General features: G+C 44.1%; 1 protein-coding gene across 3 annotated transcripts; it reads right to left on the bottom strand.

Moving 5' to 3' along the window:
• Positions 1-12,691: 12,691 nt before the first annotated feature.
• ZDHHC1 (zinc finger DHHC-type containing 1) lies at positions 12,692-69,718 on the bottom strand. 3 transcript variants are annotated; one of them, XM_069740538.1, is made up of 12 exons: positions 69,590-69,718; positions 64,740-65,082; positions 63,871-64,089; positions 58,627-58,802; positions 50,874-50,975; positions 50,088-50,212; positions 47,986-48,144; positions 44,699-44,814; positions 43,384-43,466; positions 29,913-30,003; positions 17,882-17,993; positions 12,692-13,266 (listed from the first exon to the last, which is right to left on the bottom strand). In XM_069740538.1, the coding sequence occupies exons 3-12, from the start codon at positions 64,087-64,089 to the stop codon at positions 12,761-12,763; spliced, it is 1,689 nt and encodes a 562-aa protein (XP_069596639.1). In that variant the 5' UTR covers positions 64,740-65,082; positions 69,590-69,718; the 3' UTR covers positions 12,692-12,760. The 3 variants fall into 3 exon arrangements, with proteins under 3 accessions (XP_069596639.1, XP_069596641.1, XP_069596640.1); XM_069740540.1 differs by having other exon boundaries at positions 17,882-17,990; XM_069740539.1 differs by lacking the exon at positions 69,590-69,718 and adding an exon at positions 66,378-66,475.
• Positions 69,719-72,089: the final 2,371 nt, after the last annotated feature.

The raw sequence follows: 72,089 nt of genomic DNA, 5'->3' as shown, positions 1-72,089 counted from the left end.
ATTTTATTCTGCAGATAATCTGATCAACATAGCACTTGCATTAATGATGGGTAAACCTAAAGTCTAATGGAGAAGCGACCAGACTGTGTAGAAATGACCATCAGGCTATATCTGGTACATCTCAGTGTCCTTCAGCCAACAGTTGGTCCTCATCAGTGCTAGATGGCACATATGTGGGGACAAAGTGCTTGCCACTCCCCTTGTTAAATTCCCTTTGAAGGGTGTAGTTCATAAATAGGGACTCGGCTTGTTCTTCTCTTATTTTATCCCAGCCAATACTATGTCATTCTGGGACTCATTTGAGATGGACGAAGATGAACTGGAAGTTGTAAAGGACTTCAACCTACTCAGATCGATGATCCCTCAAGATTCATCGATGATGCCAGAAGTAAATAGGAGCATAGCTATGGGCAAATCATCAATGAAGTAACTGGACAAGGTCTTCAAGTTGAGGAAAAATTCACTGGTGACAAAGATATGGTGTACATAGTCCAGTCTTTTTTATAGTTATAGCTAGTTTAATCTGGACGATAAAGAAATAAGACAAATGAAGAATCAATTCCACCTCACTTTAGAAATTGAAATCAATGAACAGATTGGTTAGATGTGTTGGGCAGCTATGTGTCTTTTTCCTGATGCTCCCATAGGTGCCAGGATCATATTGATGACTTACCCAGAGTTTAGTGCTTAGCTAGCATGATGGCCCAGTGGTTAGCATCGCTGCTGTCCAATACTGGTGCCCTGACTGAGGACAATAAGATTCCTCCACTCAGGTGTATTTTAGAAATTATAATCAGTGACTGCAAATGGGACCTGCTCTAGTTGTTCCTGACCTTCCCAGAATTGCTGCGAGTCATAAAGATGACATACCCAAAGGTTAGCACTCGGGCAGCATCATGGCACAGTTGTTAGCACTGTTGCTGTCTAATGCTGGTGTCCTGAGTTCAACTCTGATTGAGGACAATAAGATTCCTTCTCTCAGGTGTATTTTAGCAATTGTAGTCAGTGATTGTAATAGTACCTGCTCTAGTTTTTTCATACCTTCCCATAAATGCTGAGAGTCCTATTGATGATCTGGCCAGAAATAAACCCTCAGGCAGCACAGAAGGTCAGTGGCCCAGTGGTTACCTCCATTGCTATCCTACACTTGGGCACGTAGTTCAACTCTGACTGAGGTCAATGAGATTTCTCTTCTCAGACACATCTTAGAAAATGAAATCAGAGACCTCAAATGACACCTGATCTTCCTTTTCATGACCGGTTGGTGGGTACTGATAGGCATCATATTGATGACCTAGCCATCAGGTAACGCTATGGTGGCTCAGTGGTTAGCTTACCCTTACCTTTGAATGCTTGGGTCCTTAGTTCTACTCTGATTGAGGTTGAAGTAATTCCTCCTCACAGGTCTAGATTGGAAATGGACCTGCTCTAGTTTTTCCTGATCTTCCCATAGGTGCTGGAAGTAATATCAATGACTTTGCCAAAGGTTATCTTCTGAACAGTACGGTGGCTCAGTTAAAAGCACTGGTGCTTTGCAGCATGGGAGTCCAGGGTTCAAATCCCATCATGGATGACATCTGCAAGGAGTTTGTATGTTCTAACTGTGCTCATGTGGGCTGCCACCCATGCTCCAAAGCCATACAGGTAGGGGCCAGTTATGGAAGTGCTGTTCTAAATGATGGTGTTACCTGTATCAAGGAGGTAAACAGCTGCTATCCTTGTGTTTCTGAGGGTTGAAGGAATATTTGGATTTATGGAAATTTAGAACAGCACTTCCATTACTGGCCCCTACCTGTATGTCTTTGGTGCATGGGTGGCAGCCCACATGAGCACAGACCAACTCCTTGCAGATGTCATCCATGGTGGGATTTGAACCCTGGACTCCTATGCTGCAATGCACCAGTGCTTTCCACTGAGCCACCGTGCTTCTCAGAAGATAACCTTTGGCAAAATCATGGATATGACTCGCAGCACCAATGAGAAGATCAGGAAAAAGTAGAGCAGGTCCATTTGTAATTTTTAAAGTACAACTGAGATGTAGAATAACTCAGACCTCAGTCAGGATTGAACTAAGGACCCAAGCCTTGAAAGGTAATTGAGCTAACCACTGAGCCACCATAGAATTACCTGATGGCTAGGTCATCAATATGCCTATCAGTAGCCATAGGTGTTGGAAGTCATTTTCATAACTTAGCCAGTAAACAGCTCTTGGACAGCCTTGTGGCTGGGTGGTTATGTTGGCAGTGGATTAATCTATGTACAGACCAGCTGTTCAACAGTGAAGATATATTTATTCATTAACAAAGATAATGCAGCTTACAACTGGTATTTCTTACAGCTCGGGATCTTAGCATCTCGTCTACTAGCTTGTAAAGTGAAAGCAGAATGTGCTCCATTGTGAACAGTGAATGGGAACATCCTGGTACTCTTTTTTTTTTTAGACAATGTATTATTGACAATATAACACTATTGTTGGAGACAGAGACTCATGCACCAATAAATAGTAGTACATAGAAGTTGTAAAATATATGCAATAATAAACATTATTCCGACAGGTTTCCATTGCTTGGGTTTTTGGTTCAAATCTAACCAAGGACAACCATTTTCCACCAGGTACAGACTGGGGCTGAAATTCAGTCCTGGCATTTGAAATCACACAGGCCCATGTTGTCCTCGTCCCCATGAACCAGATGGGATATATTATTAATATTACCCTGGATGGAGGAATGCAAGATTTACTACAAGACCAATATTTCTAACTAGATGGTGGCCCGATTCTAACGCATTGGGTATTCTAGAATATGCATGTCCACGTGGTATATTGTCCAGCCACGTAGTATATTGCCCAGCTACGTAGTATATTGTCCAGCCACGTAGTATATTGCCCAGCTACGTAGTATATTGCCCAGCGACGTAGTATATTGCGCAGCCACGTAGTATATTGCCCAGTCACGTAGTATATTGCCCAGTCACGTAGTATATTGCCCAGCGACGTAGTATATTGCGCAGCCACGTAGTATATTGCCCAGCTACGTAGTATATTGCCCAGCTACGTAGTATATTGTCCAGCCACGTAGTATATTGCCCAGCTACGTAGTATATTGCCCATCGACGTAGTATATTGCCCAGCCACGTAGTATATTGCCCAGCCACGTAGTATATTGCCCAGCCACGTAGTATATTGCCCAGCCACGTAGTATATTGCCCATTTACGTAGTATATTGCCCAGTTACGTAGTATATTGCCCAGTTACGTAGTATATTGCCCAGTTACATAGTATATTGCCCAGTTACATAGTATATTGCCCATTTACGTAGTATATTGCCCAGCCACGTAGTATATTGCCCAGTCACGTAGTATATTGCCCAGTTACGTAGTATATTGCCCATTTACGTAGTATATTGCCCAGCCACGTAGTATACAGCACAGAGCCACGTAGAATATTGCCCAGTTACGTAGTATATTGCCCAGTTACCCATTATATTGCCCAAATTACGTAGTATATTGCCCAGCCACGTAGTATATTGCCCAGTCACGTAGTATATTGCCCAGTTACGTAGTATATTGCCCAGTTACGTAGTATAGTGCCCATTTACATAGTATATTGCCCAGCCACGTAGTATACAGCACAGAGCCACGTAGTATATTGCACAGCGACGTAGTATATTGGCCAGCCACGTAGTATATTGCCCAGCCACGTAGTATACAGCACAGAGCCACATAGTATATTGTACAGCCACATAGTATACAGCACAGAGCCACGTAATATATTGCACAGCGACATAGTATATTGCCCAGCCTTGTAATATACAGCACAGAGCCACATAGTATATTACCGAGCCACGTATGTCACAGGTTAAAAAAATAAAAAATAAACATACTCACCTAACGATCCGAGGGCCCCTTGTAGTTTAACATACTCACCATTCTGGTCGCTGCTCCTCAGCGTCCCGTCTCTCCGCCTCCTGGGATCCAACGGCGCTGTGCAGATGGGCGCGCGGCTGCCGCCATCTTGCTTTCCCAGGATGCTTTGCGAAATTACCCATATGACTTAGCGGTCTCGCAAGACCGCTAGGTCTTCTGGGTAATTTCGCAAAACATCTCTGGGAAAGGAAGATGGCGGCAGGCGCGAGCGGCTCAGCGGACAACGGAGGGTGAGTATAGCAGGTTTTTTGTTTTTTTACGATTTTTAACATTACTTTTTTTTACTATTGATGATGCCGCATAGGCAGCATCAATAGTAAAAGGTTGGGGACATACAGGGTTAATAGCAGCGGTAACGGAATGCGTTACCCGCAGCATAACGTGGTCCATTACCGCCGGCATTAACCCTGTGTTAGCGGTGACTGGAGGGGAGTATGGAGTGGGCGCCGGGGACACTGACTGCGGGGAGTGTTATGACCTGGTGGTCAGGACAATAATGGACCTGGTGGTTAAGAGCACACGGAATGACCTCATAGTTACTGAAAATAAGGACGAGCTCTGGGACGTGGGAACTCTGCTGACCGCAATCCCTAAACCTATCAAACACACTAGAAATAGCCGTGGATTGCGCCTAATGCTCCCTATGCAACTCGGCACAGCCTAAGAAACTAGCTAGCCCTGAAGATAGAAAAATAAAGCCTACGTTGCCTCAGAGAAATTCCCCAAAGGAAAAGGCAGCCCCCCACATATAATGACTGTGAGTAAAGATGAAAATACAAACACAGAGATGAAATAGATTTAGCAAAGTGAGGCCCGACTTACTGAACAGACCGAGGATAGGAAAGGTTACTTTGCGGTCAGCACAAAAACCTACAAAAAAACCACGCAGAGGGCGCAAAAAGGCGCTCCCTCTGCGTCCCAGAGCTTCCAGCAAGCAAGACAACAAATTAAATAGCAAGCTGGACAGAAAAATAGAAAACCAAAGAAATACAAGCTGAAACTTAGCTTCTGATGGGAAGACAGGTCACAAGAACGATCCAGGAGTGAACTAGACCAATACTGGAACATTGACAGGTGGCATAGAGCAAAGATCTAAGTGGAGTTAAATAGAGCAGCAGCTAACAAATTAACCTAGTCACCTGTGAAACTCAGAAACACCCACCAGAGGAAGTCCATGGACAGAACCAGCCGAAGTACCATTCATGACCACAGGAGGGAGCCTGACAACAGAATTCACAACAGGGGGATAAGTGGCAGAGCGCCGGGGACACTGACTGCGGGGAGCGGAGCGCCGGGGACACTGACTGCGGGGAGAGGAGCGCCGGGGACACTGACTGCGGGGAGCAGAGCGCCGGGGACACTGACTGCGGGGAGTGGAGCGCCGGGGACACTGACTGCGGGGAGCGGAGCGCCGGGGACACTGACTGCAGGGAGTATGGAGCGGGCGCCGGCCACTGACTGCGGGGAGTATGGAGTGGCCATTTTCTTCTGGACTGTGCCCGTCGCTGATTGGTCGTGGCTGTTTTGCGGCGACCAATCAACAACTTGGATTTCCATGATAGACAGAGGCCACGACCAATGAATATCCGTGACAGACAGAAGGACAGACGGAAGTACCCCTTAGACAATTATATAGTAGATGATTCCCATTGCCTGCTGGGGTAAGTGACAGAGTCATCAACTTTGTGCTCCATCACAACTCTTAACAGTATGGGTGTCTTGAGTACATTGATTTTGTTAACAACGTAGCAGACAAGGCAGCCCATGACCAGGCAGGCCCTTCTGGCATTTATCAGAATTGCCAGTCCGGCCCTGATCAACACCTTTGAGATGTGGTGCTGGAGAAGGATGTTATCAATACCATGGATGGCGAGAAGAATAATCAAATCAATCTTGGAACAAATCAAGCTGGACAAATCGCACAAAACAAGGATCACCAAGCTACGACTACCCTACTTTGGACACTTGATTCGAAGAGAGCAATCACTGGAGAAGGACATCATGTTCAGAAGAATAGAAGGAGACCAGCAACCCAATGACTTCATACAATCTAAAGACCCTGGTGGACCTATCTGTTGTGAATTCTGCTCTTGGGCTCCGTCCGGTGGTTGTTTATGGTAATGCAGTTATTCCTGAGCAGCAGTCTTGGACAGGTGTTTCTGCTAATTGCAATTCGGACTGGGGTATTTAGCTGTGCAGGACTCATTAGTCCTTGCCAGTAGTCAATGTTCCTTTGGAAGTGTTGGTCCTCTGCCTGGCCCCTCCTGCTTGCTGCCAATTCAGCTAAGATAAGTGTTTTCTTCATTTTTTTAGACACACTGCTGTGTGTTTATTTTCTGTGCTTATCTTGTTTCTATTTTGTTCCTGCTAGACTGTGCCTGATGTTTTTCTCAGTCTAGTTGGACTCGCTAGAGTCGCAGATATACTCTCCACATCTTTAGTTAGGTGGTGGACTTTTTGTATTTTTCTGCTGTGGATATTTTGTAGTGTTTTATGCTGACCGCATAGTATCCTGTACTATCCTTTCCTATCTAGGTAGAAGTGGCCTCCTTTGCTTATCCCTGTTTTCTGTCTGCATGTGTCTTTTCCTCTCCTACTCACAGTCATTATTTGTGAGGGGCTACCTATCCTTTGGGGATCTACTCTGAGGCAAGAGAGTTTTCCTATTTCCATTTTTAGGGATATTTAGTCCTTAGGCTGTGTCGAGGTGTCTAGGTCTGGTTAGGCACACCCCACGGCTACTTCTAGTTGCGGTGATAGGATCAGGGATTGCGGTCAGTAAAGTTACCACTGCTCCAGCGAAGGTCATTTCATGCTGCTCCAAGGCCACCTGATCATAACACCTATCTAGGCTTGCACAAGATCAATCTTTCTACAGATCGTTCATCCATTAAGTCAATATTGCTCGAGATCGAGCAGAAGGCCATTAAATAATAGCATGACATTCACTAAATTAGGCCTGAAGTGCTCATGGGGCTGTTTGTTGTCTGTCCAAACAAAAGATGAGGGTCACATGCATTATAGAGATGTCTTTTTACAGTGGCAACACTTGGGCACTAGAGTGGAGCAAAATGATTTACAGGACCTCTTCCGGCACAGAGCAATTACAGACCACACGTGCCAGTAGAATCTGCAGCTTCCACTGATGTCACGTTGACTGAGCAGCGGCCTCTTTTCCGCTTTGCTCTGTTGACGGGATATGACTGCCGATGTCATGTTTATTGACAGCTAGCGCCCTACCTGCCGGACGCCAGCTGTCAATCAGCATGATGTCGGCAGACATGACCCAGCAACAGAGCAGCTCGAAAGAAGAAGAGCAGATCTGTTGCTGTGGAGCAGCAGAATCACCGGTAATAGGAGCTGACGGTGAGAACCGTGCATTCACTAGATCCCATTACATCATCACACTGTAGTGGTCACATGGGGCAAGAGACACAAATTGACATACGTCCTGCTCTAAGTGATCACAAGAAGCACGACGCATGGCAGTGGAGTGCATCCTACACCATGTGACCTCGTGGGCCATCGAATGAAAGATCTGGCTACCTGGAACAAAGGTAGAAGACATATGATGAAATCGGAGGACTCATAGCGGTGGGTCAGGTATGTGGAGAGTTACAGAGAGGTAGATATAACAGGTTTTTTTCTAGCTCCTTCCTGGCAGCCACTATTCACATCAAATTCTAATTTCTTTCCAGAGTTGAGTGAATCTACCAACAGAAAGATTGCACATTTTGCAGACAATCCTCACAATTAACTTCGTAGCTAGCGTTAGTCTAAAAATAAATACCATTTCTTAGGCTCCTTGCATACGGCCACAATATAATGTAGATCCATGTTGTACTCATCTGTAATCGACAATTTCAATAGTCTACATATGAATCCATAAGAAAACATGTATGGAAGTCAAGGTAGTGTCTGCGAACTGTCTGCTATGAATTTGCTTCCTAAAATTCACGGAGGCCTTCTGCTATATATTTAAACAAGCAAACTGCCTCTTCAGAGAGGAAGAGGACTAGAACTCTAGCGCCACGTGTTGGAAGCAGCGATCTTACAAGTCAATATCAATTCTTTATCGAGCCTTGCCACATGACTTAGAATAAAAGCCAAACCAGAATCCCAATTTGCAGACACGGTGTTTCAGGGTGTTGCCCCTCCTCAGTGCAAAGCATGAGATCTAATTTGGCTAGTTAAATGGGGTCTAAGTGTTAACATTTATCTTTGTGAAAAAAAAGTCAAGCCTGGCATGTCCGAGTGAGGACACTCATAAACCATGCATGCTCCACTGGGAAATTAAATATGCAAATTGTTTCTTCAGAGAGGAAGAGGGCTAAAACTCCAGCGCCATCAACTGGAAACATCGAGCCTAAAAGTCAATATCGATTATTTAACGAGCCTTTGCACTGAGGAGTGGTAACACCCGAAATACCATGTTTGCCAATTAAGATTCTCGCTTGGCCTTTATCCTAAGTCATATGGCAAGGCTTGTTAAAGAGTCGATAATAACTGGTAGGATTCTGATTCTAATAGATGGCGCTCGGGTTCTGGTCAAGGTCTTCTCTGAAGAGGCAATTTGCATATTTAATTTCCCAGGAGCATGGATGGCTTATAAGTCTCCTCACTTTGACATGCCAGGCTTAGCTTGTCACTATCTACAATGAGAATCGTCACTCCATGCTATATAATTAGCAATTTATTGCATTATTGTGTATGGCTTCATGGGGAATGTGCAGTACCCTGTTGTGGCCACTATACAGTTGACGGTGCTACGCTGTTCTGATATATCTGATGTTGATTAACTATCCTGCGGAACATGCCATTGATAATAAAAGTATTATCTGCCCCTTTAAATGAGCGCTAATGACAATTGTCACACATTATGGGCATTAATCTCCATGTGGAAAAACATTAAGCCTGATGCATCTCTGCATTTCCACCATTTTTTTGCATGAGAATACCTCTTAATTAGCGCGACAAATTCAGCAAATGATTTGCATTGTTTTTCCATGTTATCTTTGGTGGTTTAGTTACTTTACTGATTGTGACGTCAGTGTTTCGTGTTGTCTTTGGTGGTTTAGTTACTGATTGACTTCAGGGTGGATTTAGCAGACGATTCATGAAATGCAACTTTAAAAAAAAAAAAGTTACAAAATTTGGCGCAACTCTACTCCTGTCCAACCTAAGTAATGCCATGCATTACAGATCTTTTTTTTTTTTGGAACATTTAACTTTTTGTGCTAAAAAAATTCCAAAAATTATTAAAAACTAGAAAGAAAATTGAATAATTTGTACCATCTGCAAAAATGACAAGTCAATAAAAAAGTGACAGTTTTTTGGTATAATATGGTGCCTCTTCTGGTGACAATGGACTTGTCTGTGCGGACAGGAACGCCGTGGATGTGGATGCCAAGTCATAGTCTAAAAATTAGCCATTGAAAGTAACCAAAAACGATGAAGGATATGCTGGATCTCTGAAAAACGTCATGTTATACAGAAACAAGGAATTCATGTAATAGGTGATCGTAGGTTTAGAAGAAATGCAATCTCGCCGTGATCGCACCGTTTCTGCAGGTTTCATTCTATACAAGTGGTTTACAATATGCCAACATTACCCTCTATTGGAGGATATATGTATTACATTTCCTAGCATAAATAAAGTAGCACTATGGTCTGAAATAAGACTACTCTTTTAAATAGACATACCATCCCCTGCTAACTGAGAAATACTGGATGGCCCATATCTCCTTTCTTGACTTGCTGTGGATGGATTTCACCTACTTAACTAGTTATTTTAAAAGTTTTGAGACTGACAGATCTTGGTTTTCACAGTTCCTGCTTGTGTTTTTCGATTATTAATCAGATGTCTACTGAAGTACAATTATCAGTATTTCATAAGCTTTTAAACTTTTATTGACCAATACATCAAGTTTATTAAAGACTCAATATTTACAAGGTGGTCCCTTATTTTTCATGATTTCTGTCCCTCACCCCCTGGCATGTTGGATCATCTTCTGGGCCAGGTCCTGACTGATGACGGCCCATTCTTGCCTAAGCAAGGCTGGGAGTTGGATCACAATTTCTCTATTATTGTTAGTCATCCAGCTTTTTGAGGATTGACCACAGGTTCTCAATGGGATTTAGATATGGGGCGTTCCCTGCCATGGACCCAAAATTTCAATGTTCCCTGAGCCACTTAGATAGCACTTTAGCCTTGTGACGTGGTTACCATCATAGTGGAAAAAGCATAGTTCATCACCAAATTGCTTCTGGGCCGTTGTTCTGGGAGGATGATTCTTTAAATTTTCTGAAGGTACTTTATTAGAGAAGATAACTAACCTCAGCAACTGCAGTCCAAAGCTTGTACTTCCTGCAAAGAGCATTTGAGAAAAAATAGCTTTTGGAAGCCATAGCCAGAGAAGACTAGTCCAGCTCTGCCCTTGGCCGGCTCTTACCAGCTGTGCCCCCTGGCCGGCTCTTACCAGCTCTGCCCCCTGGCCGGCTCTTACCAGCTCTGCCCCCTGGCCAGCTCTTACCAGCTGTGCTCTTGACCGGCCCTTAACAGCTGTGCCCTTGGCCAGCTCTTACCAGGTCTGCCCTTGACCGGCTCTTACCAGCTCTGCTCTTAGCCGGCTCTTACCAGCTGTGCCCTTGACCGGCTCTTATCAGCGCTTCTGTAGGTGATCGACAGGATTCACCACATGTAAATGCAATGGAAAGAGCCGTCAGTGACTGGGAAGAGCCAGGTAATCTACAAAGTATGCTCTGACATGCCAGGGCATTGGAGAGAGCAATCGTGAAGCCAGGCTACAGGGAGAATATTATTACATTTTCTTCCTTTAGCTGCTGTAAATCAGCCAAACATAAGTAAAACACTATAGACCTGCAGATTACCACTATGTTTGCAGGTAACATTTTTTGTGGGGTACAGGTTCCCTTAAAAGTGTCAGCAGTTTTGTTCCTGTATGACTGCTTACAGCGCTGGATAGGAGGTCTGTATCATACCTTCTGCAGGCTTTGTAGTAGCAGACTTAATGAGAACGTATAGTTGTAATCTGTCTGTACTGCTGCTCCTACATGTGCTTTGAAGGAGATCCCCCAACTCTGCATTATGGGCTTCATAGCCTCTTCCTCTGCTTTTAAAGAGGATCGTTCACTTTAAATTTTAATTTTTAGAAGTCAAAAGTACCGGTAGACGAGAAAATAAACACCTTCGTAATATATCTTATTAGAGAAATCTGCTTCTTTCTCCTCCTGGTGTGATCATTCGTTCTCAAAATTCTCAATTAATCGGTAAAATCTGCATTCAGTGAAGACAGAATGTTACATTCCTGAGATAGAATCTTAGTAGCAGCTGCCATCTCCTATGTAGATTGAGGGGGAGGAGAAAAAGGTAGAGCTCCTCCCTGCTCCATAGAATCTTATAAACACTAACCGACATCGCCTATCTCAGTAATGTCACACTATGTCTTTAGTAACTATAGATTTTAACCGAGTTGAGAATTTTAAAAATGACAGATCATATCGGGATGAGAAAAAGAACAGATTCGCCTGATGAGATATGTTATAAAGTTTCTTATTTTCATGCGTACTATTGACTTAAAAAAATAAGAATGATGGCTTTAAAGGAAACATGTCATTTGTAGCATCTAAAGTGTCTGTCCCCAGTGCATTGTTAGTGATGCAATGTGCATCACTAAGATGTTTTTACCATTAAAATCGGCACTGTAATCCTTATCAAAAACCACGTTATATAGTTCTATCTTACCTGATCGCTTAGTCATAGGGGCGCTTCATTGCGGTCAGTAAGGGTGGTCCCCGACCACGGAATTTGGATTAGGTCCCGCGGTTTTCGCTAACGTCATTATATATCCCGTGCTTGCGCAGTTTATGGTCTTGCTGTGCTTGCGCGATGTGTATTGGGGGAGCGACGCTTGCGCAGTGTATTGGGGGAGCCGCGCTTGCGCAATATGTAATTGGAGAGCTGCGCTTGCGTATTGTTTATTGGCAAGCCGCGCAGCAGTCATTAATGCGCAGCTGCTCTGGCGCATGCGCACACAGTCAGTGAAGTTGGGATTTATAAACTGCTTCAGTGCGCACGCGTGCTAGTCACACCGCATGCCCGGCTCACCGATAGCATATTGCCCAAGTTCGCCTTCCCCAACACAAACCGCGCAAGCGCAGGATATACAGTGATGTCGGGACATAATTCAAATTGGTGGTCGGGGCCAACCCTGACTGAACGCAATGAAGCACACCCCTATGAATAAGTGACCAGCTAAGATAGAACTATATAAAGTGCTTTTTGATAAGGATTACAGCGACAATTTTAAGGGAAAAAACATGATAGTGATGCACATTGCACTGTGGACACTTTTCATATCTGAACTATAGGGCTGTTTGACTAAAATTTATGTAGGGGTCTCATGACCACCAGAAGCAAGTCCAGAATTGTGAGCTACAAGACAACATCACATGGCTCGAACCTGGCAGGCTTTGAGTTCCTGGGAGCTGATCCACTGGACAAGGGTAGAGGCCGCCCATGATGGGGAGTGCAGGAGATACCAGCACCTAGAGTTCTGACAAATTACTAATGCATGTAAAAAGAGTGGATATCAAGTTAGAGACCACGAGAATTGGGACAACTCCTGGCTAGATTAGGCTCGCCTACGCTCCAAGGGCAGCTTTATCTAGCTGTAGGCGATGTTCATGCTTTTCTTCAGATTGTGTGAAACTAATTTATCAGAAACTAAAAAGTAAAACACCATAATACATAATATAAAAGAATTTATTAAGAATAAAATGGTTATACGACTTCATAGAAAAAAAAAAGCTATAGTTACTTATTAGCACAGATGGAGGGTAAAGCTTCTGCATTAGAGATGGAAAGAACCTGCTCTCCTTCCATGCCCTTGGCCACCCACATTTTTTTGTAAAGTGATTTGTGACAGTCTTGTACTTTGGGTTCGTCGATAAGTCCATTGGACAAAGGTTTTCCACTGCTCTCACTGACAAACACAGAAGGAGTTTTTGGAAGCAATTCAAACTTTTGCAAAGCGACAGGCCAGAAGTAGCTTTGTCTTGGTCCATGATCAGATTCGCTTACTGTGTCTGAGGGGCTTCTTGGGGTGAGAAATAGGTTTTCGCTCATAGAAGAGCTCCCAAGATGCGTCTGGGCTACTGGGATTTCTTCCATGGACTCCGCAGAATCAGAATGATATTCTGCTGGAGGCCCGGCAGCCTGAACAGGATGCAGGTTAATGGGAGCCAAAACAGGTAAAGACCTTGATGGGAAATTAGGAGACTGAGCAGCCAAAGCGGGAGGCGTTGGGGACACCGGAACGTCTAAAAAGAGAAACAACTAAAATGTAATTGGTTGTTAGGTTAATTTTCATTAAAAGATATAAAAACTTTCAGATAGTTGGCATTCCATATTTTTTCAATATGATGCATGCTGGTTGTGTTCTCCCCAACCAAGCCAGTGGAGCTGGATGAAACCAGGTTCATAACACAGATTTGTATATTACACCGATCAATTACACCCAGCCAAGTACTTGTGCATATACAACCTTGAAAAAAAACTAAGTACACCCTATTTGAACTCTATGGTTTAACCTCTCAAAAAACATCTAGGCCTTGGAAGGTCATAAAGTTAGGTAAATACAATATCGGAGTAAAGTATTTAACAAAAAAACGGGCAAAAATGCAGAAGCAGTGTGTGAAAGATGAAGTACACTACTAATGCATCTATAGGAATCAATAGGGGAAGTAGTAGCCAGATGCTAATAATCAAATACTCGTGATTAATTGTTCATCAGCAAGTGTAACCACCTCTATAAAAGCAGAAGTTTTGTCAGTTTGCTGGCCTGAAACAGTCAGGTGTGTGTTAGTAATGCTAAGGCGTACAATACTTGATGCCCATCAATTTGGAAAAGGTCACAAGTTTATTTCCAAACAATTTGGTGTTCTTTATTTTTACAGTGGAAAACATTCAAGATAGAAGACAATCTTTCCAAGAGTTTTTTATTGTACCCCTGGAGGGGTGCTTTAAATGTATTTCCCCTGCCCCCTGTCTCATACTCACTTTCCAGCGTTTTCATTTGTTTGAGCTGCCGCTCCCATAAGTTTCCAGCAAACCTGCCGGTTGCTGTAGTGTTTCGAGGAGCGGCACGGAGGTCACTTTTCAAGACAAGTCTACGGGAGCCTTGTTCTGGCTCTCAGACTTGTATTGAGAGACTGTGATGTAACTTCTGACTTCTAGATAGTCATAATCGGTCACAAGATGGCACCGTGACACCGGAAAGGTGGCAAAAACAGTGAAGACACCAGAGAGTGTCTATATGATAAGCAGGGGGCTTACTTTTCAAGAGCCACTCCAGGGCTGAAAAAAAACATAAAAACACCAGCTTTAAGTTTTGGCTGCAATGTTCAATGAAAGGTCTCAGTTAGAATGTTACATATTCAAGTTCATGAAAGAATAATTTGAATAAAAGATGGAATAAATATGACTGGGTTGCAAGCGCTGCCAGAAGAAAGCCTTTTCTTTCTAAAGAAAAAAAAAAAAAAATTATATACACACTAGATTGTGGCCTGATTCTAACGCATCGGGTATTCTAGAATATGCATTTCCCCGTAGTATATGGACAATGATGATTCCAGAATTCGCAGCAGACTGTGTCCGTCGCTGATTGGTCGAGGCAACCTTTATGACAATCATCGCCATGGCAACCATTATGACCTCGACCAATCAAAGACGCGGGATTTCTATGTCGATACTATGCTCGTCGCTGATTGGTCGAGGCAACCTTTATGACATCGTCGCCATGGCAACCATTATGACATCTACGTCGATACTGTGCCCGTCGCTGGATCAGAAACGTGGGATTTCTACGTCCTTTATGACATCATCGTCGCTGTGCCGGTCGCTGATTGGTCGAGGCCTGGCGGCCTCGACCAATCAAAGACGCGGGATTTCTACGTCGATACTGTGCCCGTCGCTGATTGGTCGAGGCCTGGCGGCCTCGACCAATCAGAGACGCGGGATTTCCAGGACAGACAGACAGAAAGACAGACGGAAAAACCCTAAGACAATTATATATATAGATTATGGCACTCCTGCTAAACAGAGCATACCAACTGTCCCGCATGGTCAGCCACAGGACCTGAGCACCCTGAAGTCATTGGACCATGAACTCCTCTGTAAGCTATGATCAAACTGGGTCTTGCAACAGGACAATGATCCAAGCACAGCAGCAAATCGATATCAGAATGGCTGAAAAAGGATCAACATGCGGCAACGGCCCAGTCACTGTCCAGACCTCCACTCAATGAAACCATATGTCCACTGTGAGATGGCTGCGGGACAGGTCCTCGAGGGGAGATGTGTGTCCTTGAGGTGTTTGCCTCGGTGACGCAAACACGTAAAAGCAGGCTCCAGCATGTATAATGCTGACAGAGTTAATGGAGTTTAGGAGCAGTCAGATTGCTGGGACTGGCTGCTCCCAGATCTCCACATCTAGGTATGGCACAGCCCATATAGCAGCCTCACTGAGGCCTATGAGTGGAGATGTAAAGACCTCTGTGCCATTCTGTCGTTGCCAAAGAATCAGAGTTGTACTGTTTATTTTTGTTTGCTGTTATGCCAAAGGAAAGGCCATTTGTTTTCCCTTATGGTGAAAGTTTATTGTCTAATACTTTCCCGTCTGCAGTAAGAAGCTTTGTGCGTGTGAACCCAGCAACTACAAAAGAGCTAAACTAAACTCCTACACCAAGAACCTCAGAAGAGTTGGACAAAGTTATTGCTGCTAAGGGTGGTACAAGCTATTACTTTGTGGGGTGTGCTTAATTTTTTATTTTTTTACACACGGTTTACATAGTAACATAGTTAGTAAGGCCGAAAAAAGACATTTGTCCATCCAGTTCAGCCTATATTCCATCATAATAAATCCCCAGATCTACGTCCTTCTACAGAACCTAATAATTGTATGATACAATATTGTTCTGCTCCAGGAAGACATCCAGGCCTCTCTTGAACCCCTCGACTGAGTTCGCCATCACCACCTCCTCAGGCAAGCAATTCCAGATTCTCACTGCCCTAACAGTAAAGAATCCTCTTCTATGTTGGTGGAAAAACCTTCTCTCCTCCAGACGCAAAGAATGCCCCCTTGTGCCCGTCACCTTCCTTGGTATAAACAGATCCTCAGCGAGATATTTGTATTGTCCCCTTATATACTTATACATGGTTATTAGATCGCCCCTCAGTCGTCTTTTTTCTAGACTAAATAATCCTAATTTCGCTAATCTATCTGGGTATTGTAGTTCTCCCATCCCCTTTATTAATTTTGTTGCCCTCCTTTGTACTCTCTCTAGTTCCATTATATCCTTCCTGAGCACCGGTGCCCAAAACTGGACACAGTACTCCATGTGCGGTCTAACTAGGGATTTGTACAGAGGCAGTATAATGCTCTCATCATGTGTATCCAGACCTCTCTTAATGCACCCCATGATCCTGTTTGCCTTGGCAGCTGCTGCCTGGCACTGGCTGCTCCAGGTAAGTTTATCATTAACTAGGATCCCCAAGTCCTTCTCCCTGTCAGATTTACCCAGTGGTTTCCCATTCAGTGTGTAATGGTGACATTGATTCCTTCTTCCCATGTGTATAACCTTACATTTATCATTGTTAAACCTCATCTGCCACCTTTCAGCCCAAGTTTCCAACTTATCCAGATCCATCTGTAGCAGAATACTATCTTCTCTTGTATTAACTGCTTTACATAGTTTTGTATCATCTGCAAATATCGATATTTTACTGTGTAAACCTTCTACCAGATCATTAATGAATATGTTGAAGAGAACAGGTCCCAATACTGACCCCTGCGGTACCCCACTGGTCACAGCGACCCAGTTAGAGACTATACCATTTATAACCACCCTCTGCTTTCTATCACTAAGCCAGTTACTAACCCATTTACACACAATTTCCCCCAGACCAAGCATTCTCATTTTGTGTACCAACCTCTTGTGCGGCACGGTATCAAACGCTTTGGAAAAATCGAGATATACCACGTCCAATGACTCACCGTGGTCCAGCCTATAGCTTACCTCTTCATAAAAACTGATTAGATTGGTTTGACAGGAGCGATTTCTCATAAACCCATGCTGATATGGAGTTAAACAGTTATTCTCATTGAGATAATCCAGAATAACATCCCTCAGAAACCCTTCAAATATTTTACCAACAATAGAGGTTAGACTTACTGGCCTATAATTTCCAGGTTCACTTTTAGAGCCCTTTTTGAATATTGGCACCACATTTGCTATGCGCCAGTCCTGCGGAACAGACCCTGTCGCTATAGAGTCACTAAAAATAAGAAATAATGGTTTATCTATTACATTACTTAGTTCTCTTAGTACTCGTGGGTGTATGCCATCCGGACCCGGAGATTTATCTGTTTTAATCTTATTTAGCCGGTTTCGCACCTCTTCTTGGGTTAGATTGGTGACCCTTAATATAGGGTTTTCATTGTTTCTTGGGATTTCACCTAGCATTTCGTGCATGTTTATGCACTTTCCTCTAGTTTTCTTTAAATAACAACAGTCTGTCATGTTTAATTTTTCATTTGTGATGTATTTTTTTATACCTTCTAAAAGATGAATTTTAAGATGTTCTGATACAATAGAATTCAAGGAGGGTGTACTTAGTTTTTCTCGGACTGTAGCATGGGAGAAAATATTGATTGAATAAAGATAAAAATATAGATGTAAACTCGTGAAACAATTAGGTCAAAGCCTGGTAGGACATAGCGATATCGTAGAGGGGTTTCTTGGGGTGATCAGAGGAAGGGTCATAAAGAAGATTAATAAAAAAAAAAACCTTTATCCCATAAAATACAGGTCCAATACAGCAATATTTCCTTTATTCGGCATAAATATAACACCATGTTGTACTTCTATGTCTCACCCTTGTCTTCATTAGAGGGGGGAATGACACGGAGGCCTGGAATGTCACCGCAATGTTTATTCGAGTCTTCAGGAGAGATTTTGTTGCTTTTTGTCCTTTTCTTTTTCTTCTTCTGGTGGGAGGTAAAAAAATCACATATATTCCTGAATGTTCACTTTAAATATCAAGTGTTTTTTAATGAAAATCTTAAAAAAAAAAAAAAAAAAATGACAGGACTGTAAAATTACTTTTTTCTAATAAGCGGAACTACAGCTACACTTTAGAAGAGTTGAGAGTCACATGCAGAAGATTCACAAAAGATGATAATGTCAATTACAGGCCTCTCATCTTTTTAAGTGGGAGAACTTGCACAATTGGTGCTTGACTAAATACTTTTTTCCCCCGCACTGTATGTTAACCCCTTCACCCCCGGAGCTTTTTCCGCTTTTTCATTTTCGTTTTTTGCTCCCCTCCTTCCCAGAGCCATAACTTTTTTGTTTTTCCGTCAATTTGGCCATGTGAGGGCTTATTTTTTGCGGGACGAGATGTACTTTTGAACGATACCATTGATTTTATCATGCCATGTAACAGAAAACGGGAAAAAAATTCTAAGTGTGATGAAATTGCAAAAAAAGTGCAATCTCACACTTGTTTTTTGTTTGGCTTTTTTGCTAGGTTCACCAAATGCTAAAACTGAGCTGCCATTATGATTCTCCAGGTCATTACGAGTTCATAGACACCAAACATGTCTAGGTTATTTTTTATCTAAGTGGTGAAAAAAAAATCCAAATTTTGCTAAAAAAAAAAAAAAAAAAAAAAAAAAAATGCGCGATTTTCCGATACCCGTAGCGTCTCCAATTTTCGTGATCTGGGGTCAGGTGAGCGCTTATTTTTTGCGTGCCGAGCTGGCGTTTTTAATGATACCATTTTGGAGTAGATACGTTCTTTTGATTGCCCGTTATTGCATTTTAATGCAATGTCGCGGCGACCAAAAAAAGGTAATTTTGGCGTTTTGATTTTGTTTCTTGCTACGTCATTTAGCGGTCAGGTTAATCCTTTTGTTTTTATTGATAGATCGGGCGATTCTGAACGCGGCGATACCAAATATGTGTATGTTTGGGTTTTTTTTTATTGTTTTATTTTGATTGGGGCGAAAGGGGGGTGATTTGAACTTTTATATATTTTTTATTTTTTTTTATATTTTTAATCACTTCTTTTTTTTTTATTTTGGCATGCTTCAATAGCCTCCATAGGAGGCTAGAAGCATGCATAACTCGATCGGCTCTGCTACATAGAGGTGAAGTACAGATCACCTCTATGTAGCAGAAATGCAGGGTTGCTTTGAACGCCGACCACAGGGTGGCGCTCAAAGCAATCGGCCATCAACAACCATAGAGGTCTCAAGGAGACCTCTGGTTGTTATGGCGATGCACTGTGACCCCCGATCATGTGACGGGGGTCAGTAGTGCGAGCAACCCCGGCCGCGCGGCCGGGAGCGCTAGTTAAATGCCGCTGTCAGCGCTTGACGTCGGCATTTAACTAGTTAATGGGCGCGGGCAGATCGCGATTCCGCTCGCGCTCATTGCGCGCACATGTCAGCTGTACAAAACAGCTGACATGTCGCAGCTTTGAGGTGGGCTCACCGCCGGAGCCCACCTCAAAGCAGGGGATCTGCCAGCTGACGTACTATTCCGTCAGCTGGCAGAAAGGGGTTAAAAAAAAACAAAAAAAACAAACAAAATGACAACAAAGCAACACTGGGACAGGTAACCATGGGTAATTGCATTTTGCAGGCAACCCAGGGTAAAGTCAATGACACACTAAATCTAAATAGGGAAGTCTAAAGCTTTGGTTTTATTTATTTAATAGAGATGGGCGAACCCGAACAGTAAAGTTCGGCATCTATACTGAACACCTACTGTTCCGCCACAGACAACGAACACAGACTTCATCAGGAAGTCCGTGTTACTGTTCTGGTTTAGATGCCTGAACACCAGGCGTTTGTCACGCGGCAAATACCACTTCTGATTGGCGGTGAAATCATCCCCGCTGGTCAAAGAGCTGCTGTTACCACGCTGACAGCGTGAGCGCTCATCTGTGATCGGAGGTATAAAGTTTACCTTTGGTCACTGGTGTCAGCGGATGGGACTACAGCTCCTATCATCCGACACCCGCTGCTGCTTATAGAAAAACTCACGGTGCTAACAGGGATCTCACCAAGGTTACCGCAGTTGAGCCCGGCTGGGAATGCAGCCTCAGTGACCAGAGGTAACCTTGATGATGTCACCACCGGTCACTGAGTCTGTGCTCGCAGCAACTCATTCATCAGTGGTTCTCAGCCTGGACGGTCGCATCTTGGCACTGTCCAGGTTGAAAACCCAGACATGGATTACGGCATGGGAAAGAACAACAGACAGGTGAGGGATATTGTTTTTTTATTTTTGCTTTCTTACAGAAGACGAGGGCTTCGGTGGAAAAAGTGTTTGGTGAGTATAACTGCGTTTGTTATTTTTAAATTTCTAATAAAAAAACTTTATTCTGGCTGTGTCTTTATTTATCATATAACTATAATGGACAGGTGCCTTACAGACACCTCTCCATTACTAAGTCATGGGCTTGATGTCACCTGACAATACAAAGGTGACATCAACTCCAGAAATATTACCCCCACTTGCCACTGCTATAGGGCAAGTGGGAGAATTGGTGCATCTAATAAATGTGCCATTTCTGGGCAGCTGCGGGCTGCTATTTTTAGGCTGGGGGGGGGGGTCAATATCCATGGCCCCTCACCAGCCTGAGAATATCAACCCCCGGCTGTCTGCTTTAGCCAGGCTGGTTCTCAAAAAATAGGGAGACCCCACGCTGCTTTTTTAAATTATTTGTTTAAATAATTAAAAAATATGGCCTGGGGACCCCTCTATTCTTGATGACCAGCCATGTTGAAGCTGACAGCTGAGGGTTTTGCCTGGCTGGTTATAGAAAATACAGGGGAACCCACACGTGTTTTTTTTTATAATTGTTTATTTACAGCGCAGGAGCTGGCTAATGAATACACCCATCAGCCGCGCCTACTTTTGCTGTTATTAGCGGCAGCAGGTTTCGGATGATGAGAACAGTTGTCCCATCAGCTGACACCAGTGACCGGAGGTAAAACTTTATACCTCCGATCACAGCTGAGCGCTCATGTTGTCTTTTGATAGTGTGGGAACTGCGGCTCTCTGACCAGTTGGAATGATTTCACTGTTTAGAAACGGTGTTTGCCGCGCTGTCATGCACACCACAGTGTGGCAAACACTGGATGTTCGAGCCCCCCATTCAAGTGGACTCGAACATCCAGGTGTCCATCCATCTCTAGTTATTAAAGTTTATCTCTATCCAGTTGAATTGAAGAGAATCTGTTAGTGAGATCATCCCCTCCTAAACCATCTATTCTATATTAACATGTAGGCCATACGAAGCCAAATAAAGTGATATCTATAATTCAATGATTTATACCAAAGAAATCTAGGTTTTCCTTCTATGTAAAAAAAAGCTGTTAAGATCTATGGGGCGGACATAGATCTCCCTGAGAATTTGCTCCAGAGCTTATTATAAATGAAAGTTACCAATGTGAGACATATAATGACTAACAGTCTGCTTTCCTGATCTACATGTCACACACTGGTAATGCCTCCTTTCATTATAAAAAAGCCTTAAAGGTAGATTCTCAGGGAGACCTATATTCTTCCCATTGAACTTTACAGCTTATTTACACATACAAAAAAGTGGAGTTCTCTGGAATATGACATCAGATCGCAGATATCAGGGTATCATATTAAATTCTCTATGACCTACAGTCATGGTCAAAAGTATTGACACCCCTGCAATTCTGTCAGATAATACTCATTTTCTTCCTGAAAATGATTGCAAACATAAATTCTTTGGTATTATTATCTTCATTTAAGTTGTCTTAAATGAAAAAATACAAAAGAGAATGAAGCAAAAAGCAAAACATTGATCATTTCACACAAAACTCCCAAAATGGGCCAGACAAAAGTATTGGCACCCTCAGCCTAATACTTGGTTGCACAACCTTTAGCCAAAATAACTGCGACCAACCGCTTCTGGTAACCATCAATGAGTTTCTCACAATGCTCTGCTGGAATTTTAGACCATTCTTCTTTGGCAAACTGCTCCAGGTCCATGATATTTTAAGGGTGCCTTCTCCAAAATGCCATTTTTAGATCTCTCCACAGGTGTTCTATGGGATTCAGGTCTGGACTCATAGCTGGCCACCTTAGAAGTCTCCAGTGCTTTCTCGCAAACCATTTTCTAGTGCTTTTTGAAGTGTGTTTTGGGTCAATGTCCTGCTGGAAGACCCATGACCTCTGAGGGAGACCCAGCTTTCTAACACTGGGCCCTACATCATGCTGCAAAATTTGGTAGTCTTCAGACTTCATAATGCCATGCACACGGTCAAGGAGTTCAGTGCCGAAGGCAGCAAAGCAACCCCAAAACATCAGGGAACCTCTGCCATGTTTGACTGTAGGGACCATGTTCTTTTCTTTGAATGTCTCTTTTTCTCCTGTTAACTCTCTTGATGCCTTTGGCCAAAAAGCTCTACTTTTGTCTCATCTGACCAAAGAACATTCTTTCAAAACATTTTAGGCTTTTTCATGTAAGTTTTGGCAAACTCCAGCCTGGCTTTTTTATGTCTCGGGGTAAGAAGTGGGGTCTTCCTGGGTCTCCTACCATACAGTCACTTTTCATTCAGACACCGACGGATAATACGGGTTGACACTGTTGCACCCTCGGACTGCAGGGCAGCTTGAACTTGTTTGGATGTTAGTCGAGGTCCTTTATCCAACATCGGCACAATCTTGCGTTGAAATCTCTTGTCAATTTTTCTTTTCCGTCCACATCTAGGGAGGTTAGCCACAGTGCCATGGGCTTTAAACTTCTTGATGACACTGCGCACGGTAGACACAGGAACATTCAGGTCTTTGGAGATGGACTTGTAGCCTTGAGATTGCTCATGCTTCCTCACAAATTGGTTTCTCAAGTCCTCAGACAGTTCTTTGGTCTTCTTTCTTTTCTCCATGCCCAATGTGGTACACACAAGGACACAGGACAGAGGTTGAGTCAACTTTAATCCATGTCAACTGGCTGCAAGTGTGATTTAGTTATTGCCAACACCTGTTAGGTGCAACAGGTAAGTTACAGGTGCTGTTAATTACACAAATTAGAAAAGCATCACATGATTTTTTGAACAGTGCCAAAACATTTGTCCACCCCCTTTTTTATGTTTGGTGTGGAATTATATCCAATTTAGCTTTAGGACAATTCTTTTTGTGTTTTTTCATTTAAGACAAATTAAATGAAAATAATACCAAATAATTTGTGTTCGCAATCATTTTCAGGAAGAAAATGAGTATTATCTGACAGAATTGCAGGGGTGTCAATACTTTTGGCCATGACTGTACATGCCCATACAGACAGCTTAGAAGGGTTTATCCTACTGACAGATTTCCTTTAAGGCTTGTGCACATGGGCAGATAAATGACCATAACAATGGTTATAGCAAGTTGTTTTGTGCTGAATCATCATGAGCATTCATATGAAAAATTATTCCTTCCTCCTTGCACCCCTTTTCTTTAAAAGTTAAGAGACACTTAGGGTGCAGTCAGACGGCCGTAATACTTGCGCGAGGATGGCATCGCAATTCTCGGGCTGGCCGGTGGCTCTCCTAACATGAGTGGGACAGTATGTATTTCTATGAAGCAGTCATGCTCAGGTCAAGAGAGCCGACAGCCAGTCCGAAGATTGCAATGCGATGCTCGAGTTAGTAATATGGCCGTCTTACTGCACCCTTAAAGTGATTCGTAGTAAGAGCAGCACACCCATTCAGTCTGGCAAAATTGGTAACATAAGCGTGCAACAGTGTCTGATGCAGTTAGCACTCACCCCCCAAAAAAACATTACAAAGTTGAAAACAAAAATGATTAAAAAAGGGAATCTGTCAGTAGGATCTACCCTCCTAAGCCATCTATATGCTTATGTAAGTCATAGGAAGTTGAATAAAATGATACTTTGATATATGCGATCTGATGTCTTATTCCAAAGAAATCAACATTTTTCTTAAAATGTAAATCAGCTGTTAAGATCGTTGGGCCGGACATTGAGCTCTGGAGGCAGATTCTTTTTAAATAGGTGGAGTTACCAGTGCGATGTGGCCACTCTCTTGATCTCATTACAGAGCTGTGTGTGATTATACCTGACACATATGCATCTTCCTCTCAGCTCCAGATTCCATCTCACAGGAAGCCAGTGTTACAATATTGCTGCAATACAGCAGGGCGGTGAGAGCTGTAGCAGCTAATGTGTTTGTTAGGTGACAAATTTCAGTTCTACTGTTCTGTGTTAGTTACATGTCTCACACTGGTAACTCTCCCTTTCATATAAAATCATCTCTGGAAACAGATTCTCTGGAAGATATATGTCCGGCCCATAGATCTTAACAGCTCATGTACATAAGAAAAACACATTTCTTCAGAATAAGACATCGGATTACAGATATCAAGGTATCATTTTATACAATTTTCTATGACCTACATGCCCATTGCACATATAGCCGGCTTAGGAGGGTTCATCCTACTGACAGATTGCGCTTAACTCACCAAACAAATTAGGATTATGAGCAAAATATGCAGTCTTTTAGCCATTTGCAATAAACCAGTCGAATAAAACAGGATTTTTGGTTGCTTACCGTAAAATCTGTTTCTCGGAGCCTTCATTGGGGAACAGAGGAACCATGGGCGTATGCTGCTGCCACTAGGAGGCTGACACTATGCAAATGAAAAAGTTAGCTCCTCCTCTGCAGTGTACACCCTACCGACTGGCATTATGAACTTCAGTTAGTGAGAAAGCAGTAGGAGAAAAAACAATAAGGTTGAAATAACAACCACAAAGATGAGAACTGTAAACATGAGAACAGTCATAGAACATAGAACCACAGAAAACTGCACAACATGGGAGGGTGCTGTGTCCCCCAATGAAGGCTCCGAGAAACAGATTTTACGGTAAGCAACCAAAAATCCTGTTTTTTCTATCGCCTCTCATTGGGGGACACAGGAACCATGGGACGTCCCAAAGCAGTTCCTGGGGTGGGAAAAACAGACTACCATCAGGTCAGAGTACTCACCACTGCCGCCTGCAGGATCCTTCTGCCCAGGCTGGCATCCGCCAAAGCATAGGTATGGACCTTGTAAAATTTGGCCAACATGTGGATGGAAGACCAGGTTGCCGCTTTGCAAAACAAAGCACTGTCGCGTACCGCACAGGAAGCGCCGACTGACCGGGTAGAGTGAGCCTTTATCCCAGGAGGGGGCACTCTGTTCTTGACCCGGTAAGCCTCCAAAATTGCCGTTTTGATCCAGCGAGCAATACTCGCCTTGGAAGCTGGCAGGCCTCTAAACGTGCCATCAAGGATGGCGAAAAGAGAATCTGTCTTTCGGAAAGCGGCCGTGCTAGCCAGGGAGATCCTCACTGCCCTGACGAGGTCTAGCCTGTCCAACGATCGCTCCAGAGGATGAGTCGGAGCTGGACAAAAGGAAGGTAGAACGATGTCCTCATTGAGGTGGAAGGTGAAAACCACCTTGGGAAGTAAGGAAGGCAGAGACCTGAGGACCACCTTCTCCTGGTGGATAACCAAGAAAGGAGGTCAGCAAGAAATGGCCGCCAACTCGGAAATGCGGCGGATCGAAGTGAAGGCCACAAGAAAAGCCACCTTCAGAGATAGAACTGACAGGGAAGACTCCCTGAGAGGCTCAAAGGGGAACCCCTCAGAACTTCCAGCACAAGCTTTAAATCCCATGTATCCACCGAGGCCCTGTACGGAGGGACAGCGTGGGCTACTCCTTGAAGGAAGGTCTTAACCTGTGGCTGAGATGATAATGTCTTCTGAAAGGGAAGAAGAGCGCAGAAACCTGGCCCTTTAGGGAACTAAGAGCGTAGCCCGAATCCAGTCCTGCTTGGCGGAAAACCAAAAGGGAAGGCAGGGAAAAGGACATAGGTGAAAAGCGGTTGGACTCACACCAACGGAAGTAAGCCTTCCAGGTACAATAGTAGATCCTGGAAGACGAAGGCTTCCTAGCCTGGCTAATAGTGTGAATCGTCCGGACCAAAAGGCCGGACGCTCTTAAAACTGTGGAGTCCACAGCCACGCCATTAACCTGAGCGACCGATAATTTGGATGGCAGATCGGACCCTGAGACAGCAGATCGGGTCTGTCTGGAAGGTGCCAGGGGGCGTCCGCGAGAAGATTGACTATCTCTGCAAACCAAGAACTCCTGGGCCAATCCGGGGCGATCAGAATGACCGTCACCGCTTCCGCCTTGATCTTTTTCAACAGCTTGGAGAGCAAGGGAAGGGGTAGGAACCGCTAGGGGAGCACAAACTGTGACCAAGGAATGGCCAGAGCGTCAACCACTGAAAGAGTATCGCTGGTCCTTGGGACAACCCGAGGGACCTTCCTCTTCAATTGGGACGCCGTGAGGTCCACTTCCCGGAGTCCTCCATCGAAGAGAAATCCGATGGGAGACCTCCTGAAGTAAGGACCAATCCCCTGCCGCGAAGCCCTTGCGGCTGAGGAAGTCGGCGGCCTAAATGTCCACGCTGGGGACATGCACTGCGGATCTCACCAGGACCGTTGCCTCTGCCCAAAGGAGGATCCTGGAAACCTCGGCCGAGAACTCAGAGTCCACCCCTGGTGGTTGACATATGCCACTGCTGTGGCATTGTCTGTCTGGATTCGAATTGGCAGACTCCTGAGAATCCTTACCCAGTGAAGAAAGGACAGGAAAATGATCCGGAACTCAAGGACATTGATCAGCAGAGAGGACTCCTGCACCGACCAACGACCCTGAAAAAAAAAAAAAAAAACAGGTGACGAGGCCCCGCGCCTCAGCCGAGCAGGCTGGCTTCCGTCGTCACCACCTGCCAGAGAACTGGAAGGAAGGATCTGCTCTTAAGGATCTGCTCTGGGATATGAGAGGTGACCTCAGCCACCAGGCGAGGAACCGTTTGACCCGGGAAGAAAGCCGGATCGAACGATGCAGGGAGAAGACAGACATGTCCCCCTGAGATAGAATAGCCTGCTGAAGAGGTCTTGAATGAAATGGGATATATAAGGAGACCCAGACGTCCCTGAGGAAGAGGAAACTGCTGCCCAGCCTGGGAAACGGGCTGGGGTCTAGTCGTGAGTCATGCCTAGGTGGGTCCTCCAGTCCTAGACCTGGAGGATCCTCCTTAGAAGTAGAGGGAACGCCAGTAAGGAGTGAGTCCGAAGGATACCGTTTTCTCTTAACGTGCCTGTGGCCTCTGCTGTTGGGAAGAGGAATCTGATGCCACGAAACAACGAAAAAGGCCAAAGTTGTCACCTAAGAGGAGGTAGGCGAGGTCTGGAGAAGGGAACTGGTGCCACCAGTGGCATCCTTAATAATTTGGTCCAGCTTGGAACCGAAAAGACGTGATCCTTGAAAAGGCAGGCTGGTAAGGGACTTCTTTGATGACTCTTGAGCCAAAAGGTGCGAAGGTTGGCAGCAACATAACTGGGCGCCTGAGCGGCAGAAGATGCGGCGTCCAGGGAAGCGGAACCAATTAATCCCCGGCGTGAGTAATCTGGGTGGCAAGTTCCGCCTGGAGCTCCGGCTTGAATGTCCCAACGGAGTTGTTTAGCCCCTTCGGATACAGACTTCGAAACCCAAGTGAAAGCAAAGGCCGGGCATAGGGATGATGCGGCAGCTTCAAAAGCCGACTTCGTGAAGTATTCCATGATCCTAGCGATGGAATCTTTCAGAGACGCCCCCCCAGACAGCGTGAGGACAGTGTTGGTGGCAAGTCTAGCAGCCGGCGGATCCACAGAGGGAGTGGTTGTTCTCTATCTCCTCTCATTCCAGTTGGCGATGAGATCCAGAGGAAAGAGATATGAGACTCCAAAAAGCTTGCCTCTTTGAAAACGTCTGGTCGAATTCTCTCTCTCTCTCTGGCCAGAAGCTCCTCGAATTCAGGATGAGGAGCGAATACCTTGGGAGGTAGTTTAGACCGTCTAAACAAAACCGCCTGATCTGCGGGTTCCGTAGAGGAATATTTGATGCCACAGGTCTGATTGGTCGCTCCAATGAGGCTTTGAACCATATCCTTCAAGCTAGCGATTTGGTTCAAATCCGGCCCCAAATTATCCTCCGAAGGCGCACCAGAGAAAGCCTCGCCTGCCTCAGGGCCAGGGGGAAGTCGACCACAGAGAAGGACCGTGGGCAAGATGGACCGAGAAGAGAACTCAGACCGGCGTTCCTGTCTGGATCTTTCGCGGCCTGTATTGGAAGTCTCGGATGGAGCTTCTTGCGACCCGCTGGCTACTACGGAAGTCTGCAGGGGCAACCGATTGAGCACGGACACAAGGGTCTGGGACACCCGTGTGAGATCTGCTACAGATAGACAGAGAGGAGGCCCAGTCTGGGGTGGGGACTTAACTCTCAGGCGGAACAGCAGGGGGGTCCTGGGCGGTGAGCATAATGTGGGTTGCTGCAGGCCTGCCTGAGCTTGCGGTTACAAGACGAACACGCAAAGTGTTTCACTAAGGCACCGGAAGTAGGGGAAAAGTAGGAGGCCGGGAGAGACCTCCCTTAAAATTAGACCAAACGGGCCCCTGAGGAAAATGTCAGAAGGTTAGGGGACAGGGGAGAGTGTCAGTTTGCAGTGCAGAGCTACTCACGGCAGACGCTGTGGTTTCCAGATGGAAGGCTGCACGGCTTGGTGTCTCTGGCGCAGAAATAAGTATCTGCAGCTGCACGGGGAGTGGTGGGCGGTGTTAACTGCCAGGCCAGGAACACCAAGATGGCACCGGTGGGCGGAGCTCGCCGATAAAAGTTGGGCGGGAGAAAAGCCCGCCCGAGGGAATGGAAGTGAGGAGACGCGGCGCCGGAAGTAGGCCCCGGTAGAAGCTGGGGCCTAAATTTGAGACCGGCGGCCGTCGGGAAGGGCTGCGGTCTTGGAAGAAGTGCGGACTTCGGGAAAAACAGCGCGGTTGTCGGCAAGGCCACCGCGCCGTGACAAAAAAGGCACAGTGCAGCCGCTGGAGAAGGCGGCACGGTTGCTCCACTTCCCGGAGTCCCTGCAAGGCCGCCGCTCCGGGACACAAAATAGTGCGGCCACAAGAAAGCGACGCAGCTGCCTGCAAGGCAGCCGCGCTGTGACAAAAGAATAGTGCGGCTGCAGGAGGAAGCCGGTGCGGCTGCCTGTAAGGGTGCAGCGCCGGGGGGAGGAAACCGTGTTGCTGGCTGTACGGCTGCCGCGCTGCGATAGAACACAGTGCGGCAGGAAAAAGGCAGCGCGGTTGCCTATAAGACCACCGCGCCAGGCTCAGAGATGCGGCCGCCAAAGTAGCGCGTGTCTACCTCCTACTGACACTAAGCTAAACTGAAGTTCATAATGCCAGTCGGCGGGGTGTACACTGCAGAGGAGGAGCTAACTTTTTCATTTGCATAGTGTCAGCCTCCTAGTGGCAGCAGCATACACCCATGGTTCCTGTGTCCCCCGACGAGAGGCGATAGAGAAAAATAATGAATAATTTTACGAACCTATCACAAGCAATATAACAAGTGGTTTCTCCAAACGCAACACAAAATGTTACTTTTAACGATTACATCTCTAGAAACACTCAATACAGTTGTCTATGTATCCTTTGTCTTATTTTACAAGTTAAGAGATTAGTTCAAAAAGTAATTAACAACCAAGTGTTATTAGTGAATTGGCGACCGTTGTTCATAAAGAATTGGCTATATTTCCTCAGGAGCGCTAGCAGAAGATGGTGTTTGGCTATGCATATTTGCATCAGGTTATAACAGCCAGCGGGTGTTCTACCAAGTACTAGAGAAGCATTTTGTGCCGAGTTTGGAGAACCCACTTGTTATATCAGTTGTGTTGAGCCATTAACATTATTCTTGTTTTATTGGTTTATTGAAAACAGTAGAAAGTCTGTAAGCTTTGCTAATATACAAGTATTCTTGGTGACAACCTTCTTTGGTTTTCTCTGTTCTGCTGGTGATGCTTTAAGGTCAAAATCAGGGTTTCTGTTCTCATGGTCAGCATTCGGGGGCACCGGTGAGCTGCAGACAGACACAATATTGTTGTAAATGTTAGTGAGAGGCTTTACAGCTCATCTGTGTATATCACTTCTGTATCATCAAGCCCTACAAAAAGGTACAGGTGTCTACAATCCAAGGTTGGTGGACATGGCGATCAATGGGCAGATTCTACTCTGTTGGTCATGGTGCTTTGTAGCGTGGAGTCCTGGCTTCAAATCCCACCAAGGACAACATTTTGAGGAGTTTGTATGTTCTCCCTGTGTTTGTGTGGGTTTCCTCCAGGTTCTCTGGTTTCCTACCACACTCCAAAGACATACTGATAGGGAATCTAGATTGTGAGCCCCAATGGGAACATTACTGAGGTCTGTAAAGAGTTGCGGAATTAATGGCGCTATATAAGTGAGAAAAATATAAAACACATAGGTCATAGATGACCTTTAACATCAAATACAGACACAACTGCAAGGAAAATATACGTTATTGTCACATCTTCACGGAGGTCATCAGTGACTAATTTATACCTTGGGGATGTTTGCTGTCTAAGTTTAGTATCCAAAATGCCTCTCGCAGCATAAGGTGTTTTTTCCAACTATCGCCTCTCAGGGGATATGGCTCTTTCTATACCAAAGAATTGTAGGTGTGTTGAATCGCCATTATGCATAGTAACAAGCGAGTATCGCAATTGATGAATCCTTGAATATGACAAATGTCTCCTTGAGAAGAAGAAGAGTTTTTTGTTTGGTCTCAGTAAAGTCGCACACGTTACATTGATTTCCATTACACTTGATAAAACCTTTGGGTTTTAACTAACAGGTCTTTTTGGTTGGACTTCGGCAAAGGCTCGGTGAAAGCATGTTGCCCAGAGTCCGAACTCTTTTTGCCGCAAACATACAGCCCTGAGATATGATTTTTCTAAATGTGTCATCTTGATTGATGACTGGAAGATTTTTTTTGGATATTTTTAACTTGATTATATTGTAGGATGTGGGAAAAGTAACAGATGTGTCATTAGTTATATCTGATTGAATATTTTTCATATCAGACTTCAATATCCCCTTTCTCGCAATCTGTTATGTATAACATTACTCTCCGCAAGAAAATGGTTGTCATCTGAACAAGCGCACAACATTTCTCCATAATGGATGGCCCTGGTAGTATGTTTGGGGCGACAGCTTGTCAACTGGAGAATAGAATTGCCCGATATACTTTTCCTGTAAAAGATGTGTGTACACGGCCAGCATTACAATCTCCTTCCAGAAAAATATCCAAAAATAAAATTTGATTGCATAGTGAATCAGCCGTGAATTTCAAATTAAAAGTATTATCATTTAGATATACAACACATTCTGAAAATTCCAAAGTGCTTCCCACCCACACCAGGAGGAGGTCGTCTACAAAGCGACCATACCACCTAATGTGGGTGGGGAATGGGTCGTCAGGGTGGAAAATTAATTTCTCCTCCCGACAAGCCATACAGAGTATGGCAAGGGAGGGGGAGAATTTAGCACCCAGTGGTGTTCCCCCTACTTTTAAGAAAAATGTAGAATTAAGCATGAAATAGTTATATTTCAACAGATGGTACAGAACAGTAATGTTGGAGATCACTGGAATATGTACTGTAGTGGTCCAGATGGCATTGGATAGCTGGGACCGTAAGTGGATGTGGAATGCAGGAATACAGATTAGCCACATCTAGTGTGACAAAAGTGTATTCCTCCCGTCCATGAAAATTCATCAACTTGTGGAAAGACCGAAGTGTGATCTTTAAAAAAAACAAAACAGTATTCTGGTAGTATAACCCCCTCATTCAGGGACCCTATTCCTGAAATAATTGGTCTTAAGAGCGGAGGGAAAATACCTTTGTGTGTTTTGGGCAAACCGTGGAATATTGGTATTATAGGATGGTCTGTAAATAGTAAATTTCTGATCTTGGAATCAATGATGCCTGAAGACACTCCCTCATCTAGTGTTTGAGATAATGAATTTTTGAAAAAAAAAATAGTGGGATCAGATCTAAGTTCCTTATAGGTACTATTGTCATGTAACATGGGAGGATAGATCTCTATTATATATGTACTGATCGGTTGCTTTTCGTATTCCATTGCATGTTCTCTGCTCCTGCAGCTTTTTATTCTTTGTATGTCGGATTTACAGTATAAAGGAATAGAATAGTGTTTTTATTTCACCTGTGGAAGGGTTGCTCTCTTCACTTTTTTCACTGTTGCTAAGCCACACCAGCTGGAGCCATGGCACCCACCGCTTTTCCTCCCATGGACTTTCAACCTGCAAAGCGCTCATACTTTACTCTACATTGATTGTGTTGCCTGGAGCTCCGCTTTTATTGCCTTTTGGAACAATCGAATATCCATTCAGGAGTAATAAGTTTCCACCATTTGGATCCACTAGTCCAATTGAGCTTTTCTATCATTTCCATTGGGAGGACTGTCACAATTTAACAGTGTGCTTACACATGCAATATACACCTGGACTTATGTCACTGACTATTAGGAATGATAACTTTATATTTCTTTATTAAACCTATATAGCAATTTGGTTCTTACATCCTTATTGCATTTGATCATTCTCAAGATATAACATTGAACATAATGTATAAGAGCATGAACATAAGATACTGTATATACTCAAGTATAAGCCGACCCCCCCCCCTAATTTTGCCACAAAAAAACTGGGAAAACTTAATGACTCGAGTATAAGCCTAGGGTGGAAAATGCAGCAGCTACTGGTATATTTCAAAAGTAAAAATAGATACCAATAAAAGTAAAATTAATTGAGACATCAGTAGGTTAAGTGTTTTTGAATATCCATATTGAATCAGGAAACCCATATAATGCTCCATACAGTTCATGATGGGCCCCATAAGATGCTCTATATTAAAATACGCCCCATATAATGCTGCATAAAGGTTAATAATGGCCCCATAAGATGCTCCATAGACACATTTTCCCCATATAATGCTGCACAAAGGTTGATGGCCCCATAAGATGCTCGATAGATTATGCCCCATATGCTGTTGCTGCAATTAAAAAAAATAAATAAATAAAATACTCACCTCTCGCCGCTCTGTCTTCCAGCTCTCTGACTGTTCAGGCAGAGGGCGCACACTAAACACGTCATTGCACCCTCTGATCTGAATGTCACAGCTGGAGGATGCGGAAAACGGAGCAGTGCCAGGCGGTGGAACGGGGACAGGTGAATATCACACAATGCTCACCCTCCCCTTTTATACTTACCTGCTCCTGGCGAGGTCCCTGCTTCTCACGGACCGATGGTCTCCGGGTGACGGTAGCTTCTTCCTATGTTCAGCGGTCACATCGTACCGCTCATTCAAGTAATGAACATGTGGCTCCACCCCTATGGGAGTGGAATCGCGTCCATATTCATTACTTTAATGAGCGGTACCCCGTGACCCCTGAACGCAGGAAGAGCTGCCAGCGCCCGGAGACCATCGGAGATCATCGGAGATGATGGGACCGCACTAGGAGCAGGTGAGTATGTCACAGCTGCCGCTTCTCCTCCCCCGCCGACCCCCTGGGAAAATGACTCGAGTATAAGCCGAGGGGGGCACTCTCAGCCTAGAAAAATGGGCTGAAAATCTCAACTTATAGTAGAGTATACACGGTATATCTGAATTTATGTCATTTGTTATATGCAGATTCCTGTACATTTCTCTTTTGGTCCTTGCCAAAAAAAAAAATATGTAAAATTTTGTTTGTAACTATTCATTTTCTTCATTTAACACCACACCTAGTGTGAACAGAGTCTTACAACATGGAGAAACGCCTAGCCAAATTGGCACAGGTATTATCTGACTACCAATCTCCTCCTTCCAACTCCTCCTCAGAATTGAAGAAACTACTCTATAAAAAAAAGAGAACTTGTCCAACCAAGAATTGCGTACTTGGTGGGACTAGAATTCTTTATATTATTATAGTACATTTTTATAGCGCCATTTTTCCATGGAGCTTTACATGTGAAAAAGGGGCAAATATAGACAAATACAAGTAAACATGAGCAAAAAACAAGGCACTAACAGGTACAGAAAGAGGGAGGACCCTGCCCGCGAGGGCTCATAGTTTTCTCTGAATAACTACGCAGACAGAAAAAGGATACCATGGGGTCTTCGATTTAAAAAAAAAAAAAAACAGACATGCATTTTTTTCAGACGACTTGCTTACTCATTGGAACAATATTCTGTCTGAGTGTTCACTGAAACTCATGGGTCTTATAGTCCAAAATGAGGAATCCAGATTGCAACAACTCAAAGAAGAAATGAACAATGTGGACCTATCTCTAAAGACTCATGCCAATAATCGAAAATACACTATGCTGGACCAAAAACTCAAAAATCTCAATAAGTTGGAAGAATCCATGACCAAAACTAAGAAATCTAAATTCAGAGATTTGATGGACTACAAAAATAAGAAAGTGTATAATTGTAGGAACAAGACCACTCTATTATCTGGCAGCATTAAATCCATCATGAAGAGAGACGAAACTTATCTTTCTCATCATCTGAATATAAATGTGCCAGTTTTTCAGATACACTCAACTCAGACCCCAAGTGGCATGAAATCAGTTCCAAAAATCTGTCAAAAAACATCTGAGGAGGAAGGGAGGGAGTAGAGAATGGAGAAAGTATGCCAGGGAGAATACTGCCCAGGAAGCGCAAATGTTTCCATCTGACATAATTCAACACCTTGATAGTGTTTTGATCCGGACACTGGCTATATTATCTATGGATCAGATTGATGTCCTGGTCAGGGGGTTTGAACTTTGCCCCCAAGCCAGAATTTTGATTTATTTCTTACCTTACAGGATGAGAATAGATTTGTCAGCAATTTGTAAAAAAAACATTCCCCCCCCACCCCCCCCCCCCCAAAGGATGATTTTGATGCACGTGAAACTTCTGAAATGGCCCATAATACTAATGAATTCTGCGAGCTTTCCTTCCGGGAACAAACTGCTTTGGTATGTTGCCAACAACTAGAGGCAGGAAACGGCAATCTGAACAGTATTACTGATGGTGAGGTTTCGTTTAAAAGTATAAATCAGACATACTACCCAGTTGAATCCAGGACCGACGTTTTGGATTTCTTCCTGATCCTGGTTGAACGGGATCTGAAGGCTCTTCACACAAACTGGGAGGCCACCATCTCATAAAAATCTGACCTCCAAGCAATTGATAGCAATAAAAGAACTCCGTTCAAGGCAGGATGCATGGTTGTCTTAGATACTACATTATATAGAGAAGTGGTGTCTTCCATGTTACATGACAATAGTATAAGGAACTTAGATCTGATCTCACCATTTTTTTCAAAAACTCATCTCAAATACTAGATGAGGGACTGTCTTTAGGCATCATTGATTCCAGGATCAGAAAGTTACTATTCACAGACCATCCTATAATACCAATATTCCATGGTTTACCCAAAACACACAAAGGTATTTTACCCCCGCCCTAACCACCGATTATTTCAGGAACAGGGTCCCTGAATGAGGGACTCAGCGAATGGTTAGACAACCATTATCGACCAGAATACTTATTTTTTTGAAGGATAGCACTTCAGTCCTTCCACAACTTGATGAATTTTCATGGAGGGAGGAATATACTTTTGTCACACTAGATGTGGCTAATCTGTATTCCACTTCCACTTGCGGTCACAGCTATCCAATACCTTCTGGACATCTACAGTACATATTCCAGTGACCTCAAACATTGCATCGTTACTGTTTGTACTACCCTTTGAAGCTTAACTATTTCATGCTTAATTCTACATCAAATATAACCAATGATGCGTCTGTTACTTTTTCCACAGCCTACAATATAATCAAGTTAAAAATATTATCCAAAAAAAATAAAAATCTTCCAGTCATCAATCCAGATGATACATTTAGAAAAATCATATCTCACAGCTGTAGGTTTGTGGCAAAAAGAGGTCGGATTCTGGGCAACATGCTTTCACCGAGCCTGTGCCAAAGTCGGACCAAAAGACCTGTTGGTTAAAACCCAAAGGTTGTTTTCAAGTGTAATGGAAATCATTGTAACGTGTGCGACTTTACTGCGACAAAACAAAAAAAACTTTTATTCTTCTTAAGGAGACATTTGTCATATTCAAGAATTCATCAATCGTGATACTCACCATGTAGTATATTCCATTTTTGTGATTTAAGAAAAATACAATATCTATGCACTACTGGAAAATTTAAAACAGCGAATTTCTGAACACAAACAATATTTCTAAAATATATATATATATATATATATATATATATATATATATATATATATATAAAATTGGATTGTATGCTGGTGCTGTTGAACACTTTGTTACTATGCATAATAGTGATTAAACAACACACCTACAATTCTTTGGTATAGAGAGAGCCATATCCCCCGAGAGGAGGTACCCCAAGGTATGAATTATAGGAGTGATCTCTTTTATATATATATTAATCTGTCATTCTACGCACAACGTTGCATGTTCTACGTCTCTTATAAAAGGAAACCTGTCACCAGGAATAATGCTGTTAACCTGCAGATATGAGGTTAACCCCTCTGTGACCTTAGACGTACTATCCCGTCGAGGTGCCCTGGGCCTATCTGACCCTGGACGGGATAGTACGTCATAGCGATCGGCAGCGCTCACGGGGGGAGCGCCGCCGATCGCGGCCGGGTGTCAGCTGCTTATCGCAGCTGACATCCGGCACTATGTGCCAGGAGCGGTCACGGACCGCCCCCGGCACATTAACCCCCGGCACACCGCGATCAAACATGATCGCGATGTGCCGGCGGTGCAGGGAAGCACCGCGCAGGGAGGGGGCTCCCTGCGGGCTTCCCTGAGCCCCCCGCAGCAACGCGATGTGATCGCGTTGCTGCTAGGGTCTTACCCCCTTCCCTCCCTGCTCCAGGCCTGGATCCAAGATGGCCGCGGATCCTGGTCCTGCAGGGAGGGAGGTGGCTTCACAGAGCCTGCTCAGAGCAGGCACTGTGAAGGCTGCAGCGCTGCATGTCAGATCAGTGATCTGACAGAGTGCTGTGCACACTGTCAGATCACTGATCTGTGATGTCCCCCCCTGGGACAAAGTAAAAAAAAAAAAAATTTCCAAATGTGTAAAAAAAAAATAAAAAATATTCCTAAATAATGAAAAAAAAAAAAATATATATTATTCCCATAAATACATTTCTTCATCTAAATAAAAAAATAAAAAATAAAAGTGCACATATTTAGTATCGCCGCGTCCGTAACGACCCGACCTATAAAACTGGTCCACTAGTTAACCCCTTCAGTAAACACCGTAAGAAAAAAAAAAAAAAAACGAGGCAAAAAACAACGCTTTATTATCATACTGCCGAACAAAAAGTAGAATAACACGCGATCAAAAAGACAGATATAAATAACCTTGGTACCACTGAAAACGTCATCTTGTCCCGCAAAAAATGAACCGCCATACAGCATCATCAGCAAAAAAATAAAAAAGTTATAGTCCTGAGAATAAAGCGATAATTTTTTCTGTAAAATAGTTTTTATCGTATAAAAGCGCCAAAACATAAAAAAATGATATAAATGAGGTGTCGCTGTAATCGTACTGACCCGAAGAATAAAACTGCTTTATCAATTTTACCAAACGCGGAACGGTATACACGCCTCACCCAAAAGAAATTCATGAATAGCTGGTTTTTGGTCATTCTTCCTCACAAAAATCGGAATAAAAAGCAATCAAAAAATGTCACGTGCCCGAAAATGTTACCAATAAAAACGTCAACTCGTCCCGCAAAAAACAAGACCTCACATGACTCTGGACCAAAATATGGAAAAATTATAGCTCTCAAAATGTGGTAACGCAAAAAATATTTTTTGCAATAAAAAGCGTCTCAGTGTGTGACGGCTGCCAATCATAAAAATCCGCTAAAAAACCCGCTATAAAAGTAAATCAAACCCCCCTTCATCACCCCCTTCGTTAGGGAAAAATAAAAAAAAATGTATTTATTTCCATTTTCCCATTAGGGCTAGGGTTAGGGTTAGGGCTAGGGTTAGGGCTAGGGTTAGGGTTGGGGCTAGGGTTAAGATTACATTTACAGTTGGGAATAGGGTTGGGATTAGGGTTAGGGGTGTGTCAGGGTTAGAGGTGTGGTTAGGGTTACCGTTGGAATTAGGGTTAGGGGTGTGTTTGGATTAGGGTTTCAGTTATAATTGGGGGGTTTCCACTGTTTAGGCACATCAGGGGCTCTCCAAACGCGACATGGCGTCCGATCTCAATTCCAGCCAATTCTGCGTTGAAAAAGTAAAACAGTGCTCCTTCCCTTTCGAGCTCTCCCGTGTGCTCAAACAGGGGTTTACCCCAACATATGGGGTATCAGCGTACTCAGGACAAATAGGACAACAACTTTTGGGGTCCAATTTCTCCTGTTACCCTTGTAAAAATACAAAGCTGGGGGCTAAAAAATCATTTTTGTGAAAAAAAAAAAAGAATTTTTATTTTCACGGCTCTGCGTTATAAACTGTAGTGAAACACTTGGGGGTTCAAAGTTCTCACAACACATCTAGATAAGTTTGTGGGGGGTCTAGTTTCCAATATGGGGTCACTTGTGGGGGGTTTCTACTGTTTAGGTACATTAGGGGCTCTGCAAACGCAATGTGACGTCCCATCTCAATTCCTGTCAATTTTGGCATGAAAAGTCAGACGGTGCTCCTTCCCTTCCGAGCTCTACCATGTGCCCAAACAGTGGTTTACCCCCACATATGGGGTATCAGCGTACTCAGGACAAATTGCACAACAACTTTTGAGGTCCAATTTCTTCTCTTACCCTTGGAAAAATAAAAAATTGGGGGCAAAAATATAATTTTTGTGAAAAAATATGATTTTTTATTTTTACGGTTCTGCATTATAAACTTCTGTGAAGCACTTGGTGGGTCAAAGTGCTCACCACACCTCTAGATAAGTTCCTTAGGGGGTCTACTTTCCAAAATGGTGTCACTTGTGGGGGGTTTCAATGTTTAGGCACATCAGTGGCTCTCCAAACGTGACATGGTGTCCCATCTCAATTCCTGTCAATTTTGCATTGAAAAGTCAAATTGCCCTCCTTCGCTTCCAAGCTCTGTCATGCACCCAAACAGTGGTTTACCCCCACATATGGGGTATCGGCGTACTCAGGACAAACTGTACAACAACTTTTGGGGTCCATTTTCTCCTGTTACCCTTGGTAAAATAAAACAAATTGGAGCTGAAGTAAATTTTTTGTGAAAAAAAGTTAAATGTTCATTTTTATTTAAACATTCCAAAAATTCCTATGAAACACCTGAAGGGTTAATAAGCTTCTTGAATGTGGTTTTGAGCACCTTGAGGGGTGCAGTTTTTAGAATGGTGTCACACTTGGGTATTTTCTGTCATATAGACCCCTCAAAGTGACTTCAAATGAGATGTGGTCCCTAAAAAAAAAATGGTGTTGTAAAAATGAGAAATTGCTGGTCAACTTTTAACCCTTATAACTCCCTAACAAAAAAAAATTTTGGTTCCAAAATTATGCTGATGTAAAGTAGACATGTGGGAAATGTTACTTATTAAGTATTTTGTGTGACATATCTCTGTGATTTAATTGCATAAAAATTCAAAGTTTGAAAATTGCAAAATTTTCAAAATTTTTGCCAAATTTCCGTTTTTTTCACAAATAAACGCAGGTACTATCAAAGAATTTTTACCACTACCATGAAGTACAATATGTCACGAGAAAACAATGTCAGAATCACCGGGATCCGTTGAAGCGTTCCAGAGTTATAACCTCATAAAGGGACAGTGGTCAGAATTGTAAAAATTGGCCTGGTCATTGACGTGCAAACCACCCTTGGGGGTAAAGGGGTTAATCTGCAGGTTAACGGCGTTATTATGCTGTCCGGCGCCTGCACGGAGCGGAATGCAGTGCAGAGATCTTTATTCTCCCCGCCAGCATTCAGTCGCAGGGGTGGTGTCGGTTCAGTCACCGTTCTATGTATACAGAGCGGCCGCTGTAACCCGTGCAAGCAACCTTAACCAACATCCAGCCATAATGTAGAGCCGGTGTCAGTCTGCTGTGCATACTCAGAGCGGTCACTCAACCGGTGCCCCCCATAACTGAATACCGAATGCTGGCGGGGAGAATAAGGATCATTTTGTCCTCGCTACATTCAGCTGCGTGCAGGAGCCAGAAAGCATCATAACGTTGTTAACCTGCAGATTAATTACATAGCTCAGGTTAACATCGTTATTCCTGGTGACAGGTTCCCTTTAAGATTGGACAACAAAACACTTCATATGTATGAACTAGAGGGTAGATCTCTATTATGTATGTACTGATTGGTTTCTTTCTGTATTCCATTGCATGTTCTCTGCTCCTGCATACCTGCTTATTACACACGTCATTATCAGCCTCTTTGTCACTGGCAGTGTTTAGTTTAAAACAGGAACATTGCCATTTCATTACTATGCTATGATTAAAGATGTGTGGGACACCAGAAACGCGTCAGTTTTTATCCTTGTATGTCGGGTGTTATAGTATAAAGAAATAAAATCATGTTTTTAATTCCACTTGTGGAAGTGATGCTCTCTTCATTTTTTAAACAGTTCTACTCATCTAACACCCATTCCACTAAAGCCATGGTCTCCTGTAAAAAAAACAAAATAAAAATCAACCATGTCCCTCACCTGTACATCATTCTGTCACATGCCGTAATCCATGTCTGGTGATAAACAGATAAATTTAAATCATCACGGTGCCAAGATACGACCATCCAGGGAGAATTTCTCCAGGTGAACTCACCGCTGCACCGTGAGACTTTCTCTCTGTGCTAACAGTGATCTCACCAAGGTCACCGCAGTTCAGAGGCCCAGCTGAGAATGCAGCCTCCGATAACTGCAGTAACTTTGATGACGTCACAGCCGGCCACTGATGCTGTGCTGCGGCAGCTCATACTTCTGTGGGTCTCAGCCTGGACGGTTGGATCTTGGCATGATCCAGATTTAAAACGGTTTATCCCAGACATGGATTACGGCGTGGGACAGAAAGATCGATAGGAGAGGAATATGGTTGTTTTTTTATTTTATTTTTTTTTTACAGGAGACCACGGCTTCAATGAAACGGGTGTTAGGCGAGTATAACTGTGTTTGTTATTTTTAAATAAAAAAAGTGAAAATGTCTTTATTTCAAATAAAGGACTTTATGCTTGTTGTGTGTTTATTTACAATCCAACCATAGTGGGCTTGATGTCACCGGATTATACAAAGCTGATATCAACCCCACTTGCCACCGCCACAGGGCAAGTGGGAAGAGCCAGGCAAAGTGCCAGAATTCGTGCATCTAATAGATGCATCTTTTGTGGGCAGCTGATAGTTTTAGGCTGAGTGAGGATGGGTGCGGGCAATATCCTTGGCCCCTTACCAGAATGAGAATATCAGCCCCAGCTGTCTGCTTTAGCTTGGCTGGTTGTCAAAAAATGAGGGGACCCCATGCCATGTTTTTTAAATTACTTATTTAATTTAAAAAAAATAAAAAAATAAAAAAAAGCGTGGGGGATCAATCTTTTCTTGCAAACCAACTTTGCTAAAGCTGGCAGCTGAGGGTTGCAGCCTGCAGCTGTCAGTTTTGCCTGGCTGGTTATTAAAAATACAGAGAAACCCACGCTGTTTTTTTTAGTTATTAGAGAACAGGCTGATGAATACTCCCATCAGCCGCCGCCTGCTCTGTTATAGTGGCAGAAGGCGTAGGCTGATGGAAGTAGTAGTCCCATCAGCCGACGCTAGAGACCGGAGGTAAACTTTTTACCTCCGATCATAGCTGCGGGCTCACGCTGTTATTTGACAGCGTGGGAATCGCGGCTCTCTGACAGTTGGTAATGATTTCACCGCCAATCAGAGCCAGTGTGTCTGGTGCTGTCAAGCACATGACAGCATGGCAAACACTCGATGTTTGGGCCCCCACACAAGTGAATGGGGTCAGGTACTGCTCTGGTACCGTTTGTCCAAACCCGCTGGACCTAAACATCCAAGGGTTTGCCCATCAGTAGCTGGCACTGTAAAACGCTGCGTCTTTTCAGCGGCAAAAAACAGGTGAGCATACCTAAGAGATCTCCTATATTTCTGCATCCACCCAGCAATGCCTGTCCTACCTCTAGTGGCTCACAGTTGTTCATAAATTAAAAACAGTCTCACAGAAAAAGAAACAACCTTCCCAACACCAGGTCAGATAACCAATGCACCAACAGGATGCTGCAGACCCCCATGATAAAGGCGAGGGAAGCACGGGTGCAATGCACTGATGAAACAACCACTCACAACCTACTATACATGGAGGGCGTGGTTGCCTAGTAGAAATATGAACAGATATGGGGATTCCTAGGACGCCAGTCACACACGAAAACACACCAATTTTTATTTTAGTGTACAGTTTCACAAGACAATGAGGACCCTTGTCGTGAGTTGTGAGCCTGTGTCTTTTGATCAAAACACCGATCAACACCTTATGTATTTTATACATCTACTTCTTGCACATTTTTTCCATTTTTATGCAGGATGCAGTCAGGTCCTGTAGTGCTGGTTGGGTGCATTGGGGGTGTCTGTCCTTGTGGGGTGCACTTACATAGCGCTGGATGACCCACCTGATCTAGTAGTATAGGTGCCATCAATAGGCTGTAAGCCAGACACTGTGCACTACACATCTGTGTGAATTGTGCCCTATACAAGCTTTATCTAATACTACGCAGCCACCCCCTCCATGAATTGGTAGGTTTGTTAGTGGTTGTGGTGTTTTGACCCTGCTGCCCTCTCCTTTATAATGGGGGTCTGCAGAACCCGGTTAGTTGCATTGGTATGATAACCTAGTGTTGGTAAGGCCATTGTTGGTAAGGCCGTTTCTTTTTTGGTCCTAACTTTAACCCCCTCTAATAATGTGGATAATTTAGCTTTCTGTATACCCATAACTCTGTTTTTGCTACTCCTTTATGTTGAAATCACTACTAATGGCTGCATGGGGTAAATTAAGCCTCCATTGGCGGGTTGAGCCAAAAGGTGTAATATGTATGGGCCCTAGACAGATATTGTCAGGAGATAAGGATCCAGCATGTCAGATTTCATACTCACGACCCTTTGGATAGGTCACTGCTAGAGATGTCTGGCAGAGGATCCCATGTGGAGAGCAGACAAGCGAGCAGAGCACGGGCTACGTATAGAGGAGGCGGGAGAGCCATCTGGACCGTCGTGTAGCCAACAGGTATCCATTGTGTATGGGCCAACTTAGCCATGGACAGTTCCATATTACACCACCAATTCCTGCACTTTGAGACTACAGATATTTCCTGATGTGATCATCATCAATCCCATGTTATGGTGCAATAAAGAGTTCAATAGACTCACTCTGTGTTTAGAGATCCAGACGATGGACCCTCAATCAGAACATCTGGATTAGTGTAAACAAGACTCCCACCATAACTCTCATTCTATGGAGAAAAGCAAAAAGGTAACTAATACAGAGTGTAAAAAGAGAAATAAGATAAAAGCAGATACAAAGAAACAAACCCACTTCAGTGCAGTTACGCCTTTAAGGGGTTTTCCCAAAGAACACTTTAATCAATAGATCTTGGAATAATAATGATTTCCACAATTGGATGTGTTCAAATAAAATGTCCCTGTGCTGAGATAATCTTATAAATCTGCCCCTGCTGTGTACTGTGTAATGGCTGTGTCTGACCATACAGGAACATGTTCAGACACAGCCAGTATACAGCAGGGGCACATTTATAGGATTATTATCTCAGCGCAGGGACATTTCATTTAAACACATCCAATTGTGGAAGTTATTATTATTCCAAGATCTACTGATTAAACGAACTTTAAAATTAACCTTGTTTGTAGGAAAATCCCTTTAAGGCTCCCAGACATGAGACTTAAACCTGCCAAAATTGACTGGTTCGGCCGATGGTATACTGTACATGGGGGTGACGGTCGACTGATGGTCAAGGGAAAGGTCAATCGTAGATGTCCAATTTCGGCTGCCTATTAGAAAACAAAGGGGCGCTTGGCCGAACGAGTGCTAATGTATATGGGAGAGTCAGCTGTGGGTTGAATGATCCTCTGGAGCACTGTTCAGCCAACATCCATCTAACTTATTACACATGTCAGCATTTCATCCATATTCAGGCTCGGACTGGCACACAGGAGATCAGGAGAATGCCCACAACTCCCTATATGAGCAGTACTTGGCACAATATACTTCATTCACTATGTACAAAGGCAGCATCTGGTCATTCATTTATCAAACTACCCCGTTTGTTATTATATAGGAGCATAAAAGAAAGTGGTGAATAAGGGTAATGTCACATTTACACACAGCAGAAAAGTGCCCCCTAGAGTCATTGTTACTGGTGGGCCCTTAGAACTCCAGTCTGACACTGTCTATATTTGTAAGCCGAACTCAGGAGATGAATCTACAGATGGAAACACTGGAACAAAGATGTACAATGTGTGCTGGAGCCAGGCCTGGTTTCAGCTCAGAAATACTTACGTTAGACCCAGATGTCACTTACAGTCCCAGCATCTCCTCTCAGTGGCACCAGGAAAGCAGAACTTTTACGGCCGGTCACTTAAATTGCCCGGGATTATAAATCAGACACTTCAGATAATGGAAGTTGAAAACATTGTTTTGTCATAGTCTTATTTTCCCATCTCTTACCTGAGTTCTTCCTGTGGGTGGTGTTCCCGAAGGCTCCAGGTCTCTGCAGGCCGACTTCACCTCCTGCTTCTGCCGCTGATGCATTATATATTCATAAGTGCTAAGTTTATTCCACACTGGAAGAGGAGGAGAAAACACCATCACTTTTCATGTACGCACACTTATTCAGGCTTAGCTAAAAGCTGGGATCATATGAATAATGGAAAACCATCATCATCTCTACAGCAAAAGTAGTAATAAAAATAATCCTAAATCCACAATGTATTGGTCTTTTAAAATATGCATGTATGCTATTAAAATGTATAAAACTATTATGGGAAAAAAAAAAAAAGTTAATTCTTGTGTTTCTATCTTTTTTTTTTCTTGTTATGCCGTTTACTGATCTGATTAATTTACTTGATATTTTATTAGACTGGATTTTGAAAGCAGCGATAAACTGTATTTTGCTTTGTTTTCAATGGCGCAAAAAGGGGCGATTTAAACTTGTGTTTTTTTATTTTGTTAATTTTTTTAAAAACTTTTTTAATGGCTTCAATAGTCCCTTTAGGACACTTGAAGCTGCGATCATCTGATCGTCTGTACTATACATAGCAGGGCTTCAGCACTGTGTAGCAGAAATCATGATCTCCTATGTACGCTGGCCATGGGCTGGCGTTCATAGGAGATTCACAAAGACCAGCATGGGCATCCACCGCAGACCTTTGGCTGTCATGACAACCCAAAGGTGCCCCATGATCACAGAGACCGCCAATGGGCAGGTCTTGTGATGCGATTCTAGCTGGCACATGTTAAACCAGCATTTAACTGGTTAACTGCCGCAAGTGGATCTTGGATCCACCCTTGGCTGTTAGAGGCACATGATCAGATCAGCTGTCACGTGCGTGGAAATATGCGGCCTCAGTGTTGGAGCCCACATCAAAAGCAGGGACATAACCTTTGACGTACATATACGTCAAAGGTCATGAAGTGGTTTTAAAGGCTATGGGAAAAATAATTAATTTTGCATATCAGTGCTTTACTTTAGTTAATAATATTACACCAAGTTTCAGTTTGCAATCTTTATCCAGTTATTACTTTTCAGTCTCTCTGAAGCAGTTTACAGTTGATCAAATATGTAATTTTTTTCTCTTATGGGAGCGTCTCTCTCAGTAATATAGGCTGAGAGTGAGGTCTATGTGTATCCAGGGTGCTACTATCTTCATTAGTTTTTATATCACCACAGCTTCTATCTTGCATTAATATGCTCTATGTGTGTTCTCCCTTATTTCTACAACCTGTCTTTTCTGCCCTCCATGAGACTTTAGATACTTTTTCCCCCTCTCCACACTTTGAGAGATTTGTGAAGAATTCCACCTCTCCCTTCGCTGCTCTCTAACACTAATTTGTAATGGAAACTATTTACACTCTTGACATTCTCTTGATGAGCTTCAAGAGGTAGTCACCGGGAATGGTTTTCAATTCACAGGTGTGCCCTGTCAGTTTTAATAAGTGGGATTTCTTGCCTTATAAATGGGATTGGGACCATCAGTTGTGTTGTGCAGAAGTCTGGTGGATACACAGCTGATAGTCCTACTGAATTGACTGTTAGAATTTGTATTATGGCAAGAAAAAAGCAGCTAAGTAAAGAAAAACGAGTGGCCATCATTACTTTAAGAAATGAAGGTTAGTCAGTCTGAAAAATTGGGAAAACTTAGAAAGTGTCCCCAAGTGCAGTGGCAAAAACCATCAAGCGCTACAAAGAAACTGGCTCACATGAGGACCGCCCCAGGAAAGGAAGACCAAGAGTCACCTCTGCTTCTGAGCATAAGTTTCTCCGACTCACCAGCCTCAGAAATCGCAGGTTAACAGCAGCTCAGATTAGAGACCAGGTCAATGCCACACAGAGTTCTAGCAGCAGACACATCTCTACAACAACTGTTAAGAAGAGACTTTGTGGAGCAGGCCTTCATGGTAAAATAGCTGCTGGGAAACCACTGCTAAGGAAAGGCAACAAGCAGAAGAGACTTGTTTGGGCTAAAGAACACAAAGAATGGACATTAGACCAGTGGAAATCTGTGCTTTGGTCTGACGAGTCCAAATTTGAGATCTTTGGTTCCAACCACCGTGTCTCTGTGCGACGCAGAAAAGGTGAATGAAGGGACTCTACATGCTTGGTTCCCACCGTGAAGCATGGAGGAGGAGGTGTGATGGTGTGGGAGAGCTTTGCTGGTGACACTATTGAGGATATATTCAAAATTGAAGGCATACTGAACCAGCATGGCTACCACAGCATCTTGCAGCGGCATTCTATTCCATCCGGTTTGCGTTTAGTTGGCCCATCATTTATTTTTCAACAGGACAATGACTCCAAACACACCTTCAGGCTGTGTAAGGTCTATTTGACCAAGAAGGAGAGTGATGGGGTGCTACGCCAGATGACCTGGTCTCCACAGTCACCAGACCTGAACCCAATCGAGATGGTTTGGGGTGAGCTGGACTGCAGAGTGAAGGCAGAAGGGCCAACAAGTGCTAAGCATCTCTGGGAACTCCTTCAAGATTGTTGGAAGACCATTTCAGGTGACTACATCTTGAAGCTCATCAAGAGAATGCCAAGAGTGTGCAAAGCAGTCATCAAATCAAAAGGTGGCTACTTTGAAGAACCTAGAATATAAGACATATTTTCAGTTGTTTCACGCTATTTTGTTAAGTATATAATTCCACATGTGTTAATTCATAGTTTTGATGCCTTCAGTGTGAATGTACAATTTTCATAGTCATGAAAATACAGAAACATCTTTAAATGAGAAGGTGTGTCCAAACTTTTGGTCTGTACTAATTATATATTATAATATATATAATGAATGACTTCAAATCTGCAAAGAAAAATTAAGCAGCGTGTGCATGTTAAAATATATATATATATATATATATATATATATATATATATATATATATATATATATATATATATATATATATTATATATTTTAACAAATTAAGCAGCGTGTGCATGTTAAAATATATATATATATATATTTTAACATGCACACGCTGCTTAATTTTTCTTTGCAGATTTGAAGTAGTTTTATATCTGCCTGATGTCAATTCTTTCAGTGATTTTGCAGCGATTTTTCACCCATTCAAATGAATGAGGAAAAAAAAAAAACCTAAAGAAAGCACGCATGTTATGTATGCATTTTCCTGTCAAAAGACTCGTTAATGGTGCAGGGTTTCCAGCAAATGCTTAACGTTAATAGCACTGAATGGCCGACCACGTGTTGTGCGCTTATTAACCATTTGTGACTTACAGAGGTAGATGTGAAAGCACAGCAGCTGTCCTATCAGCAGAATAGTAATGAGCCCCATCACTGACACCAGAGCGGCCAGGCCCAGGATGACAGATGCTTGGGTTTTCACCGGGGCTGCGGGCAGGAACACAAACCACACGTCTGAAAAGTTCCGGATGGCTGGAAAACATGAAGGATGGAGGTCATCATCTGACAACACACCTAGATATAGGAGTAATACACAACAAGTGCAACAGTTGTGGGACTGCACTTTATTAAATTCCTAAAATTGGTGTAAATTGGAGAAAAGAGGTTTATTCCGTCTAAGTTAGACCAGAATATACGGTAACATACTGCACTGCAGTGTCATAAAGAGGTAGTTAATGGACAAGAGGGAAAGCATCTACCGTATATACTAGAGTATAAGCCGACCCCCCTAATTTTGCCACAAAAAAAACTGGGAAAACATATTGACTCGAGTATAAGCCTGGGGTGGAAAATGCAGCAGTGAATTTCAAAAATAAAAATAGATGCTCCATACCGTTCATTATGGCCCCATAGCTGTGCCATATAGTGCTCTGCACCGTTCATTATGGCCCCATAGATGCTCCATATAAAGCTGTGCCACATATAATGCTCCATACATTTCATTATGGCCCCATAGATGCTCCATATAAAGCTGTGCCATATATAATGCTCTGAACCGTTCATTATGGCCCCATAGACGCTCCATATAAAGCTATGCAATATATAATGCTGCAATAAAAAAAAAATTGACATACTCCCCTCTCTTGCTGCCCGCAGCTCCTCAGCGTCCCGTCTCGGCGTCTCTCCGCACTGACTGTTCAGGCAGAGGGCGGCGCGCACACTAGTATGTCATCGCGCCCTCTGACCTGCACAGTCACTGCAAGAGGACGGGAAGACAGAGCGGCGCCCGGCAGGTGGAACGTGGATAGGTAAATTTGAGATACTCACCTGCTCCGGCGTCCCTGGCTCCTTATCCCGGACAGATGGTTTTCGGGTGCCGCAGCCTCTTCCTCTTGTCAGCGGTCACCATTACCGTTCATTAGAGGAATGAATATGTGGCTACACCCCTATGGGAGTGGAGTCCATATTCATAACTTTAATGAGCGGTACCATGTGACCGCTGAACAGAGGAAGAGCTGCGGCACCCGAAGACCATGGGACAGGCAGGGGGAGCGCCGGAAGCAGGTGAGTATGCGACAGTCCTCTCTCCCCCTCACCCGCCGACCCTGCCGCCGATCGTGACTCGAGTATAAGCCGAGAGGGGCACTTTCAGCCCAAAAATTTGGGCTGAAAAATCTCGGCTTATACTCGAGTATATACGGTAAGTTCTTCAGGAGGGCAGAGAAAACAGGCAGTAGGGGAAATCGCTATGGAAATGAAGCTGTGCTGATACATAAGAGCTAGTGTAGGCAGCAGCATACTGGCCAGAGATATTACATCCAGCACACTCGCAAGCGAAAAATGTGAAACTAGGAGCAGGCTACAAAGTGAATATCAGAGGGTCTGGAAATTAATGGAAAAAAAATGCAAATAATAAAAAAATAGAAGTTATTGCAACTTTCTTTTAACTAAAGGCAACACTAATATATGCAAACATATTTTTTCCAAGTTAAATGAAGCCAGTGTGTTCAAACTAACAGTATAAACTAACCACACACACATATATATATATATATATATATATATACACACACACACACACACACACACACACAGGATAAAGCCCTTATAAAAACTGCACCTTTAGGGAATCTAAAGTGTAACCAAATATGATAATTAGGGTGCCTGGAGCAGCATGGGTGTGGCCAAGAAGCTCAATGTACTGCCCCGCCCACTGGTTTTGCATATCCCCGCCTCTGAAACCAGCATTGTCTGTACAAAAAGCTCAGGCCAGTGCCGTCAATCACCAGTTTGGGTGCTTAGCTTGTACTCTCAATTTGGGTTGACAAAATCCCTTTAAGGAGTCCACAACCTTTACATCAATTTCTTAGAACTGCTCTCAGGTTTTCGATATTTTACAAATAGTAATTATTGGATAGGTGCATTTATAAACCGTGTACAAAATGGTTTAGTGCAAAAAAAAAAAAATAGATCACCTTCGAAGTGCAGATCACTCCTCAACACCGCTGGGTCAACGAAGTATGCAACAAATACATAGGATGAGATTGTGCTCAGCAGGACAGTACCCAGGAATGCAGATATAAGACAGTTGAAGAACAACCTAAAATGTGGAAAAACATGATTATATTAATTACACAGTACCAAACGCTATCCTATATGAATCAATGTTACCAAGGGATGTACCCACAACTGTATTATAAGGAATAAGTGCAGGAACAATGAAGTAGTGTCAGATCTCTTAAAGAGCACAACTCTTTAAAAGGGAACCCATCACATGAAAAAGAGAGCATTTAATCTGCAGATATAGGGTTAATCTGCAGGTAATGGCATTCTGAACCTGTCCAGCGCCCACCCTTACAGCCCCCGCTGCAGGGGGAAAATAATCTTTATTCCTCCCGGTAGCATTCGGGCTTCAGTCATGGGGTTGGCGTCGGCGCGCGTTCAGTCACTGCTCTGTGTATAGAGAGCAGCGGCTGTAAATGTGTCCCTGGCACTGACTGACAGCCGGCCCGAATACTGATCAGCTGTCAGTCAGTGCGGAGAGCGTGGTTACAGCCCGTGACCGAACCCGAGACCGGCACCGCCCTTGTGACTGCCAAAAGGTTTGGAGGAATAAAGTTAATTTCCTCCCGGTAGCGGGGCTCAATGCGCGGACAGAGATCAGGTTCAGAACCCTATTAATTTGCAGATTAACCCCATATTTGCAGGTTAATAGCGTTTTGTCATGTGACCGGTTCCCTTTAACTGCATGTTTATCTTACCAGTAATTCTTTCCTCCCACACAGTTATTGAGCCATTTGCAGTGGTGATCAAAATTACTGACGCATTTATTGCACAAGCTGCAGTGCTTGGACTTCGCGCCCCTGTGAAGACAGGAAAATATGTATAACCCGAGATATGAGAACCATCGGTGACATATAATTCATGCACGTGAGCCGACAATAACAAAAAGATAAAATAATAGACATCAATGTAGACCCACATAACAAGTAAACAATGCAGCAATTTAATTATTAACCAGTTGAAGACCCGGTACTTTTTATTTCCATGCATTGTAAAATGTTTTCTAATCCAGATATTCAAGTAATATGTGCATCTTTTTTTCGACATGTGTGACACCTAATTTTTATATCACTTTCATTACCATTATTTTTTCTATTTTTTGCCAAAACAGAGTGATACTGGTAGGAAAAAAAGGAAATGTGAGTGTTTTTCACTTTTTTTTAGAACTTAACTTAAAATGGGGATTTTTGTATTAAGGTACCTTCACACTGAGCGACTTTAGAACGATAACGATAGTGATCCGTGAAGTTGCAGCGTCCTGGATAGCGATATCGTTGTGTTTGACACGCAGCAGCGATCAGGATCCTGCTGTGACATCGCTGGTCGGAGCTAGAAGGCCAGCACCTTATTTCGTCGCTGGATCACCCGCTGACATCGCTGAATCGGCGTGTGTGACGCCGATTCAGCGATGTCTTCACTTGTAACCAGAGTAAACATCGGGTTACTAAGCGCAGGGCCGCGCTTAGTAACCTGATATTTACCCTGGTTACCATTGTAAATGAAAAAAAAAAACAAACCAAAAAAAAAAACAAAAACACACTACATACTTACATTCTGGTGTCTGTTGTGTCCCCCGGCGTCAGCTTCCCTGCACTGTGTCAGCACCGGCCGGCCGTAAAGAAGAGCACAGCGGTGACGTCACCGCTCTGCTTTACGGCCGGCGCTTACACAGTGCAGGGAAGCTGGAGGCGGGGGACGCGACAGACACCGGAATGCAAGTATGTAGTGTTTTTATTTAACATTTACAATGGTAACGAGGGTAAACATCGGGTTACTAAGCGCGGCCCTGCGCTTAGTAACCCGATGTTTACCCTGGTTACCCGGGGACTTCAGCATAGTTGGTCGCTGGAGAGCTGTCTGTGTGACAGCTCTCCAGCGACGCTGCAGCGATCGGCATCGTTGTCTATATCGCTGCAGCGTCGCTTAATGTGACGGTACCTTTACTCACCGTAAAATCCCTTTCTCCGAGATGCTCATTGGGGGACACAGGACTGTGGTGTATGCTTCTGCCGCCAGGAGGCTGACACTAAGTAAACATAAAAAAAACTTCGCTCCTCCTCCGTCGTATACACCCCGACACTGGCTACCAGAGAATCCACTTCGGCGCAAAAGCAGTAGGAGAACCAAAAAATAATATTATCAGCCTAAATACAGAAAACTTATGTCTGGAAAAAACCTCACTAAAAATACTGATAATATCAGATACAAAAAGACAGTAGCCACCAGGGAGGGAACTGTGTCCCCCAATGAGCGTCTCGGAGAAAAGGATTTTACGATGAGTAACACAAAAATCCCTATTTCTCCTTCGCCTCATTGGGGGACACAGGACTGTGGGATGTCCTAAAGCAGTCCCTGGGAGGGAAATTAACTCACCAGTAAAAATTATCCAGATAATGGTTGTCTTATAAGTGCGCCACCGCCGCTTGAAGAATCCTTCTACCCAGACTTACATCTGCAGAGATCTGAGAGTGGATATTGTAGTGTTTGGCAAATGTATGCAAACTAGCCCAGGTTGCAGCTTTGCAAACCTGTTCTGCTGAAGCCTGATGCCGAATCGCCCAGGAAGCCCTTACTGCTCTAGTGGAGTGAGCTTTGATTCCAACCGGAACCATCATGCCTCTGGCGTGATAGGCCTCCTGAATGGTTGCACGTATCCACCTGGCCAGGGTAGATTTCGAGGCCGCACATCCCTTCCTGCGACCCTCTGGGAGGACAAACAGAGAATCCGTCTGACGAAAAGGAGCCGTTCGGGAAATGTATCTCCTTAGCGCTCTCACTAGGTCAAATGTATGGAGAGCTTTTTCCATACGGTGCGTAGGCGCCGGACAAAAGGAGGGAAGGACTATATCCTCATTAATGTGGAAAAAGGAAACAACCTTCAGCAAAAAGGAAGGTGCTGGTCTGAGCACTACCTTATCCTGATGAAAACATAACAAGGGAGCACGACAGGAGAGGGCTGCCAGCTCTGATACCCGCCTTATGGAAGTTATGGCCACCAAAAATACAACTTTCCAGGAAAGGAGAGTCAAGGAAATATCTTGAAGAGGCTCAAAATGAGCTTTCTGTAAAGCCCTTAAGACCAAATTAATGTCCCAAACTTCCAAAGGAGTCTTATAAGGAGGGTCCTTATGAGCGACTCGCTGAAAAAAAGTCCTGACCTGTCGGTTAGTAGCAATCCTGCGCTGAAAAAGGACAGATAAGGCTGAAATCTGCCTTTTAAGAGTACTTGGAGCAAGCCCTGAATCCAGGCCTGCTTGGAGAAAGGCTAGAATATTTGGGACGGAAAAACGCAGAGGAGGCAGCCTGCGCCCTCTACACCAAGAAAGAAAAACTTTCCAAGTGTGATAAATTCTGGCCGAGACGGTTTTACGTGCATTGATCATGGTATCTGCAACCTCTTGGGAGAACCCTGCCCGAGTTAAAACTCAAGATTCAACGGCCAGGCCGTCAAACGTAGGACCCCTGAGTTCTGGTGGTAAATCGGTCCTTGAGATAGAAGATCCGAATGATCGGGGAGCCGCCATGGAACTCCGGCGAGAAGCTGTACTAGGTCCGCCGTGGCTAATCCGGGGCGATCAGAATAGCAGGCACTCTTTCTGACTTGATCTTCTTGATTACCCTCGGGAGCAGTGCAAGAGGAGGGAACAGATAAGAGAATGAAACTGGTTCCAAGTCAGCACTAGCGCATCCACGGCGATTGCCTGTGGATCTCGCTACCGGGCGACAAATCTGGGTACCTTGACATTCCACCTGGACGCCGTTAGATCCACGTCCGGAGTCCCCCATAGATGGCATATTTGCTGAAATACTTCGGGATGGAGAGACCATTCCCCGGACGCTAGACCCGGACGGCTGAGGAAATCAGCCGCCCATTTCTCTTCGCCCGAAATGTGGACTGCTGAAATTACCGAGTGATTCCTCTCAACCCAGAACAGTATTTGTTTTACCTCCTGCATGGCTGCCTTGCTGCGGGTGCCCCCCTTGATGATTTATGTAGGACACAGCTGTGGCATTTTCCGATTGAATCCAGACAGGACGACCCGCCAGAAGATGGTGGAAATACTGCAAAGCTAGTCGAACTGCCCGACTCAGCGCCCCTGAGCTGTGATGAAAGAACACTGCTCCCCAACCCAGGCGACTGGCATCTGTTGTAACCACTGGCCAATTGGTTGGAGGAAAGGGTTTTCCCTCCAGTAGGGACGAGCTGTTTAATCACCATGAAAGAGCCTGCCTGACCTGGGGAGACAACCGACATCTGCGGTTGAGGGAGAGTGGATTCCTGTTCCATACTGCTAAGATTGCCTGTTGGAGAGGTCGGAGGTGAAGCTGTGCAAATGGTACTGCTTCTATAGTTACAACCATCCTTCCTAAGACCCTCATGCAGGACCGGATCGTATGAGGGTACGGTTGCTGAAGATTCCTCACTTCCCGCCGAAGGGCTAGGACCTGGTCCTGGGGAAGGATTGATAGGGCTTGAGAGGTGTCGAAAATCATGCCTAGAAATGAAATCCTCAGAGATGGTTCTAGGGATGACTTCTTTAAATTTACTATCCAACCCAGGCGAGAAAGGGTGTCTAGAGCAATGCTGACATTTTCCTTGCAAGCTTGAAAGGTCGGCCCTCGGATCAGAAGATCGTCTAGATATGGCAAGACTACTATGCCTCGGGAGTGCAGAATGGACACCACAGTTGACATGACCTTCGTGAACACCCTGGGGGCGGAGGCCAGCCCGGAGGGTAAAGCTGTGAACTGGAAGTGTAGGTTGTTTAGGGCGAACCGGAGAAATCTTTGATGAGGAGGAAAAAAAAAATGGGAATATGTAGGTAGGCATCCTGAATGTCTATTGAGGCCAATAATTCTCCCTTTTCCATTGAGGCAATAACTGACCGGAGAGATTCCATCCGAAAGTGACGAACGTGGACAAACTTGTTTAAGCGTTTCAAATCCAGAATGGGTTTTACCGTTCCGTCCTTTTTGGGTACTATAAAAAGATTGGAATAAAAACCTTGAAACCTTTCTTCCCTTGGAACAGGAGAAATGACCCTGCTGAGACGAAGGGACTCTATGGAATTGTACAGGTCTTGTCGGCGGTACTCGGACCTGGGAAGACGGGATGGGAAGAACCGGGGAGGAGGCTGACAGACCAGCTCTATCTTGTAACCTGAAGATACGAGCTCTCCCACCCACCGGTCGTGGATTACTTGAAGACAGACCTGGTGAAACAAAAGTAGACATCCGCCTACTCTGTTGGAGGCACTCCGCTGAGGAAGAAACTTGCTCTTCCCTCCTGTGGAGTCTGAAATAAGCTGATCCAGCTTCTCTCCGAATAAGCGACCCCCCTGATACGGTAGAGTTGTAAGAGATTTTTTAGTGGTAGAGTCTGCCCGCCATGTTCTTAACCAGAGTGTCCTTCTAATGGCAATTGCATTTGCCGCAGCAGAAGAGGCACAGTCTGCACCATCTAAGGATGCATTGATCAGATAGCTTCCAGCAAGCGCTATCTGAGTTGACATTTCTGCCAGCTCCGCTGGCAAATCCCTTTCTTGAAGAGCCTTTGTTAAAGACTCTGGCCAAGACATCATAGCTTTAGCAACCCAAGTTGCCGCAAAAGAGGGAAAAAGTGCTGAACTCGAAGCCTCAAAAACGGAATGAGTCAAGCTCTCTATAAGACGATCCGTAGAATCCTTAATAGACGAGCCATTAGGAAGGGATAGCAAGTGTTAGAGGCTAAATGGGACACCGGAGGATCTACTGAAGGATTTTCGGCCCATTAACTACATAGCTCAGTAGAAAAGGGATACCTAGCCTTCAAGGCTTTTTGCCCTGAAAAACGCTTGTCCGGGTGCTCCCGGTTATGCCGAATCAGGTCCTCAAACTCGGGGTGAGAGGAAAAAACCTTATGGGCCCGTTTGGCCTACTTAAATGAAACCTTGTGATGTGAGGATGAGGCGAGTTCATCTTCTATCCCCAGGGACTGACTGACAGCCTCAATCAGGCTATCTACAGACTCCTGAAACCCAGGAGTCTCCAAATTAAGGGACCCTTCGGACTCATAGTCCGTCTCAACTTCACCACTCTCTGCTGGGGAAGGAGAGCATGATACAGAGCTCCAGGATGCTGAAGCACCTAACGGCCCGGGAGACGCTGTGCGAATTCGCTTTCCACGTGTCTGTCTAGTTCGAGCGTGGCCCCTGCAGGCAGAAGGCTCCTGAGACCCCGAGGCCCTCTCCGAGACAGATGGACTGCTGGCCCTGACCGCCGCGGTGTGAAGGGACTTGATTGCTTCAGTTAGGGACGCCATGGATTGCGACAAGGACGTGACCCATTCCGGTGGAACCGCCCTAGCCTCCGCTTGAGGTGCAGGAGAAATTGCCGGAAAAATTGCTGGGGAGCTCGCAGGGGGGCTCCTGGGCGCGTTCAGAGTCGCAGGCCTCGCAGAGACGATTACTCTGGGCATGCGGGAATGCAGCACGACAAACTACACAAACGATATATAGGAACGTGTGAGATTTGACCCTTCTAGACATAGTGATCCGTAAATGCTATACCCAGGGCCTTAGACTGGGAAAAAAACAATGCTTCTGCTGTCAGGCTGGAGGGAGAAGCACTTACCCCAGTCCTGTGTCCCCATGAGTACAGTGTGGAACCGAACACCAAATGCTGAGCAAATGTGATACCTTTATCCCCAACAGTCCTCAGGGGGCGGAACCGCCATGATGTGATGCGGCCTGTAGTAGGCCGAAGCCGGGGCCTCGATTTTCCCTAGGCGAGGAAAGGAGGGGGCGGATCCGGAAGTAGACGCACTGGAGGGGGCGGGGTCTCACCACGCGGTTTGCTGGGCGGAAGCTGGGCCTGTGACCCGGAAATGCATGCTGGATGCTAGGCCGGAGCCTGAAGCCTCCGGAAAGACCGCGGCGCCGGCTGCACTGAACCGCTGCGGTGCCGACAAGCGCTGGAAGAACCGCAGCACCGACGGAGCTTTGGGGACTGCGGCGTCGCTCATTACCCGATGCCAGAAAGGTTCAGACGCCCGGAGCCTGCCTTCAAGGTAAACTGCGCCTGTGTCAGGAGCCCCCCATTCCTGCCCTTCCCCCTTTTTTGCAAGCTGAACTCTATTGAGAGAAAAGGGTCAGAGTGGAGAAAAAAAATCCAGCGGGGGAGAGCAGAGCAAGTGACGGTGAAGGAAACCTAGCTCCATTTCCTGCACTGGGATAAGGAGAGGGACCGTCCGCCACCCCATCTATCACCGCAGCAGAACAGAGGTGTAGAAATAAGGGGGGACACACGGACATCTAAGGGCACCTGTACAGCCTGTGGTCTAAAGTACCGCAGGGTGGTCAGGGCCAAGTCCGGTGAGTAATCCCACGCCGCGGGGAAGGATACGTGGAGAATACTCGAATGTGCTTGCCCGTTGTTGGTTTGGGGAGATCGGACCCTCAAAAGGATCCGTCGCCCCCTCAATCCATATAATGTAGAGATGAAAAAGGTTCCTAAGGATCCGGGACCCAGTGGTGTGCCTCCTTCAGACACTAAGCAAGAACTGGATTCTCTGGTAGCCAGTGTCAGGGTGTATACGACGGAGGAGGAGCTAAACTTTTTTTTATGTTTACTTAGTGTCAGCCTCCTGGCGGCAGAAGCATACACCACAGTCCTGTGTCCACCAATGAGGCGAAGGAGAAATACATGGACCTAACAGTTTATCTTAGAGTGGAGGGCAGGAGCACAGTGCACCCTCCTCTGCCACATGCACAGAGTCCCATAAGTGCAAAAAAAGCTAAAGAAATGCGTATGAAGCTATAAAATGAAATACAGTAAGTTAAACACTAAGTCTCCTGTTTACCAAGGAGACTTACATTGTCAGCAATACCCCCACGCACGTTTCGCCTATGCTTCTTCGGAAAGGCCCCAACTAAATCAATAAGGATCGATTACAGTTATACATGGACATAAGTGAATGCATGACGATTTTTTGTCTATGAGGCTATATATGCAAACGTGTCAATGTACAAGGTCTTTAGTTCTTGCAGTGCATCATGTCTCCCTTTCACCCTTTTTATCATTCTGTTTTTAATATTTTGTAAAAATACTTAATAAAGAATGAATTTTTGAGATATTTAGGTCAGGCTCCATTTAGTTTTTTTTTCCAGCTATTGAGTTTATTTATTTTATTTTTTATCAGACTTTCCCTGTAACTGGGGATGTTATATTAACCCCAGTTACAGTGGAAATACAACCTGTTTATGGAAGAGAAAGCCACTATGGCGTGATCATGATGCCCCCCACTGATTTAAAGAACAATGGGAAAAACGCCCCCAACAATACCTACATTATTGTAATTTAAGGACTCCAAGAAAGGTACACAGAACTCACCTAATTTGTGACTGTTGCTGCACACAGCTCATCTCATCTGTAAGACTAGTACAAATACAAGGCACAAGAACTTCTACTTACACATCCACCTCACAGATGTAACAATGCATGTTTTCAATGACATGAGCATGCTTGGTCCTATCGAATACAGGCAGTGGACCAGGGGAGCCCTTGGCACGTACATTTTCATCTGCTGGATCAATGGTAACAGCCAAAAAATGGACAATACAATGTAAAGCGAACAGAACGCCCATACACTATAAAGACAGTTAAGGAAGAGTAACAAAGTACATATCAGTAAGCACAATCGTGTGTTAATGGAAAACCTGTTTTGTTCAGTTGGGCGCACTTTTTTTTCTTCTTTTTATTACACTTTGGGGGAGCATCAAGATGACCAAATTTATCATGCAGACATTTTAATAAAATTGGCGCATTATTAGACTGTTAAATCAAAGTTCATGCTATTTACAAGATACCGTAAGTAAAAAATATGTAAGAAGCATCCTAAATTGTATATTCCAAGGATACATGCACTCTTGTCCAATCAGAGTTGCATAATGTCACAACTATCCAATAGGTGTGGATCCCACCTCTGGTCTTCTGATCACCCCTTGCAGCTGGTGCGCGATCAAGAGCGACAGTTGAGGTGGCCACGGATGTACGAGCTCTCTCCATTTACTGACATGGGAGTTCTGTATATATATCTGCACATCTGGGCAATGCAGGTCGGGTCTTCGCCGGAAAGAGGCACCAAGGTACGTTCTGGTTCCAGCTCATTAATGTATTTAACGGTGCGCTTGGAGGTAGACTCCAGCCTCCTGACCACTCGGAATTGTTTTGAGACGTCAACAAACCTGTGGGAGCTTTTACACTGGTTGATTTCAGTCCATAGACATATCTGTTCAAATATACAGTCCTGGCCGAAAATGTTGGCACCCTTGAAATTGTTACAGAAATAGAAGTATTTCTCACAAAAAATTATTGCAATTACACATGTTTTGTTATTCACATGTTTATTTCCTTTATGTTTAGTAGAATAACACAAAAGAAAAAAAAAGCAAATTAGACATAATTTCACACAAAACCCCCGAAATGGGCTGGACAATATTGTTGGTGCCTTTCCATTGTGGAATTGTGGGTAATCAACTTTGTTTCAAGCATGTGATGCTCGTTCAAACTCGCTTGTGGCAAGGAACAGGTACGGGCAATATGAAAAATCACACCTGAAATGTGTATAACAAGACATGTATAATTGCAATGATTTTCTGGGAGAAAAACTTTAGTATCTGAAACAATTTTAAGGGTGAAAACACTTTTGGTCACGACTGTACAAGTAAATCACTGTGTGAATGACGTAAGAATATATTAAAATGAATGTTCTTTCCTCATACAGTATCCTATCATAGACAGCACGCCCCTATACACATGAGGAGACGTACTGCTGACAGTAATATCGGTTATGACAGCAAAAATGCACTTTATTATAGGTACATAGCATGGGTTCACCCAAGAGACACAGTTTTACAGCTCACCTAAACATGATGCCCAGGATTAGAAAAACATGGCTGCTTTCCTGCAGAGACAGTGCCACCCCAGATCATGGCTGTGCCTGGTAATACAGCTCAGCCCCATTCATTTCAATAGGCATACCCCATAGTCACGGTGAGAGGGGTGATGTTTCTGAAAGCAGGAAGTTATGTCAATAACCTTTAACCTGCGGGCCCCACCTATCACTGAGAGAGACAATTTCTCTCAAGGAAAGAGACCGAAGTGTAGACAGCGCCCAACGATCCATTATTGTATTTGGACTCTTGAAAATACCTTTGTAATTAGTTTTGAGCACAATTATTTTTTACAGTGTTATTTTATATGTATCGTCTCCTCCCAAAGTCACAGTAAGTGACACGCTGATCACTGCGCTGTCTGACTACTGGCCAGTCAGCAGCCCGTAACCTGCTTCTACAGCAACCTGTAATCTGTCAGCCTGGATTCCAAAGCACAGAATGCCGTAATACGGGGAGTATTAATCATTGCAATTATAGGAACGCTCATGGGAGAGAGATTAGAGAGAAATTATATATATATATATATATATATATATATATATATATATATATATATATATATATATATATATATATATATATATATATATATATATATATATATATATATATATATATATATATATATATATATATATATATTTATACTAGATGGTGGCCCGATTCTAGCGCATCGGGTATTCTAGAATATGTATGTGATTTACACATGAAGATTTAAGAATAATGCAATAAAATATATACATTATCATAAAATTTTATTGCTCATAGGCACCAATGTCGCTGCCCCTGTCGCTGATTGGTTGCGGCCGGCCGGGTGCAAAGCGGTGTTTAACCCCTTCATTTCCCAGCCTATTTTGACCTTAAAGACCTTGCCATTTTTTGCAATTCTGACCAGTGTCCCTTTATGAGGTAATAACTCAGGAACGCTTCAACGGATCCTAGCGGTTCTGAGATTGTTTTTTCGTGACACATTGAGCTTCATGTTAGTGGTAAATTTAGGTCGATAATTTTTGCGTTTGTGAAAAAAAATTAAATTTGGTGAAAATTCCGTAATTTTCAAATTTTGAATATTTATTCTGTTAAACCAGAGAGTTATGTGACAAAAAATAGTTAATAAATAACATTTCCCACATGTCTACTTTACATCAGCACAATTTTGGAAACATTTTTTTTTTTTTTGCTAGGAAGTTATAAGGGTTAAAATTTGACCAGCGATTTCTCATTTTCACAATGAAATTTACAAAACCATTTTTTTTTAGGGACCACCTCACATTTGAAGTCAGTTTCAGGGGTCTATATGGCTGAAAATACCCAAAAGTGACACCATTCTAAAAAATGCACCCCTCAAGGTACTCAAAACCACATTCAAGAAGTTTATTAAAGGACCTCTGTCACCCCCTCCAGCCGTTGTGAACTAAAAGCCAGGCACCGGATTTCATGGGAAAACAGCGCGGAGGGGGCGGTGCCCGGCGCCCCAGAAGATTTGAGTGACTGAAGTGTGGCGTTTCCAGCAGGGGGGTTAAGACCTGCCTCCCTGTCTTGTCTAAAGAAAGGTATTTTGGCGAAATTATAAAACGCTTTATTTTGGCAATAACTGCATCAAAAACTAAAAGAGCCACCTCTTGTTCATTACTGCTGAACAAGGTGGCTATTTTAGTTTATAACGGCTGGGGGGAGGGGGGGGTGACAGTGGCCCTTTAACCCTTCAGGTGTATCACAGCAGCAGAAGCAACATGGAAGGAAAAAAATTAACATTTACATTTTTAGTCCCAAAAATGACCTTTTAGCAACAATTTTTTTATTTTCCCAAGGGTAAAAGGAGAAAGTGGACACCAAAAGTTGTTGTAAAATTTGTCCTGAGTACGCCGATACCCCATTTTGGAAACTAGACACCACAAAGAACTAATCTAGATGTTTGGTGAACCACTGTTTGGGTGCACGTCGGGGCTCGGAAGTGAGGGAGCACCATTTGACTTTTTGAACGCAAGATTGGCTGGAATCAACGGTGGCGCCATGTCGCGTTTGGAGACCCCCTGATGTGCCTAAACAGTGGAAACCCCTCAATTCTAACTCCAACACACCCCTAACCACAACCCTACGCTGTGTCACAGGTCGGGAAGGGGTTAAATCCCACGCCGTTTTTCTTACTTTGTATTATCGCAAGAAAAAAGCAGCTAAGTAAAGAAAAACTTTAAGAAATGAAGGTCACGTGTTAATTCATAGTTTTGATGCCTTCAGTGTGAATGTACAATTTTCCATAGTCATGAAAATACAGAAAAATCTTAAAATGAGGTGTGTCCAAACTTTTGGTCTGTGATAGATATATATATATATATACATACATACACACACACTAGATGGTGGCCCGATTCTAACTGTAACGCATCGGGTATTCTAGAATATGCATGTCCACATAGTATATTGCCCAGCCACGTAGTATACAGCACAGAGCCACGTAGTATATTGCCCAGTCACGTAGTATATTGCCCAGCCACGTAGTATACAGCACAGAGCCACGTAGTACATTGCCCAGCCACGTAGTATATTGGCCAGCCACGTAGTATATTGCCCAGCCACGTAGTATATTGCACAGCCACGTAGTATATTGCCCAGCCACGTAGTATATTGCCCAGCCACGTAGTATACAGCACAGAGCCACGTAGTATATTGCCCAGCCACGTAGTATATTGCACAGAGCCACGTAGTATATTGCCCAGCCACGTAGTATACAGCACAGAGCCACGTAGTATATTGCCCAGCCACGTAGTATATTGGCCAGTCACGTAGTATACAGCACAGAGCCACGTAGTATATTGCCCAGCCACGTAGTATACAGCACAGAGCCACGTAGTATATTGCCCAGCCACGTAGTATATTGGCCAGTCACGTAGTATATTGCCCAGCCACGTAGTATATTGCCCAGCCACGTAGTATATTGCCCAGCCACGTAGTATATTGCACAGCCACGTAGTATATTGCACAGCCACGTATGTCACAGGTTAAAAAAATAAACATATACTCACCTTCCGAGGGCCCCTTGTAGTTCGGTTACATGACCGTGACGTCATGGCAGGTCCTTCTCGCGCAGGTCCTGTGATGACGTCACGGTCACATGACTGATGTCATGGCAGGTCATTCTCCCATACACGGCAACGGAACCTGCCGCTTGCATGGAGCGGTCACTGGAGCGTCGCGAAAGGTGAGTATATAATGATTTTTTATTTTTTCTTATTATTTTTACCATTAGATGTTTTTACTATTGACGCTACATAGGCAGCATCAATAGTAAAAACTTGGTCACACAGGGTTAATAGCGGCGGTAACAGAGTGAGTTACCCGCGGCATAACGCGGTCCGTTACCGCTGGCATTAACCCTGTGTGAGCGGTGACTGCGGGGAGTATGGAGCGGGCGTCGGGCGCTGACTGCAGGGGAGGGACTAATCGGACTGTGGCCGTCGCTGATTGGTCGCGGCAGCAATGACAGGCAGCTGGCGAGACCAATCAGCGACTTGGATTCCATGACAGACAGAGGCCGCGGCCAATGAATATCCGTGACAGACAGACGGAAGTGACCCTTAGACAAAATATATAGTAGATATCTCATATATATATATATATATATATATATATATATATATATATATATATATATATATATATATATATATATATATTATATACACACACACACACACCTATGACTTCACCTTTTTTCACAAACATAAAAGGCAAATCATAAGTATCTATATATGAAGGATACGACATAGCCAGCAGCCACCCAATGCCGAGGCAAGAGCGGAACGAGAATGCCAAATCCGATGATAGTGAACAGAAGATAAGTGAACCAGGCCACGAACTGCAATGGGTGCGGAGGCCAACTCCAGCCATTTCTCCGGGAGTGTTGCAGGGGCTCTGTTGCAGTGTCCGCCCCTTCCTTGTCGGGCACTGGCTTACCAGACGGCTTCCTGCAGATGGTCATCTGGGAAAATGAAGAGGGCAGGTCATTTACACACTCATTTTTCTATACTATATATATTCTATACCTTAAATACTGCAAGTTTCTGGTTCTTCTGTCATGCAAGCGCGGGGACTCCAATGTATTTTTCGAGCACATCGAAGACACCCGGGTAGCACCCGAGCATGATCAAATAACACCTTAACCCGGCACATTCACTCATCACCAATCACCGCTCCTGGGCAGTAACTGTACAGAATCCTATTAAAAGTGTGACCAAGAAACTTCTAAAATTGGGTTACTGTATAATTAGAGCAGGTTGTTCCTATATATAACACATTCCTAGTAAATATTAACAACAGAACACCCATAAGCCTCATGATGACACATCCCGGCGTTACCAGCAATCATTCATGAGCTCATCGGTTACTAAAGTTTACACCGATCCTAAATATCACATTGGTGCTACGTGATCATTACAAGTCCTCCATAACAGCAATCTGTGCGAGGGAGAGCTGTTTGGTACTCAGAACAATTCTGAATTTACCATAAGGAGTCATAAAAAAATATATATATATATTTATATAAAATAAAAAAATAAAAATAAATAAAAATTAAATACAAAATTCTCAACCATGGATTCATGAATGCACAGAATGAATTATGGAACTTACCAGAATCACCTTGATTTCTCGCCTCCAGGAGGCTTTGGACTGGTAGGAAAGTTACTGATATTTCTTCCAGAACAAAGTGTTCTGGCTGACACGCATCTGGGCCTTTCTGGATATAACGATACATGAATATCAGGAGCAGTGTACAGAATATATTGTATATAATGGGATAACAATCAGACTAAAACTGATGGGTGACGTAAAAGGGGAGCAGGAAAGTCCAGGCCGGACAGCCATCCATGCTCTTAGCACAGGGTTAATCCTCTGCAGATTCCACCGCCTGCTCCGGGCCAGACTGCACACAGTGAGGCGTAGTCCTGGTGTCTCATGCTCGGCTCCAGCAAACCTACAGATACAGAAGAACAGAAATGATCAGAAAAGCAAGGAAAACACTGGGGAGAAAAGTAAAAAGGGAGTCTACAATCATTACTTTTATTCAGTAACACGGAAGAGATGAGATGGAACACGCTGATATAAGGGCAAGTTCACACTGTGGCCATTAATAATCACAACCTACAAGAAAAACAAAATGACTATACACCCTGTAGGAAATAAATAGCACATGAAAATAAAATAGGGCACTATTTGGAGCAAAAGAGCGTAAAAACCATCCCACTGCGTCACGGTGTACCCAATCGGGACCAGTCCTACCTCCAACACAAACCTTTATGTGCCAGCCGGCCTCAATAAGTGTGGGCAGAGCAGGATCCAGGGCTGACTGTTTAACGCTATATGGACTAAAAGCACAGCCCAAAAAAGGGCGAGTCACACCCCTGTATGTACATAGTAGGAAAAACTAGGGCGACACCGAAGAAATGAGCTGGAACACATGTTGGTGTATGGGCAATCTGTAGGTGCACATTCACACTGTGGTCATTAACGTCACATAGAATAAAGACAAGATGGGTCCTGCTCTGCGCGCATCTATTGAGCCCTGCTAGGTTTAGCACTAGCGATGGGACCATCCGGATTGGGAACGCCTTGTCGTGGTGGGATGGATCGAAACAGTGTCATTTTGTTTTTATTCTAGATCACGTCTCCATTCAGTGATACTATTCACCCAGCTATTTCCATATGCCCTTCATTTTACCAGATCTGTGGGCTCCAGATTCCCACTGATCAGATGATTGATCGGGCAATAGCTAAGCAGCAGGATCATGGAGTTCCTATTAAAATTAAAGAGCCAAGCCTGGTCATCTAGAAAGGAGGCGACTGCTACCAATTATTGTCCATTCAGCCATACACAACAACCGAGACATTGGGAGCGTTAACTAAAACTACTGAGAAGTGGAGCCGCACTGGGAGCTTTAACCCTGCTGTTGTCTTCGGTCTGGGGAGACCGATTTTGAACTTTGGTATTTTTGGGGGTGTTCAAGATGCGGTTCTGAAACTTGTGGTTGATTGACTTAAATGAGGATGGGTCGGTCGGCCACGGGTTTCAGAGCTGCATCTTGAATATTTTAAAGAATATTGAAGTTCAAGGTCGGTCGTTTTTGACCGAAGACAACAGCAGGGTTAATAAAAACTACTGAGAAGTGGAGCCGCCGTCCGCAGCACTAATGACGTCACATTTCCCCCATTCGCTGCCTCACAACTACGATCTGATGAAACAAGTATCACATAGACCCCACAAGTACATACGTCCGGGATGACAGATTGGGATGCGATTCCTGGGAATTCCTCCGGATTTTGCCTTCTCCGTACTTGCAGATCACTAATCCCTGTAGTGCTGCACATTTGTGTATACAGTCTCTTAGGGAACCAGTTTGGGAAGTGGCCTGCTCAGATTACAGGAGGTGGCCCTGCAGATCTGCTGGTGACAACAAGGCCCAGTATAAAGCGCCTTATCTGCAAGTATCTGTGCCCCTCCATATAAAGTCAGAAGTGCTATTGGGGCCCCCAGTGAGATATGGGTGCTGGGTTAACCCTGGAAAGACCAGGGAGTGTTTCGCTTTTACCCTCCCTTCTTCGAACAGATATAACTTCATACATGTCCGTACTCAGGTTTGTTTTTGAGGAACGACTTGTAGTTTTGAATCATTCTACTGTATAAAGTACTGAAAAACGGAGGGGAGGGAATTTAACTGTGGGGACAATAATTTATTTTTTTTAATAAACAGTTCCTCCACTGGTCTGGTTTTGATTTCACAACATTTGTTGCATGGTAAAAATAAACCGACAACATCATTCACCGAGTCAGTATTATAGCGGTGATACCAAACTTACGGTACTTTTTAATGGTGAAAAATAAACTGAAATATGTGTTAAAAAAAAGTTGTGTCCTCATTATCTGAGATCCATAACTTTTTTTTAACTTTTCCATCGATGGACCTATGTGATGGCTTATTGTTTGCGTCATTATTGATGCCATTTTGGGGGTGCATGACTTTTTCGTGTGTGGTGGTGGGGGGGGGGGGGGGGGGGGAGTGACAAAAAAAAAGGCTGGTCTGGTGTATACTTTTTTTTTTGCATTGAAAGTATGCTTTTTTTTTTTTAAATCAATAATACCAAATTACCGGTATGTTTAATTTTTAATTTCTTTATTATTGAAGGGGGGAAAAGGGAGGTTGGTTTAGACATGCAGAATGTTTTCTTTTTACATCCCATTTTATTATTTTTGCTTTATTTTTTAGTCCCTCTGGGATTTTATTGCTTAGACTATATACTGCACTGTTGCTGCATATAATAAAATTGAGGTTCTTCTATCTCTTCAGAACGTCCCCTTTCCACGGTCAGTACGCGGAGGCGACAAAGCTGGGTGCTGTCCATTCAAAATGAAGACTGATTTATTATAATGTGCGAGTTTGATGCACAAATCATCAAAACAGGATTTTTTTTTTTTAATAAATGTATGAGATCTTACTGACATAAGCAGCCTCGTCAGGAAGACATTTTCTTTATAAAGCATGGGGTATATATGGTGATCCCCTTTAATCACCACTAATGTGTATGAAAAGAGCACCCCGTGTCACCCTAGGGCGTGCGCTTGGCTGACCAATGACCGCCTAGGTCCTGTCCTAACACCCGGGACTGGATAACCTTCCAGCAGATCATGAGATTTCCTGCCGACGGGATCAGGCACTGGGGATCCTAGAATGGATCCCAGGGCGGTCAGTACAATAGTCCTGCAGTTAGCCTGCCCTATGTGACAGCTTCTATTGTATACACATTAACATTCTAAAATAAATATTTAAAACTATAATATCTTAAGGGGATTATTTTATTTATTTATTTTTTTTACAAAATACCCAATTAAAAGGGTTGTTAAAATAATAATAATAATAATAAAAATCACTCAATTCCCCTCTCGTTCTACTGCATCCACTCCGGTCGCAGTAAAAACGTGCCATAGACGATCAGCATGTGATTGCTGTAGCCAATCACCGTCCTCACACGTTTGGGTTCATAGGTGAATAAATAGCAAAAAAAAAAAAAAAGTGTCTATAATAGTGTTTAAAGGGATTTTTTCTTTTACAATAACGTTATGCTCCTTTGTTTGCATTTGGCAAAAATAAAAATAAAAAAATCAGAGTTTCTTCATCATCACCGCTGCAGCCTGTCAACACTGTTGGCAGCGTTAGAGAGGCTCCCTGGACCCGTAGAGGGTAAATCAATCTGATTTTTGTCTTTAATAGATACCCCTTGAAATAACAGTATGGCGATCCCAGCAGCGAGATGGTGGCCAAACAGACTATTGAGCTTTTCCCAGCACTTATGTGCCAGTGTGCAGGTGGGGTTTCTTTTACGAGCCCCCCGAACAGTGCGAAAGCCACATCTGTGACAATAGAAAGTTATAGGTACAGAAGTGTGGATAGGCCAAAAGTAAAGTATCTAAAACCTACATATGCAAATTTCAGGAATATAAACCCCTTAATGCTCCAAAATACCAGACAGAAAGCTTCACCCTCCTCGGGTCCAGCTCAGGCTCCTGAATGCTGCTACAGCACGGGCCACTGAGCGGTGGTTGAGAGTCACAGCTGGACCTGGGGAGGGCGACTACTGAGAGTCAGAGACTGACAGCAGCATGTAAATGGCTAACAGCAGCTGGCGTTGCCTGGAGAATGCTCAGCTCCTGAGCCCGCTTCATTACAGATACATCTGAGACAGTAAGGAGGTAAAGAAAGTCGATCTTACAGTTCTTACATTCTGCACCCGCTGACAAAGCAGGGAGAAGGGCGAAACCTGCACTGGGTCACAAGGAATTGAGGACTTTAGCCATCGTTTTCTTACAAACCTCCTTAATTCTCCTACTTGGGTCAATTAATTCGTTCACTTTGGGATACGTTTCTGGTTCACCCGTTTCGCCCCCGATTCCTCTATTTCTTCTCCATAGAATGTCCCATGCTAAGCTGATGTAATTAATGAGCTTACACGGCGCCTTCTTTAACGCCATAAAGCGACATGCTGCAAAATTACAATGCGCTCTACATGCCCACATCAAAGCTGACTCCATAAATACAATCAACTAGAAAATCTGCGGGTGTGGGGTCCTACCGTGATGCCCACCCCAGGCTATATTCCCATCGCTGTGAATGTGGCGGATTCTGTACGTGTAGGTGGCCCCACTGTCAGGCCACCATGGTTCCTTCCCCCTGGGCCAAATAAAGAGGTGTCAGACCCCCCAATTGTGTTACAACATTGGCGCATTCACACCCTCAATAATAGGAATTAATAACCCGGAGATGGCGAGAAGAACTGCGGAGCAGTTGCCCACAGTAACTTGTGTCTACTAGAAGCTGCACTCTCCTCGGTTGCTATGGGCAACTGCGCCCGGGTTGCTGTGCACTGGTCTTGCACACATCTCCCCAGCAGCGCATACACGCAAGTTTACAGTCACTGCTGCGTGGACTCACCCGGTACCGGAGCCGACAGTGATGGTCCTCACACACCGGCCACCTGGGCTGCTGTGTGCACAAGGCGGTGACTGGAGCTGTGTACAACGGGAGCAGACGCTGCAACAGGACGACGGCGGCGGAGGAGGACCAAACTAGTGCGGACGCGAAGAGCCGACACTATTTTTTTTTTCCTGCTGTTTGCTTTAGCTTCTTCCCTGTCAGACTGGGGTGAGGAGGAGGAGGAGACAGGGACTGGGCAGAGGCTGAGGCACAGCAGGACATAACAGCAGGAGGATTCCCACCTCTCATTAATTCCTGTAGTTCCTACAGTGGGAAAGTAGTAATATACACCTGAGGTGGCCAGGTCTGACTCACACACATGGCCTCTGACTGACATGGCCAAGCTTTTAACCCCTTAAGTGTGCAATCATGGGATGCCACCTTTTTTTCCTGCTCTTTCTGTGACCAAAACCCCACAATTCTGGCAATAAATATATTTTTTTATGTGAACGACGGGGTATTGCCCCCTATTGATGTGACTAGCAGCCAGGCCACAGCAGACAGGAGCTCTGGTCAGTTCTGGCCACCGCCGACAGAGCCGACGATCGGCAGGGGCGCCAGGTTTCGCATCGCCCAAGAACAGACGTTGATCCTAAGGCCACACTTAATCCGCCTATCAGTGACCCCCGTTACGTGATCGCGGGTCACCGATGGGTTGGCACGACAACCACGGATCTCCCAGCGGTCCGCGCTCATAGCAAGTGAGGTATTTTGCTATCTGTGCATCACCTCTATGTAGCAGAGGCGATCGGGTTATGGCAGCTTCTAGCCTCCCATGGATACTATTGAGGCATGCCAAAAGTAAAAAAAAAATGTGTTTAAAAATATATAAGAAATAAAAAAATATAAAAGTTCAAATCACCCCCCTTTCACCCCATCCAAAATAAAACACTTAAAATAATCAAAGCTACACATATTTGGTATCCTCGCATTCGGAATCAATCGCCCGATCTATCAATAAAAAAAAAAAGGATTAACCTGATCGCTAAATGGCGTAGCAAGAAAAAAAAGTCAAAACACCAGAATTACATTTTTTTGGTTGCTGTGACATTGCATTAAAATGCAATAACAGGCGATCAAAAGAACGTATCTGCACCAAATGGTATAATTAAAAATGTCAGTTCGGTACCCAAAAAATAAGCTATCACCCAACCCGAGATCATGAAAAATGGAGACTCTACGGGTATCGGAAAATGGCGGAATTTTTAATTTATTTTATTTAACAAGGTTTGGAATTTTTTTTCACCACTTAGATAAAAAAAGAACCTAGACGTGTTTGGTGTCTGTGAACTCGTAATGACCTGGAGAATCATAATGGCAGATCAGTTTTAGCATTTAGTGAACCAAGCAAAAAAGCCAAACAAAAAACAAGTGTGGGATCGCACTCTTTTTGCAATTTCACCGCACTTGGAATTTTTTTTCCCATTTTCCATAACACGATATGTTAAAACCGATGGTGTCGTTCAAAATTACAACTCGTCCCGCAAAAAACAAGCCCTCACATGGCCAAATTGACGGAAAAATTATAAAGTTATGGCTCTGGGAGAAGGGGAGCGAAAAAACGAAAATGCAGGACCAAAAATACCTCCAGATATCAGAGTTACTCTGTAAGAGCTTGAAACATGTCTCCAAGGATTTACTTTTAGGGTATGTTCCCACAGTCAGTAAACGCTGTGGGTTGGACCCCGCGTACATCCGCAGCGTCAAACCCGCAGTGGCCAGATATTGCAGCATAGTGGATGGGATTTCAAGAAATCCCATCTCATCTATGCATGCACTGACACCTGCGGCTTGCCAAGGGAGACGGACATGTGGCACATCTTTCCAGACCGCAGCATATCTGTTTCTCTTGCGGAGACGCTTAGTCCCTGCAAGATAAATTTCACCTGTATGATGTATTGGATGCAGTGATTCCGCACGGTTCAATGAAAACATGCAGAATCACCTGCGTTCAAAAGCAGGAAGGAGCGGACATGTGCTGCGTCCAAAGCGTTGCCAATTACTGAACGTCTGCACCTACCCTTAAGGCTGGGGTCACACATTCGAGAGACATGCAAGAGACATGCGCGAGTCTCTCGCACCTCAATACCCGGCACTGCCGCCTGCACTCGGGACCGGAGTGTGTGGCTACATGTATTTCTATGCAACTGAACACTCTGGTCCGAGTACTGGAGGCAGTGCCGGGTATTGAGGTGAGAGACTCGTGCGAGTTTCTCGTATTGCACTCACAAGTGTGAACCCAGCCTAAGGGTACCGTCACACTATACGATTTACCTACGATCACGACCAGCGATATGACCTGGCCGTGATCGTAGGTAAATCGTAGTGTGGTCGCTGGGGAGCTGTCACACAGACAGCTCTCCAGCGACCAACGATGCCGAGGTCCCTGGGTAACCAGGGTAAACATCGGGTAACTAAGCGCAGGACCGCGCTTAGTTACCCGATGTTTACCCTGGTT

The sequence above is a fragment of the Ranitomeya imitator genome, chromosome 9 (genome assembly GCF_032444005.1).
Source record: "Ranitomeya imitator isolate aRanImi1 chromosome 9, aRanImi1.pri, whole genome shotgun sequence".
Taxonomy (NCBI): Eukaryota; Metazoa; Chordata; class Amphibia; order Anura; family Dendrobatidae; genus Ranitomeya; species Ranitomeya imitator.
The sequence above is the reverse complement of the archived record's forward strand: the minus strand, read 5'-3'. Positions and strand labels throughout refer to the sequence as shown.

Coding starts and splice junctions, on each gene's coding strand:
- ZDHHC1 (XM_069740538.1), bottom strand. CDS start 64,089: ATGACCATCTGCAGGAAGCCGTCTGGTAAGCCAGTGCCCGACAAGGAA. Junction 50,976..58,626: donor TACATCTGTGAGGTGGATGT/GTAAGTAGAAGT, acceptor CTGTCTTCACAG/GGGCGCGAAGTCCAAGCACT. Junction 30,004..43,383: donor TCTGGATCTCTAAACACAGA/GTGAGTCTATTG, acceptor GTCTGTCTGCAG/CTCACCGGTGCCCCCGAATG.